Source organism: Vigna unguiculata, chromosome 8 (genome assembly GCF_004118075.2).
Source record: "Vigna unguiculata cultivar IT97K-499-35 chromosome 8, ASM411807v1, whole genome shotgun sequence".
NCBI classification, from domain to species: Eukaryota; Viridiplantae; Streptophyta; class Magnoliopsida; order Fabales; family Fabaceae; genus Vigna; species Vigna unguiculata.
The window spans coordinates 10,355,702-10,427,790 of NC_040286.1; the positions used below are offsets into that span (position 1 = coordinate 10,355,702).

Consider the following 72,089-nt stretch of genomic DNA (forward strand, 5'->3'; position numbering starts at 1 on the left):
GATATATTGAAATAAAAAGGAAGAACTCTGCGAGAAACTTAGGAATAAGAAGCATTAGTTTTCTCAAAACTATAAGAGGCGTAGATTTTTGCACAGAATGACATTACCGAAGATGACAACCACGACAATGGAAGTGCACGATCTTCAAGCAATAGTTATTTAACTAGTTCTTCTCTAAAGTTTTAGAAACAAGATTCATATTATTCACAATACCAGCTGACACAAGTATGTAATTCATATTAGTATATATAACTCACCTTCATAGTATCTTTAAAAACGTAAAGAGAACGAACTTCTTAATTTTTGATGACTCACCGATATGCCCTAATGCAAAATTAAAACCAGTTAATCAGTAATAAGTATTAAAAAGATCTATTGAAATTAAAAGGAAAAAATTTGAGAGAAACTTAGGAAGATGAAGCATTAGTTTTCTCAAAACTAAAAGAGACGTAGATTTTTTTGCACAAAATGACATTACCTGAAGATGACAACCACGACAATGGAAGTGCACGATCTTCAAGCAGTAGTTATTTAACTAGTTCTTCTCTAAAGTTTTAAAAACGAGATTCATATTATTTACAATAGCAGCTGACACAAGCATATTATTCATATTTGCATATATAATTCACCTTCATAGTATCTTCAAAAGGCAAAGAGAATGAACTTCCTAATTTATGATGCCTTCACCGATTTTCCCTAATGCGAAATTAAAACCAGTGAATCAGTAATTTATTAGTAATGAAGAGATATATTGAAATTAAAAGGAAGAAATATGAGAGAAACTTAGGAAGAAGAAGCATTAGTTTTTTTAAAACTAAAAGAGACATAGATTTTTCGACAGAATGATATTACCTGAAGATGACAACCATGACAATGGAAGTGCACGATCTTCAAGTCGTAGTTATTTAAATAGTTCTTCTCTAAAGTTTTAAAAATGAGATTAATATTATTCACAATAGCAGTTGACACAAGCAAATTATTCATATTAGCATATATAACTCACCTTCACAGTATCTTCAAAAACGCAAAGAGAACAAATTTACTAATTTATGATGACTTCACCGATTTTCCCTAATGCGAAACCAAACCAGTTAATCAATAGTTAATTAGCAATAAAGAGATATATTGAAATTAAAAGGAAGAAATCTGAGAGAAACTTAGGAAAAAGAAGCATTAGTTTTTTCAAAACTAAAAGAGACGTAGATTTTTTCACAGAATGACATTACTTGAAGATGACAACCACGACAATGGAAGTGCACGATCTTCAAGCAGTAGTTATTTAACTAGTTCTTCTCTAAAGTGTTAAAAACTAGATTCATCTTATTCACAATAGCAGTTGACACAAGCATATTATTCATATTAGCATATATAACTCACCTTCACAGTCTCTTCAAAAACGCAAGGAGAATGAGCTTCCTAATTTATGATGCCTTCATCGATTTTCTCTAATCTAAAATTAAAACTAGTTAAACAGTAATTTATTAGTAATGAAGAGATATATTGAAATTAAAAGGAAGAAATATGAGAGAAACTCAAGAAGAAGAAGCATTAATTTTTTCAAAACTAAAAGAGACGTAGAGTTTTGCACAGAATGATATTATCTGAAATTGACAACCACGACAATGGAATTGCACGATCTGTAAGCAGTAGTTCAAAAAGTTATGAGGAAGGAGCAAACCTCACAAGATTTGAAGAAAAAAGAAAACGTTTAGACAGTGGAAAGGAACGTAGAGTTTGAAGAAAAAAATAACATTGAAGGGTTTGAGGATCACAGAAGAGGTTGGATTGCAATGTTGGAGACCTAATTTTTTTTTTAAATACTAAAATATTACTTTAAAGAAGAATCACGGAAGATTGATTCTAAAGGAGAATTATAAATTGTATAAGATAAAGAAGAAAGTGACCTATGAGATTTACAAACACAACAAGATGAACAAAAATCAATAACTTTATTACAAGTGAAAACATTACATTTGTTCAAAACATGTTCTAAAATATTTAAATTGGGGCGGTCTAACCTAGCATGCTACAAATTACAAACAACAGAGGAAAGGGAGAAAAACAACAGTTGTAGGAACATGTGAACTAGTGATAGTATGAAACTGAGAAGTCTTTAACATGACAAGATAAGGTGCAAAAACCGGAGAGCAAGAAAGGAATAAAGGCCATCAATGCTAATAATTTAAGAGCCTTTAATCACATGGTTTAGGGCCAGAATTGGCAAGCATAGCACTTGAAACATCATTAGGGGGTGTTGTTTTCAGAAGGATTGAGTTCAGATTCTTTACTGATTTTTTTTATGATCTTCCGCTGAACATTAAAAATACACTATATTAATATTTTAAATATTTTTTTAATATATTTTAAAATATCAAAATTAGTGATAATCTATGTATTATAAAGACACACTATAGAAATATAAAAAAATCCAACGGATAATTAGGTGAAGTCGCCTCGATAAAAACAAATATAACATTGGAAATTTGCAGTGCGACCACCTCAACAACAACCACGAATATGTCTACTACCACGACTAGAAGGAGGTTCCCATCTTCCATTATGGAGTTCCCTCAAATTTGCTTTCAGTAACAGAAGTCACAACAACATGTTCAGGCGGAAGAACTTCAAGAATGACATTAACATATTCAAGAATGAAAAGAATGGGTTAGGGAAAGAGTGGAAATAGGAGTAGTCATCTTCATAGGTTTTGCATCTGGCATGTTAAATTTCTTCAACATTTCCTTGATATACTTCTATCGATGGATGATGATAAGGCTTACTTGTTGTTCGATTTCAAATCATAAGAAGAACATTAATTCCCTTCTCATACTCATCTAAAACTCACTCTGCATCAACTCAAAAAAGTCCTTGCACAAATTCTCGTGAATAGAATTAAAGATTATAGTGTTAACATAAATTTGAATTATAAGAAAATCTTGGTTGCATTTTTTTTTTTATGAATAAGGTTGTATATGCCTTGTCTCTTATAAAATCATTTTGTAAAAGAAAATCGATTAGTGTGACATATGAAACTCTAACATTTTCTTTAAAATCATAACCATTTTTAAGTTTCTAAACATATTTTATCTTAGAAGTCTTCAAAATCATTTTACAAAGACTTCCTCTTCAATAAAACTATTTAGAAAAGCAATTCTTTTCATATATTTTATAAAGCTTTATATTTTTGTAAACGGCTAAAGCTAATAAAATTCTTAATACTTCCAATTTAGCAAGCAAAGGAAACATTTCGATGAAACAGATACCTTCTTTCAAAGTTATATTTTACCGATCTAACTTTATTTCTAACCACACCATCTTCTTTATCTAGTTTGTTTCAGAAGACCCATCTTGTACTTATTGGTTTGTCAATAAAAGAGCTAGCAAGCAACATAGCAATTACAAACACACAGGAAGATATCAACCTCAATCAACTCTAGATATTAAATAACATTTTCGGATTATCCACTCTACGACCACTTCAAGAGAATCATATCTTTATCCATGCTTTAGCTATCCAATAAAATGTCTAGCCTTATCAATTTTATTACAAACAATAAAAAAAAAAAAAAAACTCTATTAGAACACCCAACACAGGATTATACATTCTGAAACATCTTCGATTTGTACATTCCAAAATGTTTTCAAATTGTACATATTCTGAAACGTATCCAAATTGCATATTTCAAAACTCAAAATGAAAATAAGTAGAATTATAAATTTAAAATGTATGGAACTGTAAGAAGTTGCCCATGGAGAGCGCACAATCTTGAACCTGAAATACAAATTTTGTATCCTGGAATGCACAATCCAAAATACAAATACAAAATTTATATTTTGAATTGGAAATTTTGCATTCTATTCTAGAGAATACATTTCATAACATAATTTTATATTCTAAATTGCACATTTTGAAATAAAAAAATTATTCTAAATTACACATTCTAAAATACAATTTTTTGTCTTTAGAATTACATATTTGGAATACAATTCCAAATTATACATTTTAAAATACAAAAGTATTAATATTTAATGGTGTGGATTATACAATCCAAAATATCTCTAGATTACACAATAGTGAATCATCGTAAGTGTTGAGAATAAAGAAAATAGGGATTGAGATTAATCTCCCTTGTGTATAAACCACACATAGGGTAATCTATTTATAATAAAGAGAGGTACAAGTAAAAAGAGTAATTGAAAATAAATAGATTAAATAGAAGATATTGTTTGATATTGTGGTTATCAATATCTAACAATATCTTAATAATATCAAACTATATCTAACACTCCCCCTCAAGCTGGAGCATACAAATCGTATGTGTCAAGCTTGTTACAAATATAATCAATTCTAGGCCCTCGTAAAGACTTCGTAAAAATATCTGCTAACTGATCATTTGAATTAACAAACTCAGTCTTGATATCTCCAGACATAATCTTTTCCCGAACGAAATGACAATCAATCTCAATGTGTTTGGTCCTCTCATGAAAGACAGGATTAGAGCTAATATGAAGGGCAGCCTGATTGTCACACACAAGTGTCATTTGAGTAATATCTCCAAATTGTAACTCTTGAAGCAATTGCTTGAGCCAAACAAGTTCATGGGCAGCTGAGGCCATAGCTCTATATTCTGCTTCTGCACTGGATCTTGCTACAACACTTTGTTTCTTCCTTTTCCACGAGATCAAGTTACCACCAATGGAGACACAATACCCAGATGTAGATCTTCTATCAGAAGGAGATCTTGCCCAATCAACATCTGAATAGCAAACAACTCTTGTATGGTTATTAGAACCATATAACAATCCTTTTCCAGGAGATTTTTTAATATACTTCAAGATGCGAATGACTGCATTCTAATGATCTTCACATGGAGAATTAAGAAATTGGCTTACCACACTAACTGCAAAGGAAATGTCAGGACGAGTAACAGTAAGATAATTCAATTTCCCAACCAATCGTCTATACTGCTCAGGATCAGATATAGGCTCCCCCTGATTTGGTAGAAGTTTAGTATTGGGATCCATGGGTGTATCAACAGACTTTGAACTCATCAACCTAGTTTCCTCCAGAATATCCATGGCATACTTTCTCTGAGATATAACAATACCATCATTGGACTGTGCCACCTCAATACCCAAGAAATATCTGAGTTTGCCAAGATCTTTGGTCTGAAAATGGTGACACATATGTTGTTTCAACTGAGAGATGCCATGGTTGTTACTCCCTGTAAGAACGATGTCATCAACATATACTGTCAAGTAAACACATCCAGCACTCGAGTGTTGATAAAAGACAGAATGATCTGCTTCACACCGAGTCATACCAAATTGTTGAACAACATTGCTAAACTTTCCAAACCAAGCCCGAGGAGATTGTTTTAGGCCATATAGGGATTTGCGAAGACGACATACCATCCCAGAAGACTCCCCTGAGCAACAAATCTAGGAGGTTGCTCCATATAGATTTCTTCTTGCAAATCACCATTGAGGAAAGCATTTTTAACATCTAGTTAATAAAGAGGCCATTGTTGAATAGCAACCATGGCGATAAATAAACAACAGAAGCCATCTTTGCCACGGGGGAAAAAGTATCTCCATAATCCAACCCAAAAATTTGAGTATAACCTTTGGCTACAAGATGAGCTTTGAGGCGATCAATAGTACCATCAGGTCCAACTTTGATAGCAAACACCCACCTGCAACCAACAACAGATTTCCCAGACGGCAATGGGACCAGTTCCCAAGTTCCACTATTATGAAGAGCACTTAATTCATCTGCCATGGCCTGACGCCAACCAGGATGGGCTAAAGCGTCACGGACAGTTTTTGGAATGGTCACAGAAGAAAGAGAGGAAAGACATGTATAAAAAGGTAATGACAAGCGATGATAACTCAAAGCAATATAATGGGGAGAGGGATTACGGGTAGAACGCATACCTTTTCGAAGGGCAATGGGAAGGTCAGACTCAGGTGTCAGAGTCGGAGGAGACAAAGTAGTTGGCACTGGAGTGGAGGCACATGGTGGTGGTTGTGATCGATTACGGCGACTATAAACTTGAAGAGGTGGTGGAGGAGCAGGTGACTATGGAGCAGGAACCGAGGGTGAAGAAGACACAGTAAGAGGGTCACAAACAATAGGAACATTAAAGGTATTAGAAGAGTTGTCAGGATTGGATGGAGTCAGAGGTGAAGATTGACTCTTAAAATAAAGGGAGAACTCATTAAAGGTGACATCTGTAGACACAAAATAACGGTTAAGAAAAGGAGAAAAACATTTATATCCTCTTTGTGATCTTGTAAACCCTAAGAAAACACACTTATGTGATCTAAGAGAAAGCTTGTCAAGACCAGGACTAAAATTATGAACAAAACATGTAGACCCGAAAACTCTTAAAGGTAAGGGATGAAGAGGTTCATGAGGGAATAAAATGGAGTGAGGTATGTTATTCTTTAAAACCGAAGAAGGCATACGATTAATGAGATAACAGGCAGTAAGAATGGCATCACCCCAGAAATGTTCAGGAACCTCGCCATGAATTAAAAGAGTGCGAGTGGTTTCCATAAGATGTCTATTTTTACGTTCAGCTACACCATTTTGTTGAAGGGTATAAGCACAAGAAGTTTGATGCAGAATGTCGTGAGAAGCCATAAATTGTTTAAAAGAATGAGAAAGATATTCACAGCCATTATCACTACGCAAAACTCTAATAGAAACACCGAACTGAGTTTTAATTTCATTAAAAGAAGATTGAAAGATATGAAATAATTCTGAACGATGTTTCATTAAAAATAACCAAGTGCATCTGGAGTAATCATCAGTGAAAGTAACAAAGTATTGAAAACCTAAAGTAGACTTAACGCGACTAGGACCCCAAATGTCAGAGTGAACCAAGGCAAAAGGGGACGAAGCATCACGTGTGACACTACGAGGAAAAGAAGTACGAGTATGCTTGCCTAATTGACACGACTCACAATCCAAACGAGACAACTTGGACAAGGCAGGGACAAGCTGCTGTAACTTGGCAAGGCTTGGATGACCTAACTGAGCATGAATAAGAGAGGGAGACTCCATAACTGCACCAATGTGTGTAGAGGGACGGAGATGATAAAGACCATGAGACTCATATCCTGTGCCAATCACCTGTTTCGAACTCTGGTCCTGTAAACAGACAGAATTGTTGGTAAAAGAAACAACACAATCAAGAGAACGAGTTAGGCGACTGATGGACAACAGGTTAAAAGGAGACCCAGGGACATAAAGAACATTATCAATGGTTAAAGAGGGAAAAAGTTTAACAGTGCCAACACCATGAGATGAGACTCTAGAACCATCAGCTAGTGTAACAGAAGGTAAAGGATTAGTAGAGGATAAAGAAGAGAACAAAGATTTGTTACCAGTAATATGATCAGTGGCTCCTGAATCAAAAACCCAAGGACCAGGAGAAGAAGATTGAGTCAGACCAACAAAAGATGTATCTGTGTGAGCAACAGATGCAGTGGAACTAGAAAACTGTTGATCCTTATACCATTTAAGAAATTTGTTGTACATAACAAGTATATCGGTTGAAACAGAAGAGATTTCAGAACTGAAAGAGGCAGCGGAAGACACCATGGAGGAACTGGAAGAGACGCGGCTTTGAATGGCGCGTGAGAGATGATCAAAACTGTATGGTCGCCGGTTGGAACTAACACTCCGACGACGACAACTCGACAGCGACAGTGGTGGCGACTCCGGCAGTGGCAGCGGCGATGGCTCCGGCAGCGGCGATGGCTCCGGCAGCGACTCCGGCAGCGACTCCGGCGACGACTCCGGCGGCGGCGTCGACAGTGGCGCCGGCGGTGGCGGCAGAGGCGGAGGCAACGATAGCAGAAAAAAAAAATAGGTCCCTAGATCAGAACCAGGCTCTGATACCATGTTGAGAATAAAGAAAATAGGGATTGAGATTAATCTCCCTTGTGTATAAACCACACATAGGGTAATCTATTTATAATAGAGAGAGGTACAAGTAAAAAGAATAACTAAAATAAAAAGATTAAATAGAAGATAATGTTTGATATTGTGGTTATTGATATCTAACCATATCTTAATAATATAAAACTATATCTAACAGTAAGAAATATAGTGGAAAGAAGTGCTACTACCTTGAATAAAACTTCATTTATAATGGCACTCACCTTAGGTTTTTAAATAACTTTCTAAACTTATTTATAAAAAAAGTAACCTTATATTTTAGAACTTTCATTTCTAAAATTTTATTTAAACTTTAATCAATTTGATATTTTAGTATAAAATAAGGAAAGTGAACCACTTTACTAAAACATAAGATATAAGAGTCGTTTACAACATAATAGAACTAAACATTTACTTAAAAGCTAGAAAAAAAAAATTATTAGAGTCATTTATTAAAAACATTATGGAAATAAATATTTATTTAAAACTAGAAAAATTCAACATGTTTTAAATTGAAGCTTTCCTTAGAATCCATCCATTATTAGTCTTTTGCTGACTTCTTTACCGCGTAAGTGGAATATTAGTTAGTTTGAAAGACCAAACGACACGTTATTACATAAACTGTTTGATAATATTTTAATAATAGTTGCATCACAGGCTATTTATAGAGCACAATTCGAGTGAATTTACTGGACTACATATTTGGCACAGCACCAGCAAAGCAAGGGGTAAATTGCATCTAAATTGATTTCTTGTATTACATCATTGATACAACTTAAATTGTACCTAGTTGAGACTTTAACGCGCTAAAATTAATCCCAAATAAACCTTACTTTAAAGATAAACTTATAATACTTTATATGGATCAGTAATTGTAATCAGATCACGGTGTACTTTATATTAAATCATTGGGGATTGCACCCTGTGCAAGGAGTATTATCAAATCCCAGGATCTATTAATTATTTGTAAGACTTTCAACTATTATTTGCTGTTAAATAAATTGCTGCAGAATATGGTAGAGATCTTACACAAAGCTGCAGTCATCAGTATCCAGGCTTGTTGGAGGTCTTGTAGCATGTTCCACTAGACAAAAGTCAGTGAATTTTTTAACAAATTCTTAAAAAATGAATTACGTATAGGCTTTCAAATACAATTGTGAAAATGGTCAATTCCTACATGATACATTGTTCTCACCAAAAATATATTGCCCTCAGGCCCTCAACAAGGGCGATGGTAATCTAGCAGCTGACATTTTGCCATTGTAAGTAGCATTAGTTGTTTTGCAGATATCCAACGTTGTGTCTCCTTTTTACTATGTGCATCTTACGACAAGAATGGCATGCACGAAGAGGGGAACTGCAGAAACTAGATTCGGAAATATACCTGTAGGGCTTCTGGGTATACTGTACAGAGCTTCCCCTAAAATAGTACAGTAATGGACAGGAGTGGAGAGATAAATTACACTAACACAAGATCCCCTTCTGCTGCTTCTTGTTCCTGCTGTTCTGATAGACGTCCTTCCCGATATGGCAGAAGTATTCGCCTGATTTCTTCTGCACTAAGTGTCTCATACTCTAGTAATGCGTGTGCCAACACATGTAATGCCTTCTCATGCTGAAATAATGTCAGAAGATACTAGTGTTATGAATTTCCATGTGCAAGACTAGAAGATCTCAAATTTGCTCAAGGTTGACAACTTCTATTAATTAATGCCATTCACAGCAACAAAGATTGCTTAGTTTGAATTTTGCTTTGTGTCAATGATCCCCCAGCCTAAAGAATGCCCCTAAGGCTTATTATTTAACTAGCAGAGTTAAAATAACAAAATATCCATTTGACATATTCGTTTTTGATTTAAAAACTAAGCACACTTTAACATCAAGAATGTATGTTCTAGTTGGCTTGGCTCAATGGAGATAGGTACGGGACTCAGGAGTGAGACACATAGAAATAGCTTGTATTCCTTCTAATATGTCTATCATTGAACAACAATATTAAATCAAGAAAAACGATTGATATAAATAACCTAAAAATACAAAAGTGACAGAATCTAACATAAAATAGGATAGAAGCTATAAGATCATCCCACAGATCCGAACAGATTGGAAGCTTTCCTCAATTGACGGTTTTTTCCTTTTTTTCTAACTAGTTATCCTCCAAACCATTTATAATTTCTTCTGCTAAAGAAATATTTCTTTTAAAAACTCGTCCAAACCCAAAAGAGAAAGAAAAAGGTTTCCCAAAGAAAAAACTTATAGACAATAATATAATCAGACAAACCTTTTTCAGAAGGGCTTTAACACGATCATATGCTTCCCGAAGGAGTTTCACAACCTGCAGATCAAGAATAGAAGTCAAAATCCTTTCGTGATTTTTGCTTTTGATAAAACAACACTTCTTAGAAGAACCCAAATACGATTTTATGAATTCATAACACTTACCTCTGCATCAATACGTGACTGCATTTCAGAACTTGGTCGCTCTTTTATATGAATTGGCCCAATTGCATCACTCATTCCACAATTTGATACCTTGTGCATAGAGAAAAAATAACACGATAAGTCAAGAATTTCAGCAGAAAATTCTAAATGCCATCTACCAAATAATTTTGGGAAAGAAAAGTTATAATTACTTAAGTACTAGTAAAATGTTTCAAATTCCAATTAGCAAATTATCAGCACTTTCTTTTGTAAAAGTTATCTTTATGCACCAGACACAATGCAGGGCAGCATAAAATTACCATGTATTGAGCAAGCTCAGTAGCAGTGTGGAGATCACTACTTGCTCCAGTTGTGACATAATCCCGGCCAAAGATAAGCTCTTCTGCAACTCTTCCTCCCATACAAACATCAAGGCGAGCTAACAACTGTTTCTTGCTTATTGATGTCTCATCACTTGAGGGAAGCTGAGTGACCATTCCTAAAGCAGATCCACGTGGCATGATTGTTGCCTTGTGAATTGGATGTGCACCATCAGTGTTAAGGGCAACAATTGCATGGCCACTCTCATGATAGGCAGTGAGCTGAAAATTTCAAATGCACAATTAACAAATATAACTATATAAGCGTACTATTATAGATTTCATATCGACTATATATATTGTCAAATTATAGTATATAAGTGGATGCAAAACGAACTTTACAAGTCAATTTTGTAAAGTTCACTTTCTAGGATGGTACTAGAGTCTATCATGGCAAATGTTGTCAAGCCTATCATGTCACCATTATCAGACCACTTAAAAATATCTAGTCTCAAGCTTGAAATATTTAATTCTCAGCATAAGGAGGTGTATTGGAGATGTTACACCATCTAAAAATGTAATCAAATTATAGTATATAAATAAGTACAAACCTCACTTTACAAGCAAATTGTAAGGTTAAGTAAAATTTTAAGTCTATTTTCTAAGAAATACATCAACATATTAATAGTATTAACTCCAAATCAGATATATACTTAGAATTGCAGATGAGTAGAGTGCAGAAAATTTCACTATATCATACCAGCAAAATCTGATTATTCTAAATAAAACAGATATAAAAGATGCTAAAATAGTTTATATAACTGAGCTATCAAATGATTGCTAAAAACACTCCTCAACATACTACTAATGGTTAGTCCAATGAACAAGAGTGCATCAAAGAATGTGTTTTTAGAATTTCTCTAAATTTGAACATTACTTCAGAAAAATAGCTTAGAGAAGGATAACTATATAAAAAACCAATTTACCATGTCCTACTCACTAGCTAACAACTGACACAGAACATACTTATTTGTAAGACTGTCAATCAACTTTTCCCTATAAATAAAATGTCAATGTCTTCTTGCAAACAAAAATGCATTGCAAAAGGCTCCAATTTTTCAGTTATACTAATTTTATTATTCCAAGATTAAGCCTAATGAAATTGTCTGTACTCTGGACTTCAAATAATTTAGCACGAAAATTTGATGCTCAAAAACTTAGGACAATATAATTAAAAGATATAGTGCCTCAGATGCGCTTGAATAAGCTTTATAAAAACCACTTCTTTGATATAAATTTTCACAAGTTCTTTTCAAAAGTTACTCTTGCTTTAGAGAATACACTAAAATAACATGATATCCTCTAATAAAAAAGATATGATATGGGAATAAAAAAATGTTCCTAATAATACGTATATAAGATTGTTAATTATTTAAATAACTATAAGAGTTTTCATTAGATATGTCCAAACACACCCAATACTTCTGCCATTTCTTGAAATATTTCTTGTTCAAAAGCAACCTTTGTTCAAGAATAAAACATATTCAATAGCCTTAACATCAGTTGAGAGAATGTAAATATATGTTGTAAATGAAAAAGATCCATCACAGCTTTTTTCCTTTACGTTGCACAACTCAGTCCATAAAAAGCTTATAGGGACATGGATAGCATCGGGTGCATCTGTCCCATATGGAATAGTATTTGTTGTTTGATGGAGTATTTAAGTCTTTAGCTCTCCCCCATTAACAACTAGGATGGTTCCCTTACTGCTTGGGTGTTTACGAAAAGGTGCTAAAATGGGCATTATGTTTATGAGATGCATAAGTCTCATATTGAATAGTATGAGATGTGAGATAAAGTATTTAAGTGTTCAGTTATCCTTTTCTAACAACAGGCTTTTAGGGTAGAATTCCCCAAGTGCTATATTGTTTGCCAAAAGCTCGCAGATTTGAAACCCAAGAAAAACCTCACTGATAGTGCAAATTTACAAGTAATCCCAATCATGCTGCTCCCATCCTACAACAGATTGGGATTTTGGCAACCTAGTGCAAAAGAAAGAAACTTACACTTTCATCTCAAAAATTTAAAAACAATGTTTTGAAAGCTCTATTAAATTGTGGGAGAACATTGGTAATCAGTTGTTGAAACATTTCAGATTGTTTTTTTTCCTTGTTTTGCTTGTGATGGAAACAGTTTTTTTCTGATTCAACAATTTAATGTGGATACATTTGTTAAGTTCCATTATAGAGGTAACAGGAGAAATGCAGGACAAATCTAAAACTTAAAGATCCAAATCCAACAAAAGAAAGTCTAAAATGTTTGGACTAAAACTGTTTAATAGTGCCCTTACATGGTTAAGTCTAGATCAATCACATAAGCACAATCCACATGTTCTATGCACTAAACCAGAATACAATATTTACTGGAATACACCCATACCTTTTTTGACTCTTCAGATATAAACATGGTTTTCCGCTCAGTACCCATAATTATTCTGTCTTTTGCAAACTCCAACTGTGCAGCTGTTACTTTCTCTGCACCTTCAACGGCAGCTTTAATGGCAGCAACATTTACCAAGTTCGCAAGGTCTAGTTCAAGGAGATATAACAATAGAAAAAGTCATTCAGAAACAAATCATAAGCAAGTGCCACTCTCTTTGCTTGCATGTCCAATAGAAAAACCTTAGGAAGTATAAGATTTGAAGTTATAAAAAAGTCATCTAACATAAATAAATCACAATTCACCTGCCCCATTGAACCCTGGGGTACCACGAGCTATTGCTTTAACATCTACATCTTCAGCTATAGGCTTATCTTGCAGATAGAGTTCCAATATTTCTTGCCGACCTCGTACATCTGGGTTTGGTACAACAATCTGGTATTGGGAATTTGTTAGTTTCTATATCTTCTATTACATGGACCTTAATCAATTAATGCCGGACAACTCCCTTGGGTACTACTATACTTACAAGGTTACCACAGCAACTCCCATATTATATAGGAAATTTTACTTGAACAATCAGAATAGTTGAATACTAAACAAATGCTTATTGTAAGCTAACAGTTGTTTCAACTTTTAGTTTGGATAAGAACTATTATTACATCAGACAAACAAAGCAGAGCATATTCTATCCTACAAAGCAGACCTGAACCTAATCATAGAATGCTTGAACCTTGATTTGTCATCTTGTCACTAGGCTGCTAGAAGAGAAAAAATAAAATACAAAATGAAACCTAGAACTGGCCCACAATCAAGTGAAATCCACACCGAAGTGAAGTCCAGAAACCCAAAAAATGAAACAAAGAGAAAAAGCATCTGCCAGTCTCTTTGCATGTCCAATAGAGGAACTTACATGTCGATCGAATCTGCCAGGTCTTGTTAAAGCTGGATCAAGAATATCAGGCAAGTTTGTTGCTGCCATTAATATTATTCCCTACAAGATAAATAATGAATCACCTGAGATATAAGTATGGAAACAATGCTTAAGTGTACATTTCATCTCTTCTCATTTATTCATTTCCAAGAAATCCCTAAATGAAATATACGAGAAACAAGTAATGATTAATCTTACCATATAGGCCGGATAGGAAACAATGCAAAAATTAGCCTATTCTAATTAAGTAAGACAACTTTGACACTCCTCCCAAGCTAGAGCATACAAGTTGTATGTACTAAGCTAGGAACATTGAATTTAAGGTTCTCTCGAGTACTAGGTCAAAATATTTGAAAAGTGATGATTGGAGCTGACAAAACTTCATCCAAATTTCCTTTGCCAACAATTTCTCTCAAACAAAATGACAACCAACTTCTAGATGTTTGGATCTATCTTTAAGTACAAAGTTCGAAGCAATGTTAATAGCTGCCAAGCCTTCTATATCATTTTGATTTCAGATAGGCATACTTTCTTATGCCATTAATTTATTGTTTGAATCCACATGACTATCACGAACCTACTATCAATCATACATGTTTCTTGTAAGATGTCTAAGGCGTATTTTCTTTGATAAATTACAATACCTTCCTTTGATTGAGCAACTTCAATACCCAGAAAGTACTTAAGACATTCAAGATCTTTGGTTTGATAGTGATACAATAAATGCTTACCTAGATAAAAATTTAGTAGTGCCATTCTCTTTAATGACTATATCATCAAAATACACAATAAGTATGTGCATTTCTCAAGAGATGTACAACAATAAAAAATCCAATAATTTGTTTCACTACATTTTAGAACAAAAGTCTGTACAATGTGGCTACTTTTGCAAACCAAACACATGAAAATTGTTTAAGATCACAAAGAGATCAACATAATATATAAACCAGTCCACACTCTGCTTGAGCAAGAAACCTAGCAAGTTGCTTCATCTAGATTTCATTCTCTAGATCTCCATGAAGAAAGGCATTATCATGATTGAGACCATATTTTCGAGTTTACCCGTTGAAACCCAATCTTTCTTTAAAGCAATCAATGTGACCATTTGGACCACCTTTAATAGCATAAACCCACCAACAGCCAATTGACTTCCTGTCAAGTGGAAGAGGAACAAGTTTCCACGTTTGGTTTTGATCATGAGCCAGCATTTCTACAATCATGGCTTATTGTTAACCAGTATGATCAAGTTATTGATGTACACTTTTTACACAAATGAAACGAATGAGCATTTCAAGTAGAGTGAGTACCTTATCAAAGGGTATGTCATCATAATAAGGAGTTGTGGGATGGGTAGATGTTGGTGAACGATGTGAAGAAGAGGACTCAATAAGTAACATCGCATCAGTCTCATATGTTCAAGATTGGTAAGTGATTAGGGGAGGTGATAATGGTTTTGCTAGTCTTGGAGGGGCAGAGGAACCTTGAGAAGAGATTTGATTTGGACACCAATGAGAGAAAAGACAATGGTTCAAAAAAATGGGCATGTAAGACTTATTGCTCATAACTAGCATCGTGAGGTGAAGAAGAGAAGAAAGGAATCTCCTAAATAAATAACATTTGCAGACATGTATTTCCAAAGAATAACATATCGACACCCATTTTGGAGACACAAATATCCAGGAAGACACATGAGAGTTCTTGCGGAGATTTTGTCTAACTCAAGGGGCATGTCATGAACAAAGCGTACACCCAAAAACACATGTAGAAACATGAATAAAAGGTTCATTAGAAAATAGGATATGATAAGGAATGTTATTGTTGAGGAAGGGAGAGGGCATTCTCTTTATGAGGAAGCAATTATAAGAGTAGCATCACCCTAGTGATGATATGGCACATTAGTATCAAGCAATAAGGTACAATGATGGCATCATGGATAGGACCTTCTTAAAGACCACTGACTAGGCTCGGAACTAGAATAGAAATTTTGTATTTTTGTGTAATTTTTTGTTTTGGGCATTTATTGGGTCTTGTAATTGGTTTTCTTTTTCCTATTTGTTTGTATTGTGCCTTTTTTTGGGCCTTGTGTACGTTTTTTATTTTTTCCTTGTAATTTTAGACTTTATAGACTCTTGTTTCAAGTCTCTTTGGAAAGGAAGATCTAAAATGTTTGCCTAGTTGACATAAGACTTGAAGTTTTTTCAGGTTAGGAACAATGTTTTTTAATTTTTATAATTGCAGATGACCAAAAGAAAAAGTTTACGAGATAGGATGCAAAATAGTACACAGAAGATCCTATTACAAGATGATAGAGTCCCCTAGCTTCATGTCCTTCACCAATTAGTCAACTCCTATATAACAGAAAAATTGGCATCAAAGGTTATGGAATAATTTAATGACTTAGTTAATAGACTAAGAGAAATGAGGTTAAGAGGACAAGTGGGGACAAGAACATAATTTAGATTCAAGGAAAGAGAAAGGAAAACTTGACCTAGGAAGTAACTTGGGACACATTGATTAAAGTAATAAAATGAGGAACTTTAGGAGAGATGAAAGAAAATAAGGAAGTATCACCAAAAATACATTCATAAGCACCTCAATCAAGGGTTACTAGACTTTCACTTTCCATGGTTTGAGAGCTGCAAATTGTTGACAAATAAAATTGGGTGGAAGTTTGTGCTTGATTGCTAGACTTTAAAATCAAATGTATTAATTGTATTCTTCATTAGAAAACTATGGTTCTACCTACTCAAGTTTGGAGACATTTGCTTCTTCATTAGAAGCAAATTTCTCCAGTATGGCCCATTCTCTTGAATAAGTGTACTACCGATGCTTTCAGCCACTTCGTCTCCGTCTTCCTTTATTTCCACATTCCCCATTTTTCAGGAGTAGATACTATAACAAATCATTAAGCAAAATTTTCGACTGGTAATAGTGGGAACACAAACCAGTAGTGTTGTTAGGCTTTCCATCAATGAATTTCTTCATAGGATAGGATATTGTCTCGATCATCATAGAGATATGAGTGGACAGGTCCACAGAAGTCATTGCAGATCAGAAACAAAGAGCAGAGTATAAAAAGAACTTTAAAGGTGTTCAATCAAAGGGGACCAAACTCCAATCATCAGAAAAGGGAGAAAAGCATATTGAAACAAGGACAGGAGAGTCCGACAAGAGCAATTGAGGCAGGGCATAGTTCTATTGACCAGAAAGCACCCCTTGGACTGCACCCTCCTAGGTTGGTTGCTTTGATACCAACCTGATATAGAAGTATGGATAAAATGCCTAAGAATGTTATGGTCTCTTAGCTCATCCAATCACTTATAGGAGTTCCTTACATCAAAGATACAAAAATGTAATGATTAATCCTACTATATAGATCAGATAGAAAACTATGCATAAGTTAACCTATTCTAACAAGTTAACCTAATCTAAATAAGTTAGGCGATTTTTACAGAATCAAATTCTAAAACCTGTGGAACAAATTGCACTCCAAACTGTTCAAAGATACCTCATTCTGCTCAAACCCATCCATTTCGACAAGTAGTTGATGCAGTGTCTTCTTAGTGTGGCCCTCCCATTGTTTTCTTGTTGATCCAACGGCATCAATTTCATCAATGAAAATGATACAAGGTGCCTGTAAAAAGATAAACGAGAAATAAATTTTCTATAGTAAACACAAAAGTACCAATCTAGTTATTAGTGTTATCTGTTTTTTTGTCTGTAATTTATAATTTTACTATTCTGTATATTACTGTTACTGTTATGTTTTATTTTTCTCTGTTATGTATCTCTAGGCAGTTACATTAGTCTGTAACTGCTCCTAACCTCCTACAACTGCTACTTTAGGATGTTCTTCGATGTATTTAAAAACATGACGGATTGTAAAACAGACATGTAGATTTTCATTTTGTTCTTTCACAAAAACCTCCCCTTCCTCTCCGTCACACGACTGCATTTCCATGTATATCTCACATTCTATTACTAGCATAGTGCAAAAACACAATGACAGACAGGTTAGGGAAACCATTTGCAAATTACAATAGACCTTCTTTTTTGCGGCTTGAAACAAGGATCTTACACGCCGAGCACCAACTCCAACAAACCTGAGCATGAAAGAGAAGTTATATATGTAGAAACGTCGCATATAGTATGTTTGGTATGAAAGAAAAGATTAGGTAGGCAATGAAAACAAGCCAGAACTATTCTTCCCATTGTTTGGAACACACGTTAAGAAAAAATTGAAAAAGCTTGGACCCACATAAAAGAATTAATCCCTCATGTTAAAAACATATATATAAATAAAACAAACAGAAAAAGGTATATAATGAGTAGCATCAATATTAAAATTTGAATAGTACAACAATATTATTTTAGATTTCAAGATAACAATCAAACTATAGGAATGAGAGAGAGAGAGAGAGAGAGAGAAAGAGAGAGAGAGAGAGAGATTGAGCTGAAAGTATGTGAGATAATTTAACTTATCGACTGACCTTTTCTATCTCATAGGATCAGAATACGGTACACCTTGGTCAGATACAAGTTTGACACTTGATTGATTGACGTGTCTACAGACTTAGCATTTAAAATCCTTGTTTCTTCTACAATATGGAAAGCATATTTTCTACAGGATACAACCAAACTATTTTTTGACCATGCAACTTGTATACCAAGGAAATACCTCAAGTGCCAAAGAACTTTTGTCTGGAACTTCTGAGCAAGATCTTGTTTTAGTTGTATAATACCATTCGTATCGTTCCTTGTGATAACACTTAAGATTAATAAGAGAGAAAATGTATTTCAGAGGGCTCAAATACACCTCTCTTATGATATCATATTTTTAATGAAATAATTTTGATACAATGAGAAAAGGAAAGATCAAACGTCGAAACTAGAAACCTAAGTAAAAAACTAGGTACGACTCATAGGTATAGCAAGTAGTAATACAACTACTTTACTTTCTACCCAAATTTAATACTTATTCTAACTATAACAATGCCTCACACATATGCAATGAGATAGATTCATCCTAGGGGGCCATGACAATAAAAACTGAGAATGATCAAACTCACTTTGTAAGAGTCCAAAATGTTAGATGGCAATCCAAAAACACTCAAACCATGAACATGGTGATTGCTTGAGGCCATATAGGGACCTGCATAGATGACATAACATATAAAGCGTCTCCCACTAAGCACCAAATCTAAGAAGTTACTCCATGTAGACTTCCGTACCAGGATCACCATGTAGGAATGCATTCTCCATGTCAAATTGAAAAAGTCGAATGGTGAATAGTTTCAATAGAAAAGAGAAGTTGTATAGGTGTCATTTGAGAAAATAGTCACTTGAGCTTGGCTTGGAAGATTCACTAAAGTCATGATGAGTCTTAAATACAAACAAAGCCAAGGGGACCACAATTTATTTGTCAAGCATTCTGATTCTAGGGGGGGGGGGGGGTACAATTCTATTGGTCTATGTGGATAATATCATTGTTATTAGAAATGATGAAAAGGAGCAACAAAGGTAGAGCCAATGCCTTGCCAAAAAGTTTGAAATCAAGACTTTGGAAAAGTTAAAATATTTTCTGGGAATGGAAATAACCCATTCCAGGAAAGGGATCTTCATATCTCAGCAAAAAATACATTATTGGTACAGGAAACAGGTAAAACAGCCAACAAACTTGCAAGTACACCTTTGATCCAAATACAAAGTTGGGAAGTGCATAGGATGATTTTGCTATGGATAAAGAAATGTACCAGAGACTTGTGGGGAGACTTGTTTATCTATCTCATACTAGACCAGATATTGCTTTTGTTATGAGTCTAGTCAGTCAATTTATGCATCAACCAAAAGAAGCGCATTTACAATTGCTCTTAGAATTGTCCAATATTTAAAAGGGACACCAAGAAAAGGGATTTTGTTCAAAAGAAACAATAATGTCAATCTTGAGGCATATACTAATGTTGATTATGCAGGCTTAGTTATGGACAAAAGGTCAATTACTGGATATTGCACCTTCCTTGGTGGAAACCTAGAAAGTTGGAAGAGCAAAAAACAAAATGTCATAGCTACATCTCGTGCCTAAGAAGAATTCCGAGCAATGACTCATGGAATATGTGAACTGCTATGGCTGAAGATTATACGTGGAAGACTTAAAGCTAAAGTGGGATGAACTGTGATTATACTGTGACAACAAATTTGAAATCAACATACCTCAACCCTTTACACCATTACAAAACTAAACACATTAAAGTGGACAAACATTTTTTCAAAGAAAAGCTTGGCAGTGTCTTGATTTGCACCCACTCAAGGCCAGCTTGCAGATAAACTCACCAAGGGGTTTGAACAACAGTAACTTTGAGACAATTGTATCCAAGCTGCGAATGGAAAACACTTATTCACCAACTTGAGGGGGAGTGTTGAAATATTTTAGGAAGTTTCAGATTTCATTCTTATTGGTTTTAATTTTGTATATGGGTTGTATCTTGGTTTTGTTACTAGCATATCAATCCCACAATCTAAGGGATTTGTGTCCTATAATAGGTTATGCATGATTCCTAAATTATTCAATCAATGTATATATATATATATATATATATATATATATAAGATGCATGTAATGAGACTAAAAGAGAAATTGTTTTCTTATATTTTTGAGATTACTAGGATATCATGCTTAGGGTCAAGTTTCTTCTAATTTCCTTTACTTGATTTTAAGACAATCCTAGGTCTAGTTATATAAAAAAGACAACAGGACAACACTTCTCATCATCGAAAGGTTGACACTGATTGAGCCATATAGTTAATAACAGTATGCACACATTAGAATAACAACATAAAATAAAATACATTTCATAATCAAAAACAGAAATATAAACATATTTTGCATTACAGTTGACAATTGTATTCTCATTATCAAGGTTACAATGAAAAGCATTTTTGTGTTTGGTAACTCTTTTCAAAATAACTTGTAATCCACCCACATTACTTTGCAGAATAACAGCGTACACTATAAATAATAAGTGCCTTAATGCTCAAAATTGACATGATGAAAATATAGAAAGCAAGAGAGACTTACATTTCCTCAAATTCAGAGCCTGCCCGATAGAAAAATGGAACACCAGCTTCTCCAGCAATAGCCTTCAAGGTCCCAGATAAAGCAAACACTATTAGATCATAACAATGATAAATTTCAATAGATTAACTCAGAAGATTGGTTTCAATAAAGCAGGATTTTAGTAACAGAGACAGATCAAAAGAATTATGTGAAGTGTAAGAAAAGATCAATGAGAGAGACAAGATCCAAAGTACATCTATGTCCATTCCTGAACTTCCTAATGGGAAACTTATAGTGTAGAGTGGCATATTAAAAATGAAAATTACCCCAAAAGAATATGGAGGTAGACCAACAGATTCTAATTGTATAACACAATAACCTCATATAAACTGTAAAAGACATCACAGAAATTAACTGACCTTCGCTAGTAGAGTTTTTCCAGTTCCAGGTGCTCCTGTCAAAAGAATCCCCTGAAAAGTGGAATACTTAAGCAACACTTGACAATAAAAATATAACCAATAGACACCAAAAAATTATGATATATTATTATGACTAAAACATAACATCTTTGCATACAGAGAAGGATTAGAGAGAATCAGCTCATAACAGCAATGAAAAATTAGTTCTTCCACTAATAAACAAGAAGTCTATGTATGAAAAAATAGAATATGAACAAAAGTTAGCATTAAAAAAAGGACAACAAAATGATAAATTAACCTCTTCAGACCTTTGGCAACTTTCCCCCAAGGCGTGTAAACTTAGATGGATTTTTTAGGTACTCCACAACTTCCTCAAGTTCTTGTTTTGCATCATCACAACCTTTCACATCCTTAAAGGTTTTTACATTCTGCAAAAGAAAAGGTGTGATAGAGAAAGATTAATAAATGAGAATTTGTATGGCGTAGCATACTTTTGGATTTTGTGTATATTCTACAGCAGGCTAACAGAAAAATCAGATATCATTCAGAAATTACAGGGGTTGCAAATATTCCCCACTATGTTGTTGACTGGTCTACAAATAGCAAGTAAAGATATAATTAGGTAGGATTATTTTATTTAGATAAAGAGTTATGAAGGTATAACATATATCATGTTGTTGTTCATTCTTTTCTTTTGATAAAAAAATTAATTTCATGAAGGGAATGAATCGATGATCACAAGATGTGCCTACTCAGCTTATTCAGAATGGTAATGCTCAAATCAAAATCTTATCACTGTTAATTAACCTATTGCAACTGGAATCTTCTCATCCAAATACTCATTAGCAGTTCTAGCTTATTCAAGTGTAAGCTATAGAATCATATAACACTCAAGAAATACAGAATAATCTATTTTCCAGACTGTTCTAGAAATCAGAGTAAAAGTAAGAACATATTAACAGGTTGACCTTTTCAGGCATCACTTCCTTATTTAGCTCCTTTGGGGCATAGGAAGAACCTGATCCAACTCCTGAAGGTCCAATCCCCCCCAAGCTTCCTATGTATTTTTGAAGTGCAGCAGCACCCATAAACCTGAAAGGATGCGCAATAGCAATAAAAGTATATAAAATCAAATAGTTGATTATATATGAGAAAAGGGAGAAGAAAGGAAAACCAAAGCCTCCTACCAGACCAACCCCACAGCTATGGTAAACAAAATAGTCGAGATAAGCTCTTGTGCAAAACGTGATTTATTTGATACTTTTGGGTCAACCTAGACAAGGAAACAGCTTCATGAGATTCCGAGAATAAATAAACGGAAAAGAATCTGGGTTACAACAGAAAAATTAAACAAGATGGTCCCACAAGATTCAAAAACTGTAACCACTAAAAGAACAGAGAAAGCCTTTTGCAATAATTTTTACCATAACCACATGTAATGGCTGCTTCTCAGATATTCCAGGATTAAGAAAAGTTTCATCTGAGTTACCCAGTGCACGCTGCTTCAACTCTTGCAACTGAAAAATTTGTTCACTGTCAATTTTCCATTATAACACAAGTATATCATGACCTAAAAAAGTCTAAAAGTTGTTATTATGATCAAAAGAAAGTATCCATTATAAATCATCTCTTATTATGCAGTCATAGGAGGACTAAAATCATCTATTAGGATTCATTATAAATCTATCATGGGTTAAAAGGCAAAAAGGGAGTGCAAAATAACTCGTCCAGAAATGTATGTTAGAGAAATACTGCCAAAAACTGTGTGTAAGTACATCAAAAGTATCAAATCTATTGTGTAAAAAGAAAAACACACACCACCAAAGAGTCTTCCCAACTAGATGGGTCCATTATATGTATTAAACAAAGTCATTGTTTTATGTCAAAAACTAAATCTTCAAAAAGTCTATTTGGATATGATATAACTCTGATTCAAAGGGTTCATCTAGAATATTTATTGGCTTCCCCATATCCTCAAGTATAGCACTATCCTGCACTGCCTTTAGTTCATTCTTCTTACTGAGGCTCCTATCTATTTGTCTTCTTTTCAAATGGCAAAATAATCTTCAATTCAGATGAGCTCCCCAATGGACAGCACTACACTACCACTACTTTCTCTTAATTGCATTCATTGTTTAACCTATCATGTCTCTTGTGTGTCAATTATCCACTACAACATCAACATCTCAATGATGCCAACCTTATGTATAATTGTTGGCATTTTCAATCACAAATAACAGCTGACGCATTTCTACAATTCATCCACTCTATTTGACTACTACAGTTTACAACTGTATTTGTTCCTTCTTCTTGATTGATAGTGTTAGGAACCAACTATGCCAAAAGCTTAATACCCCCATCCCCTCCCTTTCAATAAATCCCCAACTAGGAACACATTATCCTCCAAAAGTTGGCATAATAATGGCACTACCTCTTGGATATGCTCCATGACCACATCCAAAAACTTAATTTTAAAAAAAAATCATAATTAAAATAAATCAGGAAAATACAATAAAATTAATTTTTAACGCAGGAATTGATGCAAATGTCAAAAACATACTTTCAAAAAATAATGTACTTCAGCAGTAAAACAAACATCAGTAAATCATTTTGATCAAAACAATTACAGATTAAATTACCAACTACTACACAAATCAAATATCATACACAATGCTGATGGAAATCAAGCAGAAACAAATAGATGCCAATCAAGATGTACAGAAAACCCCTCTACCCTTACCAATGAATATGAAGCACTAAGAATTTAGTTACATATAATTAAAACTGAAAAGCAGAGTACCAAAAACATGATGCCACAAAATGATTACCAGGGTAGGAAGGCTAGAAGATTTTCCAGAATCCTCATCTGGAAGATATTCACTAATAGCATTAGTAATCACAAGAGCTCGAAGGTATTCCGCAACCCCTCTACTGTCTACAGGTCGATCCCTTTGTTCAAACCGCTTGATGACAGATTCAGGACTAGAAAAATACACATAATCAAACAAATTAACACATATTCTAACAAACTGAGACAAAAAGTATCCAGGTCAGAAACCTCTGTAGTGTAATTGTCTACCTAGCCAAATTTTCCCTAATGTAACATTTTCTTCTTTTTATGTAAGCATTAGAGGAGCTACATTCTCCAATAACTTTCAAATCCATGTATCTAACTACAATTCACAATGTTTCATCTGTCCTATACCATTAAACATATGAAACCCGAACAATTCTTGCTCGAGCACATGCATGAGCAACCAAAGTCCAAAACTTCCTCACCACTTCAATGCATATTGAATTGTATTAGTTTTTCTTTTACCCGAAGCCACCGTACTCATGCAAGAAATGCTCAAAAACCTTCTATTCATGAGCAGTCATCAAACAACAACATTTCCAATTTCAAAAAACAGACCTGTGCTTATTGAGTTCCACAAACAGAGCACTCTGTTTAGCAGCATCTTGAGGATTCGCGTCGGCTTCCGCGATCAACCGCTCGACACGCTTCTCCTGCCGCCAAAACGGCCACCAGTCGAGAAACTCCGCGAAGGCCTTCTTCACACGCTCCCTCGCCTTCACCCACAGTCCCACAAATAACACCACTATCGAAAACCTTCCACTCGTAATATTCCCTTCGCTCTCCAAATCCACGCCACTCCGCAGCACAGTCTCCGCACCTTCCAAACTCGCCTCGCCCGAATCAGAAACCTGAACTGCACCTTCTTCCGTCGAATATACTATACCCGCGCTGGGGTCCGGTTGTACGTTGCCCGAACCGGTTTCGGAGGGGTTGTGATTGGGTTCGGAGCGAAAGGTGCAGCAGAGGAGCGTGGAGGAAAGGCGGCGCGTGGAGTGGAAGGAGAGGGAGAATGGAGAGTGGGTAGAAGAGAGGCAGGAGAATGGGAATGGGAATGGAACGGGAAGGGAAGGTTTGGAGAGAAGGGAAGCTTGAAGTGTGGCCATTATTAGGGTTTTATTTCAGAGTGTCTCTTCTTTCTCTCTGTTAATTCGTGTGCAGTGGAGAACAGAGGAGAGAGTGTGAGGAAGAAACCTAGAAGAGGAAGAGGATTTGGGGAAGAAGGAAGGTGTAAGAAATGTGTAACCTTATCCAGCCAGGGATTGAAAAATTGGCGCCGGCTTTGAAGATTTTGTGTGTCTAAGGATTTTATGATACCATGTTGCAAATATTTGTTGGGTCGTAATTAAGCTTGGATTGAATGAAAATGTTCGTTTCTTGCCTCTGCATATCGTGGACATTTCGTAGTCACACTGACCAAGCCTCCATGGATTCTTTCTTTTGTGAGATTCTTTATCTAATTATTTGTTTTTATCAAAACACAAACTATATTTTATTATTACTATTTTAATTTATAAACTACATATTTAAAAAATTGCGATCCATATAATATTAATGATTTAAAGATTCAACTTAATCATCACATACGTATTTTAATTCAATTTAATTAATTAGTACTACTAATACATGTTCTAGCAAGAAATATTTTGATTTAATTATGTAAATGTATAATTAAGATATTTATATATGTATATACATAATATATATATATATATATATGAATAAATAAAGAATGAAAATCTCATAATTTATAATTGATCATTACATATATAGAAATCAATTTTAAAATATAAAATTGAAGTAATTATATTATAATAAAAACCATCAAATTATACATATTGATTATGTAATTATTATATTTCTAATTAATAATGTTCGTTGTTTGAACTGTCAAACTTTAAACACAATCATATTTCTATGTGAGCAATGACAATAAAAAATCTTCTGGTAACGCTCTTGGTAACATCAATAAATATTAACATAATTAAATAATTTTTCAAAGCTTGGAGGTAACTGTTTTTCTTTTAAACATTCAGCTTCCAATTATGACCTATTTTAAATAAAAATACCAATAAATATCATTCAAAAATATATAATCATTCTTTCCCAACAACTATTCAGAATACCATTTTATATTTTACAAAAGGAATTGTTTAGATGAGAAATTGATAGAATTACATTATTCACAACGAGCACATTTAATTTGTTCTTAGCAATGTATATAAATATGTTTTTTTTAGTGAAAATTAAAATTAGTCCTTCTTAAAAATTTTGATTCAAATTAGTCTCTCAACTTAGATTTGATTCTTTTAACCAAATTTTATTATATTTATTTGACGTTTCAAACGTGTTGTATGATAGTATTTGAGTTGTTAACACCGTTTGACACGTTTTCACTTCAATATGCAAATAAACTTTAAAAAATTGGTTAAAATAACTAAATTCATGCATTCGTACAGTTTGGAGACTAAATTGGGTCAAAGTGTTGAAAAGGGATTAATTTCAATTTTCATTGAAATTTAATAGACCAAAAACATATTTAACCTATCGTGCGAAGACTCCAAAAGCACTCCAAACTCTCTAAAACTTCAACTTCAAGAGGTACTTGTCCTCCTTCAAGGTACTTATCCTCCTTCAAGGTACTTATCCTCCTTGAGGGTACTCATCATCTCTAGTTCTAGTAGGGATTGTGCTTATAAAAGACATTCTGATGTTTAAGTTAGCTAAGTGCGTTAGATAGTAGTAAATGTTGTAATAATTAACCTAACCCAATTACCTCGTGTATTGTGTTATATATACCATATTTTATAGGCCTTCATTACCTAGGTGAGCCTAGTCCACATGGATAACTAATTTGTTTGGTCTTTAATTTAAGGCTTAATACCAAATTTGGTCCTCTAATTTTATTCGAATTTTTAAAAAGATCCCTAATTTTTTATTTGTTCAATTTAGTCCTTCAATTTCTTAAAAATATTCAATTTAGTCCTTTCCGTTAAATTGATGTTAACGCCATGTCCGTACAGTGCCACATGTCATGTTATTGTCACATGATAGTGTTTGTTTTCAATTTAGTCCCCTTATTTATAATTTTGATCCAATTTGGTCCTCTATTTTTTTAAAATGAAGTAATTTGGTCTTTCTCCAATTTGAGACTAAATTAGTAATTAAACTTAATTACAACTTATATTGTAAGACCCATTTTTTTATTCCTGTCCTAAAAGTTAGTGGGCTGCCCTACAGTATTGGGCCTAAAGGCCGGCCCATAGGATAAAAACCTGTTTCAGTTGCCCTAACACTCACACTTTCTGCATTCTCAGATTCGCAGCCGCCTCCTTCCCTGTTCCCGCACTAGAGCTCTGCTAGGGTTCCAACGTTCTTCAGATTTATGTTTAGCTTGGCCATTGTTCTGCTCACGTAAGTACCCTTAACCCTTACCGCCTCTGTTTTGTATAACTTTCACAATAACAGTGGAGACTCTTTTATAACTCGTTTTACCCACTGTTCCAGTTGCGAATTGGGCCCTAGAGCTGCTGCGCTCCTTGGTTACGCGTCGAAGGTCCTGTACGAACCTATTTCCAGGTACGGGAAGTTAGGGTTCTAGTTTCGACTCTTTTAGAACTGTTTTTGTGTTGGTTGTTACCTTGTATGGTTGGAATCTGTCGTTTTGATGTGTGAAACGCTTTGTATGTGTTGTTTGGCCGGAAAACATGGCGGTACAGCGAAGAACAGTGGCGAGACCTGTTAATCTCGCCTAGGCGAGATGAAACAGGGAGCTCGCCTAAGTTTTTTGCGCAAAAAGTCGCCCAGGCGGCTCGCTCAATTTTTGAGCGAGCAGGCAACTCGCCCAAGCGAGAGGGATCTCGCTTAAGCGAGATCCCGTGTCGCCCATGCCCTAGTTTTTGGCGCTCTCGCCTAGGCGAGGGCAAGGCTCGCCTGAGCGAGACCCCTCAGCCTGAGCGAGATGCTGGGCGAGACAGTGCTGTGATTTGGATGTTTAATGCTTCTCGAGTGATCCATGTTGGTTGAGTATGATTGTATGATGATGAACATGTATGTAATGGAACATGAAGTATATTTTTGGCATGATTCATGAATTGTGGACGAATGGGTTGGTATGAGGCTTAACGTGAGAAATGAATGTGTGGTTTGAAAATTAAAGGAACATGATATTGGCATGAGACTAGGCCCCAGACTCATTGGGGTGGTGATGATCGGAGGTATGGATTTGAGATGTGATTGATATGAGGATTAAACTTCAAGGGTTGCTATGGAATTGAAAAATATAATTCAATATTCTCTTATTGCTGATTTTTGACTGTTAGTCCGTGTCAGCGTGTAAATTCCTTGAGGTCTCTAGGTGAGACCTCTGGGGTTGCGCTTCAGTGGTCGGGACGTAATTCCATGGCCCCTGTTAGTGGGTGCCCATGGTGGTGCCCCATCTGTATAACTAGGTAAGGATTCAAGGTAAGGACTGCATCCTGACACTCTAAGGGGCCAGTTAGTCTCACTTAGAGCAGACTGACTCCTGTGGTGAGAGTAGCAGGAGGCCTGAAATTCATTAAGGGCTAACCTTGTGGTGAGGGAGATATGATTCATCGTAACACTTGTAACACATAGCTCGGAGATGAGCAGCTCAGAGTCGAGCAGGAGTATTCACCACAAGTGCGAGCGTCCGCTGAATCCGACCAAGTTATACGTATCCGGATGAGTCGAGTCGAGTCGTAGTGTATTGGATGAAGAGTCATAACATGTGTGGTTGCTATATGGTTATGAGATGAGGAAAAATATATTTGACTGCATGATGAATATGTTGTTGGCTCTAGCTTACCCGTTTTATTGCATGGTTTTGATGTATGTGGCTGTTCTCTCTTGCGATGATCATCAATTTGGTTGATGGGAGCAGATGGGCGAGGTTCTCACGGTCAACAGGCGAATGGTGATTCCGCTGCTTAGCCATTTGGGCTGGAGTTTTCCTTGTGTTTTATTTAGGGTTATGGCCCATGTATCTCCTTCTGTATTTCTACGCTACACTCTAAGTTGTATTCGTATTCAGCTATCCTGCTTTTTGGCATCGTGGTGTGCCTAGTTTTGTAGGGGTGATGTTGGGAACCCCAGGACTGCGTTGTTATGCTATCTTATGTGTGGCGTTTCCTTTAATTGCATTTATAAATTAAATGGGACGTTACATATATAAACATGTTAAAATATTTTTTAAACATTTATATCAAATTTTCCACCTAAATATTCAAATTATTTTTTTTTACATTTTTACAATAAAAAAACCCTATTTAAACTTATAATTTTTTTAAATATTAAAAATGTAAATGTAAAGTGACACTTGTAATTTTTAAATGTTCAATGTGACAAATATTTTTAACCTTACAAGTGTCACTTTATATTTACATTTTTTAATATTTTTAAAATATTATAAGTTTAAATAGGGATTATATTTATATAAAAATGTAAAAATAAAATAATTTGAATATTTAGATGGAGTGATTTGACATATAATTTTTTTTAAAAAAAATTAACATATATATATATATAAATGTATATATAAGTTGTAATTAAGTTTAATTAATAATTTGGTCTCAAATTTGAGAGGGAACAAATTGCTTCCTTTTAAGAGAAAAGAGGACCAAATTGGATAAAATTATAAATAAGGGAACAAAATTGAAAACAAACATTGTCAGGTGACAATAACATGACACGTGGCATAGTACGAACACAATGTTAACGTCAATTTAATGGAAATGACTAAATTAAACATTTTTTTAAAAAATTGGAGAACTAAATTGAACAAATGAAAAATTAAGGGTCTTTTTAAAAATTTGAATAAAATTAGAGGACCAAATTAGGTATTAAGCCTTAATTAAATTAACTTTGCTAATGATGCTTTAATGATAAGGTTTATTCAATCAATGTTTGTTGTGAACTCAACATTGGCCATTGAGTAGTCGATCAAGTCATGAAGGTATGTCCTTTGTTGTTAGAGCCGAGTATTACTAGGTAGAGGTGGCTAAGAGGTTTTGGGTAAGTAGGCGACCATACAAAGATTTTCCCAGTGAGTAGGCAACCATCCTGGTAAGTAGTTGTGCATTTTCATAAATGGACGACCATCCTTGTAAGTAGGCAACCATCCTTGTAAGTAGCTGGCCATCCCGGCGAGTAGGCGGTCATCCTCGTGAGTAGGGCCATCTTAGTGAGTAGGCAACCATCTTGGTGAGTAGGTGGACATTCTCGGGAGTTAGCGGTCATCCTCGTGAGTAGGCAGCCAGCCTCGGGAGTAAGCAGCCATCCTCATGAGTAGGTAGTCATCCTGGTAAGTAAGCAGCCATCCTGGTGAGTAGGCGACCATCTTAGTGAGTAAGAGGTCATCCTAGTGAGTAGGCGACCATCCTGGTGAGTATGCAACCATCCTAGTGAGAAGTCAAACATCCTAATAAGTAGACGACCATCCTAGTGAGTAAGCGGTCATCCTGGTGACTAGGCGGCCATCCTTCTCAAGGCTTCAAGCTCCAAATAGCACCCCCGCCCCCCCAAATGCTATCTCAAAGGTCAAATTTCCTCAAAAGAGAATACCTACACAAAAAATAGGCCAAAACCAAGAAGAGTTCCAAGGAATGGGAAGAATAAGAATGTTAAACTACTTCTTTTCCATGTCTGAAACATCTTTGTATATATGAATTTCCCAAGTTGAAAGGTTTGTCAAAGCAACTTCTAAATTATTAGTTCTTGTTATAATCTCATCATTAGCCTGAACTACATGGACACATTGTCATTTAAATGTTTGACTATTAATCCATGCCCACTTGTTATAACCTCCTCTCTCACACTTCTTAGATGCTCCAACCTCCAATGCTTATTGGAGGAGGGTTTTCTCATATCCATCTTCTATCTTTCATTATGAGATTGTTCATTGGTTGCGTTGTCAAAATTTAGCAAAAAAAAATTATAGATTCAAATTTTGTATAGTACCTCTCAACTTTTTCAATTACATGCCCACTTATAAATATTCTTATTACCTATTACGATATCCTTGAAGAAAATGATTATAAGTGGCTAGTAGCTAGCAGCTAGTAACTAGTAACTAGCAGCTAGCGGCTAGGAGCTAGCACTAGCAGTTAGTACCTAGCAACTAGTAGCTAGCAGCTAGGAGCTAGTACCTAGCATCTAGTAGCTAGTTGCTAGTAGCTAGTAGCTAGTAACTAGCAACTAGCAACTAGTAGCTAACAGCTAGTAGCTAACAAATAGCAGCTAGAACCTAGTGGCTAACAGCTATAAGCTAGTAGCTAGTACCTACCAACTTGTAGCTAACAGCTAATAGCAGTAGCTAGTAGCTAGTACATAGCAACTAGTAACTAGTAGCTAGTAATGGAGCTTCAATGTATGGTGGCGGGTAGGAACTCCATAACAATGGAATTTGGAGTGGTGAAAGGAGAACTAGACTAGAAATTAGATTAGTGGAAGGTGGCTAGAGGAAATGTTGTAAACCTCCAGCTTAGGTGCTCTCAAAATAATAGAAGAGTGAAGTGATCTCAACACAAACATTCTATTAGAAATTTAAAGAGTGATTACAATAGCCTAAAATTTAGGCTTTTATATAAAAGCAAATACATATAAGCACCCTTAGCCCTTGGATGAGAAAGGCATTCAATCTTGACCGTGGAAGATGGCTTGGAGAAGGAGCAATGCTCACGGCCTTTGGATGATGCCTTGGAAAAAGAAGGAAGCATTCCTAGCCCATGGATGCATTGGATCCATGAGGTGTAGGAAGGAATGTTGACTTCCACTTAGTCCACCTTGGACCTTTGGTAGCTCATGGTCAAACCTCGTATAGGGCTTTAGTCAAGCCCAATTTTATCAATTCAACTACACATTGTTTAACTTATTATTCTAGAAAACAAGGCCTAAACAATGGGTCAATCTTATTGTTATTCTTTGGCCCATGTGAAGAGTGTGAGAAGCCCATGTGAGTTTGGGCCATCTTGGATGAAGCCCAATTGGATCTTTTTTAGCATGCCCTTTGTTATTGGGCCTCTTGGTGGGCTTTGGGATTGAGATGCATGTGGGCCATGGATTGGGCCTTGAGCATGATTTGGGCTTAGGCGTTGGCCCAAGCTATAAGCCTTATTGGGATCACATCATCCCTTCCCTCTTGAAGAGGATCTGTCCTCAGATCAAGAGGGTTGTTGAAGGCTCACAATAACCAAATTTGAGGTTCCACCATGATAAAAAATATATCTGTAATAGTCATCAAATAAAATTGCATTAAATTCAGATAGACCATGCAATATACATGAATGTGTAATGTGTGAAAATGGACTTATAAAATTAGAAGAAGTTGATAATAGGCCCACTTCACAAAAAAAGTGTCTTACACTTTGACTTAGATGATTTTTGAAAAGAATTTGAAAGTCAAAATGTGTTTTTGCACAATATGTTGAGGAGGACGAAATAAGTGAATGAGATGGAAAACAAAATGTTTGAGATGGAAACAAAACAAAAGATTTAATGAAAAAAAGGTGAGAAGAGTTTAAAGATGGAAAAACTATCTTTGGAAATTGGGTCTTCATGAAAGGAATTGGTGAAGGATGGTACACCAAATCCCTAACAATGAGTTCCCTTTTTTCGTTTGAGATGCTCTTTAACTCTACCACTTATGATTTTCTTTCATACTCATTCTCTCGCCTAATTTTCTCTCTTCAAATTCTTTCCTCTCATTCTCTTCTTTGGATTTTCTAAGACTCTCCTCTTTTACCTTTTCTTCCTCATCTCTTTTCTTCTTCGCATTTTTCTCATATTCCTCTTGTTCTCTTTTCTTTGCCTCAGCACGAAGCTTCTCAAGCTTTTCTTTTACTCTTTGCATATTAAACTCTCGAAGCTTTTTAATCTTTTCTCTTGCTCTTTTTTTGTTTTTCTCTCTCACATTGTTCACTCAAGAGCAAGTCCAAATTGTTCTTAAAATCTTTTTCTAGTCTAGAAAACTTAGCAACATTATGAATGAATGCATCACCTATGTCAATGAAGTTTTCTATCCTAGATTGTTGCTCTCTAGTTATCCTAAATGAAGAGGGAATGAAATGTTTCCACATGCATGCTTTCAATTCATAAAATGTGTTAATGCGTGATTCTCTCCCCTTTTGCACTCTTAACTATCTCTTTTGCCACCACTCAGATGCACATCCTATAAACCTAGAAGTAACATGCCTAAGAATGTCAAATTGACTATATTTACTAAACAATGGTTGTACCAATTTCTCTGTATCCCATATCCAATCTCTAAATGATATTGGTCTTATATCCTCCCCAAAAAATGGAATGTCACTATGAAATGTATGATGCAACTCATGACTACCATGCTTATGTAACCTAGGACTATATGTAAAATATGTACTCATGGTGATTGAATGAACTTAGGAAACTTGAACAAAGTGTGGTAGAGGAAATCAATCACAAGTGGACCTCCAGGTTAGGCGAGGTGAGTCTTTAAGACTTCTTAAATACCAAGGTCAATCCTTGCCAAGATACACTTATAAAAGGTTTCAAAGATCACACAATTGTCTAAGTGCTAAGTAAATAGAATCACTTGAGTCACTAAGCACAAAACAAGCAAACAAGACTCAAAGAAATTTAACACTAAAAACGGACCCCTAATTGGAAAAATTTTAGAGACTTTGGTCTCGCAAATCAAGCCATTATGCAACGTGAAAACATTAATCTAAACTATGCGGCCTAAGACAAGGTGAGAAAGCACTTAGAACTTTCAACACTCTTACCACTAAAAACGTTTCACTATAGGTGAGAAAGGTTCTACTTAGGAGATGGGATTGAACACCTTGTGGTTCCCCAAGACACTTAAGTAGGCCACAATTACAATGAGAAAAAAACAACTAAAATTTGGAACACAAAGTAGGTGCTAAAATGAAGTATCCCGCAAGCACAATGGATGCCAAAAGAATGGCCAAAACAAGTTTAGAAACTCATAATTTTTAGGCCATTTTACCAAAAAAATTTGCACACAAAGATACTTCAATTTGCCCCAAATGAGTGACTAAAAGATGAAAAGAAAATAAAGCACAAAACTACAATGCAAACAAAGCAAAAGAAAGTGTGGAATGGTGTTTCCAAAATAGGAGTTTCCGAGAGCTTGATGGCAGTTTTAAGGCCTTAGTTAATGGCCAAAACTTAGAGCACCAATTGTGGCAAATTTGGAAACACCACACTCAAGTATTTGGACATTCAAAGTGAACCAAAACAACACCCAACAACTACAAAACAGTGAAGAAAAACAGCAAGAAAACTATGCCAAAAGAAAATGGTTAGCACACATACACTCTCAAAGGTTGTAGGATCAAAGCTCTCAAAGGTGAAGGAGAGGAAGCAATTATAATAAAAGCACAAAGCTAAAAGTTTACTTCACATCCACCACCTAAGATGCTACCACTAGAATAGCAACCAAGCTAAAATTCATACCAAACACGAAATCAAATCCCAAACCCGAGAGCCATTACACTTGAAAAGAAGCAAAAAATAAAGCAAGAAAAGGTAATTAGAAATGCTAAACAAAAGTGAATGAACATGTAACATGACTGAAAGAGTAATGAAGGAATGACAAGCAAGAAATTAAAGCAAGAATGAAAGGCTAGCACAAGCCAAAGGAACCTAGAATAACACTAGAATTGAATAGAAAAGTAAAAATTTGAACAAGTAAGGTTGCCATGCTCCTTGCACTTGTGTTCCAAGAATGAGTGATTTAAATCAAAACTTCAGCAAGGTACAAACAAGGTTTTATGGAGCATTAACCCAAGCCATGCATGAGCAATCAAAAGAACTCAAAAGAATTCACCACAACATCAAAAATGCACTGAACATAGTGATTTTCGAACACTGTCAGGCCTAATAACGTGAAAATTTGCATCTGCTTCACAAATTTTTCATATTTTTTGTGCTCAATATTTTTGAGTGATTCTTTTTTTGTATGTTTCGTCTATCTCTTGGCTAAAAGAGGCAAAAATCATATTAAACATTTTTTGAACCATTTATTCGGGATAAATCACAAATAGTAGGTGTGCATGCAGTGAAATTAGTAAAAAAACTGGTGTAGTGAACTAGCTTCGGGAATCATAGATGTTCTTGAGAGGAATCAATTTGTATGAACTTGAAAGTGATCTAACTTCAAGTATGAACCATATAAGAACATTTAAGACTCTAAAAAAACAAATCAGTCGGTGAAAATGCAAACAAATAGACTGAATCCATGCATGAACATCCACAAGCTTCATTGAAATGATCATTGCTTATTGTGTGATGTTGCAACGTGATTGAGCTTCCAAAATGAAAGTGGAATCGTTTAAACTAAGAATTGATGACAAGCAAAGCAATTACACATGACTAGACAACATGGAAAGATGATAAACTGAAAATAAACATAAAAAGAAGAAGAATCGCCGAACAAAATGAAAGAAAACAACAACAAAACGTAAAAATAGTGCTGGAAAATAAAATAGAATCCTACGAACAAATGTGACCCAAAAATTATGGAGATCTAGAATTTGAATCCATAGAATTCATGTAGACTCATAGGTGTTTAGTTGATTTGAAGGAAACTTGAAGAAAACTTAAGGAAAATGGAAGAACAACACAAAATATGAAAGTACACAATGAAAAATGGATGAACAACACGAAAATTGCAAGAAAAATACAAGAATAGACTGAGAACCTTACTCAAACTTGAGACTCCAAGCATGAGTGGCTCTTGATACCACTTTGATGGAGCTTCAATGTGTGGTGGCTAGTAGGAACTCCATAGGCAGCGGAAAATAGCATGGAGACAAGTGTTTAAGGCTCTTGTAGCAATGAAATTTAGAGTGGTGAAAGGAGAACTAGACTAGAAATTAGACTAGTGGAAGGTAGATAAAGGAAATGTTGTAAACCTCTAGCTTATGTGCTCTCAAAATAATAGAAGAGTGAAGTGATCTCAACACAAACATTCTATTAGAAATTTAAAGAGTGATTACAATAGCCTAAAATTTAGGCTTTTATACGAAAGCAAATACACATAAGCACTATTAGCCCCTGGATGAGAAAGACATTCAATCTTGGCCGTGGAAGATAGCTTGGAGAAGGAGCAATGCTCACGGCCTTTGGATGATGCCTTGGAAAAGAAGGAAGCATTCCTAGCCCCTAGATGCATTGGATCCATGAGGTGTAGGAAGGAATGTTGACTTCCACTTAGTCCACCTTGGACCTTTGGTAGCTCATGGCCAAACCTCGTATTGCGCTTTAGTCAAGCTCAATTTTATCAATTCAACTACACATTGTTTGACTTATTATTCTAGAAAACAAGGCCTAAACAATGGGTCAATCTTATTGTTATTCTACTGCTCTTTGATACACCTCTTCAAATCTTCACATCTTCTTTGACTCATGTGAAGAGTGTGAGAAGCCCATGTGGGTTTGGGCCATCTTGGATGAAGCCAATTGGATCTTTTTTAGCATGCCCCTTATTATTAGGCCTCTTGGTAGGCTTTGGGATTGAGATGCATGTGGGCCATGGATTGGGCCTTGAGCATGATTTGGGCCTAGGCGTTGGTCCAAGCTATAAATCGTGTTGGGATCACATCAGCTAGTAGCTAGCAGCTAGTACCTAGTAGCTAGTACCTAAAAACTACTAACTAGCAACTAGCAGCTAGTAACTAGCAGTTAGTACCTAATAAATAGTAGCTAGCAACTAGCAGCTAGTTGCTAGCAACTAATAGCTAGAAGCTAGTACCTAGTAACTAGTAGCTAGCAGCTAACAACTAGTAACTAGTAACGAGTACCTAGCAACTAGTAGCAGGTAGCAGCTAGCAATTACACTAGTGCATATTTGACATTTTACTTCGCCTTATAGGTCTCGGTTATGGCAGAACTAAAGCCTATAAGGAGGCGGTGGCATTTTTGCAATTTTTTCAACCTATATTGCCTCGGGTCTGTGCAAAAGCGGTGCAGTAAGAGGTTTTAGGCCTTGGTTGCAAAAGAACCGAAGCCTATAAGGCATCCCAGTAACCAAAATTTCAAAAATGCCATCAACTTCAGCACTTTTGGCTTCGGGTGTTTATTGACCGAGGCCATAAAGGGACTTTAGGCCTCGGTTAAAAAAGAACCGAGGCCTATAAGCCAACCTAATAACCTTAACTAACCCTAATTTCAAAAATGTCATCAGCGCCGTCACATTTGGCTTCGAGTCTTTATTGACCGAGGCCATAAAGGGACTTTAGGCCTTAATTATTAATTGAATCGAGGCCATATGCCCTATTTAGGTTCCCAAATTCGCGACTTCGCACTGTTCACCTTCGTCCCTACGCGAACACTCTGTGCGCGGTAGAGGCATTCTCGTCTTCATTTTCTCGTGCAGTGGTGTTTGGTTTGTCATTGGCGGAGGAGGCGTGCTTGCGGCTCGCGAAAAAGGCGTGATTTGGTGGTCACAGTGGTAGGGTTGCCCACAACGGTGGCTTGTAGTTCTGCTTCGAACGACGGTGGAGGTGCTGGATCTCTAGATCTCTGAATCTCTTGGATCTACTGGTTCATGGTGGTTTGTCGTTGCCGCATCTAGACTGTGCAGTGGTAGCACACCATGGGTCTGAGCGTCGCGGTGGGTTGCTCGTTCAGTGCTGGTGAATGTTTGGCCATGGCAGCGTTTGCCGACGATCTCGGTGGCGAGGACGAGCGCAACAGTGCTAATGGTGGCGCGAGCGAAATACCCCTATGGCTTCGGGTCCTCAGAGAACCGAGGCAGAAAAGTACCCCTATGGCTTCGGTTGACACCCGAGGCCAAAAGCCACCCTTTTTTGCCTCGCTTCATTATGCCTCGGTTCTAGAACTAGGCAGAATATCAAAAACAACCGAGGCTAAAAGCCCTTACTGCATTGGTGCTAGTACCTAGTAGCTAGCAACTAGCAACTAGTACCTAGTAGTTAGAAGCTAGCAACTAGAAGCTAGTACCTGGCACCTAGTAGCTAGGAGCTATTTGTTAACACTAGCAGCTAGCAATTAGTACCTATCAACTAGTAGCTAGCTGCTTGCAGCTATTACCTAGCAGCTAGTAGCTAGTAGCTAGTTTCTAGCAGCTAATAGCTAAAAGCTTACGGCTAGTAACTAACAACTAGTAGCTAGCAACTAGTACTTTACAAGTAGTAGTTAGTACCTAGTATCTAGCAGCTAGTAGCTAACAGTTAGTTGTTAGCATCTGATACCCAGCAGCTAGTACTTAGATGCAGCTACCAACTAACAATTAGTACCTAACCGCTAACAGCTACTACCTAGCATCTAGTAGCTAATAGCTAGCAGCTAGGTTCTAGTAGCTAGTAACTAGTAGTTAGCAGTTAGCAGCTAGTAGCTAGTAGCTAGCAGCTAGTAACCAACAACTAGTAGTCAGCAGCTAGTACCTAGTAGCTAGCAACTCGCAACTAGTACCTAACAACTAGTAGCTAGCAACTAATAGCTAGAACCTAGCAATTAGTACCTAGTAACTAGTACCTAGCAGCTAGTAACTAGTAGCTACCAGCCAATTGTTACAGTAAAGCTAGCACCTAACAGCTAGTGGCTAATACCTAGCAACTAGTAGCTAGTAGCTAGCAATAGTTGCTACCAGCTAGTAGCTAGTAGCTAGTAGTTAGTACCTAGCAACTAGTACCTAGCAACTAGCAGCTACTAGGTAGCAGCTAGTAGTTAACAGTTGGTAGGAAGCAGGTAGCAGTTAACAACTAGTAGGTAGCAACTAGCAACTAGTATGTAGCAGCTAATAGATAGTACCAAGCAGCTAGTAGCTAGTACCTAAAAGCTAGCAGCTAGTTGCTAGCAAGTAGCAGGTAGCAACTAGCAGGTAGCAACTAGTACCTAGCAACTAGTAGCTAGTAACTAGCAGCTAGTAACTAGTACCTAGAATCTAGTAGCTAGTTGCTACTAGTTAATAGCTAGCAGTTAATACCTAGAAGTTAGTAGCTAGTTGCTAGTAGCTAGTAGCTAACAGGTAGTAGTTAAAAGCTAGTAGCTAGCAAATAGTAGCTAGCAGCTAGCAACTGTACCTAACAACTAATGGCTAACAGCTAACAACTAATACCTAGCAGCTAATAGCTAGCAACTAGTTGGTAGCAACTAGTAGCTACTAGGTAGCAGCTAGGAGCTAGCAACTATGAGCTAGTTGCCGGTAGCAACTAGTAGCTAGTAGGTAGCAACAAGCACCTAACAACTACAATTGATAGCTAGCAACTAGTACCTAACAACTAATAGCTAGCAACTAGTTGCTAGTGGCTAGTAGCTAGCAGCAAGTAGCTAGTAGCTAGTAACTAACAGCTAGTAACTAGCAACTAGTAGCTAGAAGCTAGGACCTAGTTGCTAGCAGCCAGTAGCTAGTACCTATAGGCTACCAACTAGTTGCTACCAGCTAGCAGGTAGCAACTAGTAGCTAGCAGCTAGGACTTATTACCTAGTAGCTAGAATCTAGCAGCTAGTAGTTAATACTGACAACTAGTTGCTAGAAACTAGTTGTCAACATCTAGTAGCTAGCAATTAGAAGCTAGTACCAAGCAACTAGTAGCTAGCAGCTTGCAACTATAACCTAGCAGCTAGTAACTACTTTCTAGCAGCTTCTAGGTAGTAGGTAAAAGCTAACAACTAGTAGCTAGCTGCTAGCAGCTAGTACTTTGCAGGTAGTAGTTAGTACCCAGTAGCTAATACCTAATAGCTAGCAGCTACCTAGTAGTTAGTACCTAGCAGTTAACAACTAGCAATTAGTACCTAGCCGCATGCAGCTAGTACCTAGCGGCTAGTTGCTAGCAACTAGTAGGTAATAGCTAGTAGCTAGTTGCTAAAAGCTAGTACCTAGATGCTAACAACTAGCAACTAGTACCTAGTCGCTAGCAGCTAGTACCTAGCAACTAGTAGTTATAGTATCTAGCAACTAGTAGCTAATAACCAGCAACTAGTTGCCAGTAGCTAGCAACTAGTAGCTACCAGCTAGCAACTAGCAGCTACCAGCTAGTAACTAGCAGCTAGTTGCTAGCAGCTAACAAGTAGTTATTAGTTGGTAGGATCAAGCAGCTAGTAGATAACAGTTGGTACCTAGCAATTAGTAGCTAGCAGCTAGTACCTAACAACTAGTAGCTAATACTAAGCAGTGAGTTGCTACTAGCTAGTAGCAAGCAGCTAGTACTTAGCAACTAATACCTAACAACTAGCAGCTAGAAGCTAGTATATAGCAGCTAGTAGGTACCAGCTAGTACCTAGCAGCTAGTACCTAGCCGGTAGCAGCTAGTAGTTGACAACTAACAACTAACACATAACAACTAGAACTAATAGCAAGCAGCTTGTACCTAGCAACTAGTAGCTAGCAGGTACTTGCTAGTGACTAGTAGCTAGCAGGTAGCAGTTAGTAGCTAACAGCTTGAAGCTAGTTGTAACAGCTAGCCAGTAGCAGCTAGTAGCTAGTAGCAAACAGCTAAAACTAATAGCTTGCACCTAGTACCTAATAACTAGGAGCTAGCAGCTAGTAGCTAGGACCTAGCAGCTAGGAGCTAGTGCCTAGTAGCTAATAGTTAAATGCTAACAACTAGCAGTTAGTGGCTAGTAGCTAGCAGCTGTACCTAGCAACTAGTAGCTAGCAGCTAATAACTAGTACCTAGCAGCTAGTAGCTAACAACTAGTTACTAGCAGCTAGTAACTAGCAGGTAGTAACTAGATACTTGCTTCTAGCTGGTAGCAGCTAGGAGCTAGCAGTTAGAACTAATAGCTAGCAGTTAATACCTAGCAGCTAGTTGTTAGTGGCTATCGACTAGTAGCTAGCAGTTAGTAGCTAACAGCTAGTAGCTAGTAGTTAGTAGCTAGCAGGTAGTAGCTAGTAGTTAGTAGCAGTACCTAGCTACAAGTAGCTAATAGCTAGCAGCTACTAGCTAGCATGAATTAGCTAGTACCTATAAGCTAGCAACTAGTTGCTAGCTACTAGCTTCTAAGTACTAGCATCTAGGTACTAGCTATTAGTTACTAGCAGCTAGCAACTAGCAGCTAGTAGTTAATACCTAGCACTAGAATCTAGAAGCTAGTAGCTAGTACCTAATAGCTAGTACCTAGTAGCTAATACCTAGTAACTAGAAGCTAGTAGTTATAAGCTAGTTGTTAGCATGTAGTGGCTAGCAATTACTCGCTAGTATATAGTAGTTAGTAGCTAGCAGCTAGATGCTAATAGCTACTAGTTAGTACTTAGTAGCTGGTAGCTAGTAGCTAGTTGTTTGTAACTAGTAGCTAGTTGCTTGTAACTAGTAGCTAGTAGCTGGTAACTAGCAGCTAGTACCTAGAAGCTAGCAGCTAGTTGCTAGTTGCTAGTAGCTAGTAGCTAGCAACTAGTTGCTAGTAGCTAGTAGCTAGCAGTTAGTACCTAGGAGCTAGTTATTAGAAGCTAGTATCTAGCAACTAGTAGCTAGTACCTAGCAGCTAGTAGGTAGTAGCTAGCGGCTAATATCTAGCAGCTTGTACGTAACAGCTAGTAGTTAGTACCTAGAAGCTAACAACTGGTTGTTGTTAGCAGGTAACAGTTAGCAGGTAGCAACTAGCAACTACCAGCTAGCAACCAACTACTAGCTTCTAGTTACTAGGTACTAGCTGCTAGCTTCTAGTTACTAGCTACTAACTCAAAACTCTTCATGATCTTTGCCTGAAATAAATGAAAAGAACAAGGTTAAGAAATACAAGTTTAGTTTGTACTCCATTTAGTACAGGTGAAATGACAAATCAGGAAAAAGTTTTGGGACTTAGGTGCATGGCAAAATCTCCTTAAAGCACAAGGCCCCTCCCAATAAAACCTCAAATGATGATTTTGTCACCTCCTCTATCTGTTTGATCAATCATCTCACTTCTTGAAGAAGATCTTTCATTTAATCTTTCTTAGCCTAGTCTTGCTTATGATTTTTCAATTCTTAAAGATTAAGTTTTTTTGTAAAACAATTAACAAAAAAGTAGAAGTTGAAAGTTTCTTGCAATTTGTATGCTTTGCACCAAGATTGGCATTGATATGCTCATGCCTCTGTTGATTGCAGCAAGTTATTATGCTCGTGTCCAACTTTCATTCAATCTTTTACTTTAAGCTCAATGCTCAAAGCCAGACTAAAAACCACAACACCTGATTTCACAAGTTAAAAATTTTGAAACACATTTAACATCAGAAATAAGAATTAGCATTTCTGCAACCTGTCTGGTATTTTCGAAACTTCACCTTCCACACAACTCCAAAAACTATGTTCTAGTATTCAAATTAAAGATATCTTAATCAGGAATTTTATGCAAAAAGAATCAACCCAATTGGATAACTGTGGAGGAAGTTATCCATCAAACAAACAACAAAGGTCAAATTAAACTCTAGAGTTCGTCTCGAAACTTTAAGATTAAAATGCATCTTCCAAAGATCTCCAAAAATTATATTTTTACATTCAAATTAAATATAATTGAATCAATAATACATAGAAAAAAGAATCAGCTCAATTGGATAACTATGGAGAAAGTTATGCATCAAACAAGCAATAAAGGTAAAAGTTGTGCTCTACAGCTCGTCTGGCAATTTCAAAAACATAATGTGCCTTCCGTAGACCTCCAAAATTTATGTTCTTAGATTAAAATTGAAGATAATTGAATCAAGAACATATAGAAAAAAGAATTCGCTCAATTGGATGGTTGTGGTGAAAATTATGCATCAAACAATCAAAGTGGTCAAAGCTGCCAGATTTCAGATTAACACCAAGTAGCATACTTTATGCAGAAAAAGTTTTCCTTCATTCAGCAGGTGTTTTAGCAGAATTGTTTTGCATAATTTCATAGGATTGATGGATCTATTGTGTCCTTTGTGAGATCTCATTCTAGTAGCACAAAACACAGATTTCCAAATAAGAAAGTGAATTGTGCATCATTTAAACTCACCTCTTGTTGGAGATCTATGTGAAAGCAAATCTGAAAATGAAAATTGACACTTTACTAAATGCAAAAATCAACTATACAGATTTGATATTCACAAGGTATGTACATATTCACAAAAATAATGGTTAGATCTACCAAATACTGGAACTAAATCCCTGACAACGGCGTCAAAAACTGTGATTGATTCTCAGCAACCATTTCCCAACAAGTATACTAGTACATATTAGTATCAACAAGTGTTGTATCCACAAGGATTTAGCAAGTATGTTAGCAGTTTGATTTTTGGGTTTTATGTTTGTGTTAGAGAAAGCAAGTAAAAATAAATAGTAGTTATTAGATAGATTGAGTGGAGTAGGGGCTATGAATTGATTTCCTCTCATCTTGTTCTACTACACTACTACCATCTTATTTACTTACTTTTCAAATTATTCAATGTCTAGGGAGTACTCTTTCTACGTAGATCTAGGTTCATCACTAATACACTAGAATCTAAGGACTTCAAACCCAGTGTGATTCCTCAACTCCTAGTATAATGAATCCTTACTTTAATGTGCACGACTCTGTCTTCCAGCATCCCCTCTGGCTACTGAATCAACACTAATATAAGTATGATGATTGATTGGACCTTAGCTTAAGATCAACCTTTCAACTCAATCCCAACCAGTGAAATAGGATGAGTCATCAATTCATCCACATAAGTTGAGATCAATCTTCCAACTCAAATCAAATCTGTGAAATAAGATGAGTGATCAAGTTATCATTAGCATCAACTTTAGCAATTTATCAGCAATTGATCATGAGTATCACAAAATATCATCGCACATAATAATTCAGGACATCATCATTGCCCTAGAATCCATAAAACTCAAAAACCAAAACCACGAGGCTCGCGTCGTTTGGCGGTATTGAAGGCTTGCCAAATAGTTTCTAGGCAGAACCCATAACTATGTTTAAGTTGCATGCGTCAGGCGGTAAACCCAGAAAATACGAATTTTAACGGAATTGCGAAAGAAACAAGCACCCATGGTCCAATTACATCAATATTTCATTGAACACGAATTAACATAAAGGTGCAGCTCCCCTTACCTAGAAATCTTGCTCCAAAAAGCCCTCATAAGGTCCTTCTTACACCAAGTTTGATCTAACTTTCCTTTTCTGCCCTTGAGCACACTTTCTCCCTTCTTACACCAAGTTTGATCTAACTTTCCTTTTGATCTAACTTTCCTTTTCTGCCCTTGAGCACACTTTCTCCCTTTCAAATTCACTCTTTTGTTCAGTTTTAGGTGTTCTGAATCTCTGTCCTTGCAACTGCACGAAATTACTCCCTAGTACTTACTCTAATCCCTCCTTTTGTTAATTTTCATCCTAAAAGAATTATAAAAAATATTTAAACTCCATTACATGTTTCATGCACGCTTATGATTATAAAATCATACCACAAGTTCATGCATGCACACAAAATAAATTAATTAATACATTAACCCTAATGGCATACACAAGACTCGAACCCAAGTCCTCTTAACCCCACTCCACACGCTTAACCACTTAAGCTACCATTGCTCCTTTGTCATATCTCTCTGTATTAATTACTTTATAGATTCATTCTCTCACATTTATTAAATAAATATTTATTTATTTATTTAATTTTCTCGAGTCTCACATTCATCTACTTTAGCATCAAACTTTCAAGTTGCTCTTTACCATTATTTAAAATGAGGCCTTTATATTTCGTTTTGAAATTCTCCACCATGATCACTTCTTAAGGAAACACTTTTAGAATTCTTTTCATTTTCTCAAACGTTGTCAAACCTTTTAAAAGCATGAAATGTATCATTCTTAACAACTAAAAATAATGTCCATGTCAATCTAGAATAATCATCATCAATTACTAATGTATAAAAGTTTCCACTAAGACTCATGATTCGTGAAGGTCCAAATTGATCTATGTGGAGCAATTCCAAAGGTCTTTCAATTGAAAAACATTTTTTGTGTTTAAAAGATACCTTTGTTTGCTTTCCCTGTTGACAAGCTTCACAGACTCTATCATTCTCAAACTTGAGTTTTGGTAAACCTTCAACCAAGTGTTTTCTATTTAATCGATTAAAATGTTGCATATGTTTGTGACAAATCCTTCTATGTCATAACCATGTATCATCCTCTTTTGTAAGAAAACATTGTATGATAATTCATACATGATGTAGATAAGGGAAATAAATGTTATTGACTTTTTTCCCTACTAACATTATGCTACCACATGCATAAAAAATGAGACAATGACTAGGTTCAAAAACAACTTTAAATTCTTTATCACAAAGTTGGTTTATACTAATCAAGTTATGATTCAATCCTTCAACTAGAAGCACATTTTTATGTTGAATGAGTATCCATTACTTATGATTCCATTTCCAATTATTTTTCCTTTGTTGTTATCTTTGTAAGTCACGAAACCTTCATCCTTCATATCCAACTTTGTAAATTTGGTTTTTGTCACCTGTCATGTGCCTTGAACACCCATTATCAAGGTATCACAAGTCATTCTAGTCATGTTTTATGACCTACAAAACAAATTCATATTACATGGTACCCTTTGATAGGTTGGGTCCAACATGGTTAAACCTTTCTTGGTCTTTTTCATATCCATTTCATAAATCCCTTAGGAACATCATATTTCCTTGGATTATAGTTCTTGTATACATGACCTTTCTTCATACAATAATTGCAAGAAATCAATGGCATATTATTTGACTCACTTTTGGAAAAGAAACTTACAAAATAAACAGGGTGGTAACTGTAACATCCCGGTGGGATATTACTTAAAATAAATAATTAAACAAGACAAAATTAAATACCTCATTTATTAATTAATCCATTTCCCAAACACGCGGGAAATTTCAAAACTTTAAAGTCCAATGATACGGTAGTTAATAGTTAAAATATCCAGAATTCACATTTACAAATTAAATATCATAATAGTAAAAATCGGTAATTCAAATTACAAGAAAATTTAATAACAGTCTTTATAAAATCCCCATGTATGTTGATCCCTCACTCCGCCACTAAGCATCTCTTGGCTCACCTAAAACATTATCTGCTCCCGGATAACAAGTTACTCGATCATCACCACACACAACCAGATAGGATGAGCTATGTACATAAACATAGTTAAATATGAAATAAATCCCAGTCAGTAAATAATTATTTATTTATTTCCAAAAACACCCACTTTCCCCCACTCATAACCAATATGAGTTCATGCATGTATTCTAAAATCTTGGGATTTCATGTGCTTCCACGACCCTCCTCGCTCGTGGTCCAACCTACAAGGCTATCCCGCTTGTAGTCCTGCTTCACGAACTCTTACACTCGTTCATTCGAACTCCTCGCTCGGACCTAGACACGTATACCCGTCTTTCCTACTATGAACTCCCTCGCTCATAGCATTCTCAAGTTGAGCATAAGATGAACTCCCTCGCTCACTTATCCCAACGAGAGTACCTCCGGTGAACTAAACTGTTCAGGTTCCGCATGCGGTCCTCCCATCATGAACTCCTCGTTCGCGACTCAATCCAAGCACATTCTAAAATTCTATGGACTTAGTCCTTCAAGCCCAAACACCACAAAACATGTATATACTTCCCATAATTTAGGAAACATCAAACAAAAAAGCTCAAACAGCACACACAAGCATGGATTTTCAACATTCTCGCTTAAGCCAATGGTATTCACCCCAGCTAGTCCATCAACCTCGCTTAAGCTAACCTACCTCGCTTGAGCGAGTGTGAAACAATGGCCTCACCACATCATCTCGCTTAGGCGAAATCTTCCTGCCTGAGCGAGACCATCGTTCGCTCAAACTCACGCAACTCCTCGCCTGAACGAGGATTCGCGCTTAACATGCACAAGTCTCATCGCGACCTCGCCTAGGCGAGCTATTCTCGCTTGAGTGAGTGAACGTGTCGCTCAAGACCAAAACTGGTCGCCTGAGCGAGATGCGCGAACCAACACAGGGACAAGTTTCTGCAACTTTCGCCTAGGCAAGAGTGACTCGCTTGGGCGAAAATAGCAGAGTTTCGTCTCTATTCATGCAAGCAAACAACCAAGAGCATGCCAAAACACAGCACAACCATTACAAAATAGTGTATATCAACATTGCACATCACAAAAACTTGTTTTATTTCCATTTGAATTGCCAAAATCGGAGGTTTAACCATAAGCAACCAATACAATACCAAACCCTCATTCTAGACGCACAAAACATACAAGACTTTACAGCAACATCAATTTACCCCAAGTTCTAAATCACATTAGGTATATCACAAATTCCATAGTATACAGAATCCAATTGCGAAGAGTAAAATGAAAATCACAACATAATTGATTTATACACACAAAGGCAGGTTCCCCTAACCTGGAATGCTTGATTAATAGGCAAAAATGAAGGTTCCTTATTCAGCTAGGCCTTGCGTCAACCTTACTCCCATTGTCGTCTCTTGTGCACCCTCATTCTCACCTAGAATTTGGCTTTTATAGGTATCTTAATAATGGGTTTAAAAATTGAAACGAAATTGGGCTTCATTATGGGTTTAATGCCTATTCAATGATAATTACAAAGTGGTTTTTCAGACCCTCTTGGTTGTGCCCCTTCTGCTAGGGTTCCCTCTACCTTTTCATATTCATTCCAAGCTAAATTTAACAAAAATAAAGTCTACTTTATGTCCGTCAAGGTTTGAACTCATGACCATACCAACACCAATTCAATACACAACCATCCAACCAAACCATCTTGAATGATAATTATCAAAATACTATGATTATATTATCACTCACTAGGCACAAATATATTATCAAAATAATAGCAATTAAATAGCACAAAATTGGCAAACATAGGACTTGAACCCAAGTCCTCTCACACAAATCAAGTACTCTCAACCACTTGAGCCAATACTTTTCCACGTCATACCAATTAACATTTAATGTCATTAAAGTTCCTCCCTCCCGCATTTATTAATAAATTAATTATTAATTTAATTAATTTCCACGGGTCTTACAGTAACCCTCTCCATCCTTTCCAAAGACACAGTTTTGAAAGCCAAGAATAACTTCTAAGTTTACTTTCCCTATTGTGAATTTTACACAGGTTTTTAAAAGATATTTAACATGATTTTTCAAAATAATGAATTTTTCACAAGGTTCTGCAGCCAACTGATTTTTGCAAGAACATGTTGAATTATTGTAAATTATGTCTAGGTTTTCAGAATCAACTTTTAAATCGGCTAGTTTTGATTCTAGCTAATTAACTATTTTCTAGCCAATTGTTTAAGCTTTTCAAATTATTATTTATGACAACAATTATGTCAACTTCACTACGTAATTCTTCAAAGTATGCAACAATTGATTATAATCATTCTTGTCTTTTGATGACATAGAACTTACTTGGCTTGATGATGATGACTTATATCCAGCCATGAGACACAAGTTTGCTTCTTCAATTTAATCTTGTGATGAGTTACTTGTTGAATCATCATTATCTTCCCAAGCTAGCACGTTGTTCCTTGGGTTCTTCTCCTTTTTCCTATTAACACTTTTATCTTTTTTTTTTATTGTTTGGACATTCAATTTGTATATGTTCTTGCATTCCATAATTATAACAAGAGAAACTACGAGTTTTATTTGAATCATTACGTTTAGAAGTGTACCTCTTTTGATTACCTTTCTTACTATGAGACCCGGGAAATTTAAATAATTAAATAAATAATTACTTAATAAATGCGGGTAGCAGGAGCCTTTATGGTATTTAATGCTGGTTATTGTGATGTAGAATAGTACTAGCTCAAATGGTTGAATGTACTTGGTTATGTTGAGAGAATTTGGGTTCGAGTCCTGTTTATGCCAAATTGTGTCTTCATTTAATTGCTTGTTATTTTTGTGATATATTTTACCTTAGTGCATGATATTAAATTCTTAGAGGTGTAAGAATTGTCATGAAACATGGATTGGTTAAATTGGTTATGCATTTGATTTGTAATTGAATGGTTGTGTGTTTGAACCTTGTTAAACACAAATTAAGCTTTCTTTTTGCCAAAATTCTTTTTGTCATGAATGAGAAGGGTAAAAAACCCTATGAGAAACCAAAAGGGCTGAAAAACCATCAGGTTGATAAATTGATGGCCATTGACCCTTACAACAATGAATTCATTTTTTTTAATTAATTTAATTAAAATAGAGGTCGAAAGGGGAGAGAGAGAAGAGATAGTTCTAAAAAATTGCAGAGAATTGAGAATGAGGGTGGATAAATCAAAGACGTGGGAACTTCTTATGGTTAGTAGAAGCAAAGGTGACCTAAGGAGTGTGAACGAAGGGCTAAGGACCTTAGTTTGAGCAAGGATTTCCAGGAAAGAGGAACTGCTTCTGTATGTTTTTATTCGTGTATAATTTATTGTGTTATGCCATGATCCAAATGCATGAGATTCCCTCTTTTTGCGTTGCTTTTCGTGGGTTTTTGGGTTTTTACCCAGAAACTGCCTAATGGGCATGAGTGTGACGTTAGGCGATGCATTTTTTTTACCCAGATTTCTGGGTTCTAATATGAATTTCATGGCGACAATGATTTTCCACAAGCAGCGCGACGTTGTCAACGGTTGTTTGGTGCTGAAGTTATTGCGACTTTTGAATGTGATTTTGTGAATTATGTCGTGCAATAAATATGATAAAATTTATCAGATTAGGGTTATGATGTTGCTTGGGAGAAGTTATGTATGAGTAAACATGAGTAGAGGTTGGGTTTTAGAAGGGAAAACTTGTAATTTGATTTTTTAGAGCTCAATGGTTGTATGACTCGTAAAGAATAATATTATTGTGTGTTGGGTTGATCAATTATATGAAAATTGGTGTGTTTTTGTGCAATCGGCAGCTGGATCATTTTTTCTAGAAAAAATTGTGTTCCTCACAAGTACAGAAACCTAGGGTTTTTGCCCAGGAGCTGATGTACCGCTTGGCGGCACTCTGTTTGCCGCCAGGCAACAATGGGTGCAAAGGCAATAAAGGGAGTTTAATTGGTTGGTTGTGAGGGAGATTTCTGGAAGTGCATTGGAAGGGAAATTAGGTCACTAAAATTGGAAGGAATAATGCATGGGGATTAATTGTGTTTAAGCCAATGTAAGAAGTAGGATGGTGTACCATGCTAGAAGTGATTTGGTAATTGGTAGTGAGCTTGTATTGGTGGTCTAAATAGATGGAGATAAGAAGGAAAATATGTAGAGTAACTGACTAGGAAATGTTGAGAATTTGGATGCTTTAATGTAGGAGTTTTGCAACTTTGGATATATAAGTTGAATGGATAGAAATGCTAGAAATTGGGGATAAGTATATGATGTTTTAAATGAACTGAACTCGCATGTAGGAATTGGTTCTGTTGGTGTGGTATATGGTAATGACTTGGTGATGTCCCATTTGTAATGTTAAGCTAGAATTAAGTGGATAAACTCTTGGATTGTAGACATATATAAGATTGAAGTATATGAGATGTGACTACGGGTCTGGAGTTAGACCATAATTTTGGGAAACATGTTAATGTATTGGATGAATTGAATTAATCTATGGTCTGTTTTGGGGTGCTAAAAATATAGTAGCTGGTACGCTACTAATATAGCGCCTAGCGGCACACGGGTGTTCGCTAGACGATAGGACCATCAGGGATACCCTTGGAACACGCGGCGCTTAGCGGTAAGGAGTGACCTGTCAGGCGATAGACTTCACAACAGTGGGTCTGGAGCTGCCTGGCGCTTGGCGGTGAGATGCTTCTGCCAGGCAGTTTGTAAGACCCGGGAAAAATTAATTAATTAAATAATTAATTAATTAATAAATGCGGGAGGAAGACGTCTTTATGACATTAACTGTTGTTTAATGTGACGTGGAAAAGTACTAGCTCATGTGGTTGAGAGTACTTTGATTGTGTGAGAGGACTTGGGTTCGAGTCCTATGTATGCCAATTATGCTTTATTTTAATAATATGTAAGAGTGTGGAATTTGAAATGTAAACTTATGCTGAGTGTGTATATCATCAAATGTGGTTTGGCAAAGTGGTTGTGCTATGGCCTTATGAGTGGAAGGTCACGGGTTTAAACCTTGGTGGGCAAGGAATAAGCTTTATTTTTGCTAACTATTAGTGTGATATGAATGTGAAGGGACAAAGAAAACCTAGTAGAAGGGTAACCATTAGGTGCTGAAAAATCACCCAACTAAGGGACTTGAATAGCCATTAAGCCCACACTTAAGCAAAACTCGTTTTTTTGCATTAACCCACCTTGAGGCAATTATAAAAGGCAAAATTGAAGTGAAAATAGGGTTTTTGCAGTTGGTCATTTTGCCTATAGTGAGGAGAGCGAAATTTGGGAGTGAGAGACTGAATTGAGTGTGCAAGGGCTGAAGCAAGAGGGAGGTTGGAATCAAGGTGTCTGTCTTCTCAATTTTGAGCACTAATCCCAAGTTAGGGGAGCTTATCCTAATTTTCGTGCTGTTATTTTAGGTTGTGCATTGGATAAATTGTATGTCATGAAACTCGTGTGGTATGCGCTGTGATTCAGAATTTGATGGGTTGAGATGGTGTGCAATGTCTTGTTATGCATAATTTTGTGATTAGAGGGAGGGTTTTGATATGGAATGGGTAGAGATGATTTAATCTCGAGTTGGGTAATATGATTGGATGATATAGGACCTGTTCTAATGTTTGTGGTCTTTATTTGTGCTTGGTTATACTTTAATCGTGTTTTGGTATCGTTAGTGGTGCAAATTGGGCAAAGTTGGATGATTTTGTGTGTGTACAGAGGCTAAACCCTGCAAGTCTCGCCCAAGCGAGTCCATCTCGCCCAAGCGAGTCCATCTCGCCTAAGCGAGAATTGCAGAGCTACTCCTCTGATTTAAAGGTCTTGTAGCTCGTCTAGGTGAGTTGTGCTATTGTTGAGCGAGTGACACTCTCGCTTAGGCGAGAGTGGCTCACCTAAGCGAGATAGCAAGGAAGTGTGCTCATGTTGAGCGCGATTTCTCGTCCAGGCGAGGTTTTTGTAGGTTTTAAGCGAACTAGGGTCTCGCTCAGGCGAGATGGCCTCGCCTAAGCGAGATGTCGTGGCCATGTATGGGCTTTGGTTGTAGTTTAGCCCAAGCGAGTCTGAAATTGGTGTTTGGGCGAGAGATGGTCTCGCCTAGGCGAGGGGATCTCGCCTAGGCGAGATGACATGATTTTTGTGGCTGTTTTAAGCTCGCCAAAGCGAGGTGAACTAGCCTAAGCGAAACAGAGGACTTAGCTTGGGCGAGAGGCTCTGGCTTGGGCGAGATTATGTGGATTTCTCATGTTTGAATGATCTTGTGTGTGTGGAATGACTACTTTTCTTAAGTATATGAAGTATATGCATGTGTTGTGGTGTGTGGGCTTGAAGGACTAAGTCCGTTAGGGGTTTGGGATGTGCTCGGTGGTTGGACACATGATGGGCATGGAACTGGTTGAGTTCCCGTCGGCTACTAATGGGCGAGGAGTCCTTAGTATGGTGATTACATGTGTCGGGCGCACGATGGGCAAGGAACTGTGATGTTCCCATCGGCTACTATTGGGCGAGGAGTCCATAGTATGGTGATTGCGTGCGTGCCAGGGTCCAAGTTATAAGACTTGGATGTTTATACTACAGGCGAGGAGTCTGTAGGGCAGGACTATGAGCAGGATAGGCTCATAGGGTTGAACCACGAATGAGTTAGTTTCGTGGGAGCACATGAAAGTCCCAAGATCTAGTTCATGCATATGACTTATGAAGGACTATGAGGTCATGGTTTGGGTGATTTGGAAATTATGTGTGGCGATGATCGGATAACTTGTTATCCGGGAGCAGATGATGTGACAGGTGGGCCAGGAGATGCTTAGACTCGGAGCGAGGGCTAGCATGGGATATTTTGTAGAGTCATATATGTATATGTTTATTATTTTATCTTTGAGAATATTATGTAAACCTGGCAGGAGCCATTGACTTTTATTTCAGTTTTATGAATTCTGGACTCTTGGTTTTATGGCTTTATGAATGAAAGTTTTAAATTTCCCATGTTTTTTGGGAAATGGTTTTATTAAATGCGTTCTTTATTTTATTTTGGATTTTATTTATTAAATATCATTAATATTCCTTAGGGATGTTACACAGTCTACGTAGGAATGTCGCCTGGCGGCGCTTAGGCAACGCCAGGTGATAGCGTTGCAACCAATGACATTTCTTGCTTGCGTTTATTGTGATGTGATGTGAGACTTGGAGCAGGAGATGCTAATTGTGTCATGAGCGGGTAGGTTCATGACTGGTGGTGAACACATGATAATATGAAAGGGAAGTTTCATATTATGATGCTCTCGTGTGGGGATACGAGCGGGAAGGTTCGTATGTTCCGTGCTCACACTTGAGAGTTGCTGCGAGCAGGGAGGTTCGTAGTTGTTGGATCACGTGTGTTGAACTACAGGCGAGGAGGTCCGTAGAGTTGGACTACAAACAAAGAGGTTTGTAGAGGTAGGACCACGAGCGGGCAGGTTCGTGGAAGCATCATACATCTTGGGTCCATGGTCAATTATTTGTGTGACTTGAAGGTTGGAAAACTTGGGGCAATAGGGTCTGGGCCAAGAATTAACTAGACTAAAATAGTTTTGGTGAATCAATATTTATCAATTTATGTGTTATTTGTTGATGAGCTCACCCTTTCTGTTTGTGTTTGGCGATGATCGTGTGACTTGTCACATTGAGCAGATGATATTCTAGGTGATACTGTGATGATAAAAAGAAATACTTTTTAAGTATTATTTATTTATTTATTTATATTATTTTCTATATTATACTAAAAAAAATTAAAACTGTACCACACCTAGCCAATTCAACCAAGTAATAATAATAAACGACCACTATATCTACACGTGAAGTTATTCAGGTAACCGACCTAGGCTGACCTAATTCTAACCGGCCTAAATTGGTAACCTAAGACACTAAAACCAGCCTAAGACCATGTATCAGTAATGGCGGCATGAGCCGCCAAAGAGGTAATCGGCCTATGCCGACCACCCTGGTATACTTAACGAAATCAAAGCCCACCAACGGCGGAGCATAGTGGGTGCTGGGAGGGGCCATGGCCCCCCCAAAGATTTTTGATTTTTTTAAAATATATATATTTTGAAAATTTTGAATTTTTTTTAAATTTTTTAAATTATAGGTAATATATTTTATAAATGGATGAAAAATAAATTGTTCTTCTTTTTATTTCTTTTATAAAATACAACCAATTAATATTAATAGATAATAAAACATAAAATTAAATATATAAAGAATAAAAATATTTAGGTTTAATTAATCTTTAGTCACTATTTTCATCTAAAAATATCAAGTTGGTTCTCAAGTTTTTTCTAGTCTCAATTTGATCCCAATTTTTGAAAAATTGATGTAATTTGGTCATTCTTGTTAAATTTATTAAAGCGGATCAAAGATTTTCATCAAAATTAATAGTGAGATTGTGTTAATTATACCAACAAAATAAATTATCTTTATTTTTAACTTTAAATTTAATGAAAAAACATTGATCTGTTTTAAGAAATTTAATAAAAATAACGAAATTGCATTAGTTTTTCAAAATTCATAATCAAATTGAAATTAAACAAAATTGAAGGACCAACTTAACATTTTTGAACTAAATCAATAATCAAAAGAATAATTAAACCAAATATTTATTAAGATATTTTTTATGTCGTTTTTTGTTGTCTTGTTAATTTTACAAAAATTGTACTAATTTCTCACTCTCATATATATATATATATATATATATATATATATATATATATATATATAAATATTAAGAAAAAAGGTAATTATTTTTTCTCTCAGTTCTCATTTGTCTTATTTCTTTTTTGAAGAAAAGAAAAATAATTCTCTTTTATCTTACTTGATAATGAAATATTAATTTAATAGTTAACATTGTTTTTTTTATCTCGTGAGCCTTTGGTATATTCATTATTTATGAATATAGAAGAAAAAATAGTATATTATGTGTTTTTTCATAACCGAGTGACTTAACTATACTATATTTTTTCTTTAATATTTATGCTTCTCAATTTTTTTAGTAAGGTATGATAAATTATTTTTAATATTATTTTAAAAATAGGTATATTGATGAAGAATAAATGAATAGATTCATTATTAAAAAATGATAAAAGTGAAGCTATTCGTGAAAATGGAAACAAGATAAATTATATTTTTCACAACATTAAACTAAAGATCAAATTATTGAGTTAGAAGAACCAATTTTTAAAACATTATACTAATGATCCAACAATTTAATGATCAAAGAATTATACTATTTGGCCCCTCCAAAACTTGTGGTTAAGATCCGCCATTGAAGCCCACAACAGTCGAGACTAAGGGCCTGGGCCAAAACCTAGGCCCACCTATAGCCCAAACCAAGGCCCAGCCCATGGAATAGACAAACATAATTACTAATCTATAAATACACATGGACCCCACGAATTAAAGATACATATTCATTACTCCATTAATCACTTGATTTGACTTTTTGAGAGCTTTGGCTGACTTAAGTTTCAAAGTCTCTTATGTAGGTAACCCCTCCCGGGTCCAAGCCGATATATGCCAAATGGGAAGAAGCCAACCGAGGAGATAACGGATATGGGTAAGGTGGTACTTGTGCCTAATTGATCTTATTTGTTCTCTGCAGGAACAATTGGCACCCACCGTGGGGCACGAGATAACACTTTACTACCCGTTTTCCCCGAAGATGGTTTCAACCTGTAGCAGAGCTGGAGTTAACAAACAAGCTGACGCTGGCCCTTCAGGACCCGCTAACATCACTCCGGATCTGGCTGCCATCCTGAATGGTCAAGCTAAGATGCAAGCGGAGTTGGCTGATCTGAAAAAGCGTAGCGTTGATGAGATGGAAGCACTATGATAGGAAAACTCTCGCCTCAAGCGAAAGATCGAGGCCGATCCCACTCAAAAGGGAAAGGCCAAGGAGGCATACGAAGCTGCAAGGTCCCCGACCTTTCAGCCCACAAAAGAAGAAAAGCGAGTACAATCCTACCACACACACCTTCACCACCACCCAATAAACACCCATCCTCTCAACCCACCCCACTCATTTCCCCTCCACCCTACCCTGGCACACCGCGGCCCCCACCCTTGCCGCCACCCTCCCCACCACTCAGGTTCCCTACAACATACCCACCACCCTACACACTACTCATATCCCACCAGCCTACAACGCTCACTACCTCCCTACAACCCACATCTCCCCTCACAACTTCACCTCCACCTTTCCCACCCTTGTCCACCATCCCATCCCCCCTCATCCGCTCCCACCCTACCAACCTAGACGTCGCCACCCCTTCACCGACTTTATCACTGACACCCCCTTCCCACCCAGTGGGAACCCTTCACACTAGAGCGTTACACTGGTGAAACCGATCCCGACGAACACCTTAAGGTCTACATCACCCACGTAGCCCTGTACATACTTCCCAAGGCACCGTCTTCTGCAAAGCCTTTCCCACCACCCTCAAAGGCCTCGCCCTCGAATGGTTCACAACCTTCCCACCTTACTCTATCGACAACTTCGACATCCTCTCACACATGTTCACAACTCATTTTGCTGGCAGCCGCCCACACCAAACTACTACAATCTCCCTCATCGGCATCAGGCAAGAACAGGGCGAGCCGCTTCGGGCATTCATCGATCGCTTTAGCAAGGCTGCCCATCGCACCCCACACCTCAACCAAGAAATGATTCTCCAGTGTATGGCCCTCACCCTTCAACCCGGCCCCTTCGCCAACAACGTCTACCTTCATCCACCCGCCTTTATGCACGAGCTAAAGTTGCGTGCCGCCGACTATGTTCACATGGAGGAAATGCAGACCCTCTACACCAAATTCAGCAATGACTATGCACCCACCGCCGCCAACCCCACCCCACAACCCTCCCGCCCTGACCCAAGACCATGAGAGTCCCAGCAACCCCGCTTTACTAGATATGCTCCCCTCAATGTCCCCAGATCCCGCCTCCTTGATGAGGTCTTACAAGCCGACCTCATCCCACCCCCACGCAAGACGACTACTCCCACCAATGTTCATATGACCAAATATTGTCGCTATCACCGCAACCATGGCCACACTACAGAGGACTGCAAAGCACTCCAGGATAAAATTGAAGAGCTGGTGCGTGCTGGCCACTTTTGCCGCTTCATCCGCAGAGAGGATCATTCCTCTCAATCCCGCCATACTCATCGCTCCGACCACAGACGCCCTCCCTATGACTCTCGCCACGATAGACGCCCTAACCAGCCCAACAACCAAGACCCCCAACCGGCTCGCACCGATGTTACCCCTACCGACCCTCCTTACGTGGCACCATCAACACCATCTCCGATGGTTTCGCTAGTGGAGGATCCACCTCTTTTGCCAAAAAGAAACACCTCCGCCATATCCAATCCATCAACCACATTACCCATTCCCATCACAGACGTTGCATGCCTCCCATCACCTTCACGGACGACGACTTTCACGACCTCGATCACCAAGAAGATGACCCTATGGTCATCACTGTTGAAATCGAAAACTATGCAGTCAAAAAAGTCCTCATCGGCCAGGGCAGCTCCGTTGACATCCTCTACTGGGCATCATATCAGAAACTTCAACTCCCAGATACCGCCATGGTCCCATATGATGAACCAATTTATGGCTTTTCTGGAGAACAAGTTTCCACCCGTGGCTACATTGACCTTCACACCGTCTTCCGTGATGGAGCTCAAACCAAAACCGTTCCCATCCGCTTCCTCATCGTTGACGCACCCACATCTTATAATGTCCTCCTTGGCCGCCCCTTGCTCAACACCCTTGGCGCCGTCGTCTCCACCCCTCATCTGACCATGAAATTTGCTCCCCTTCTGGCGACATCCTCACCATCCATTGCGACCAACGCCTGGCACGCGAATGCTACATGGCCAACCTACGCCCACAACTCCCTATCCAGCAAACCAATCACATCGAGCGGTCACCCGGTTCTTGGATCGCTCTATCGGGTGACGACCTAGACCCTAGAGTGGGCCGAGATGTTCGCCTCGAACTTATTGAATAGACCACCCCCCTGGAGCTCCCGAATGGCTACTCCATCAACCTTGGCACCGGGCTAGACTGTGACGAGCGTGCCATCATCACACCCATTCTAGTCGGCAACACGAACCTTTTTGCTTGGTCAGCCGCAGACTTACTTGGAGTGGACCCTCTGGTAGCATCCCACAAGTTATCCATCTACAAAGAAGCCCACTATATCTCCCAGAAAAAACCCAAACTCGGCGAGGAGCGACGCCTAGCGGCTAAGGCTGAGGCCGATAAGTTACTGAGCGCATGATTCATTGAAGAAGCTTATTACACCACTTGGCTTTCTAATGTAGTCCTGGTGAAGAAAGCCAACGGCAAGTGGCGGATGTGTGTCGATTACACAGATCTAAACAAAGCATGTCTTCGAGATGCCTACCCCTTACCCAACATTGACCGACTTGTTGACGGTGCGGCGGGAAACAAAGTCCTCAGTTTTCTTGACGCATATTTCGGTTACAATCAAATCCCCATGGCCGCATCCGACATGAACAAAACCACTTTCATCACAGACGACGCCAATTATTTTTACAAAGTTATGCCTTTTGGCCTCAAAAACGTCGAAGCGACCTACCAACGATTAATGGACAAAGTTTTTAGTCATTTGATGGGCAAATGTGTCGAAGTATACGTCGATGACATGGTTGTCAAATCTCCAAGCCATCACCAACATGCGCAAGACCTCTCAACAGTCTTCTCCGCATTACGCCAATACAACCTTCGCCTCAACCCCGACAAGTGCGTATTTGGCGTCGACCACGGATAAATTCCTCGGATTCATGTTAACCCAGCGCGACATAGAGGCCAACCCTGAAAAGTGCGAAGCGATCATCAAAATGCGTAGTCCCACCAACGTCAAAGAAGTCCAACGCCTCATAGGCCGCCTTACAGCCATTTCCTGCTTCCTGCCCAAACTAGCTGAACCAACCCAACCCATCATACAACTCCTCGAAAAATCCGCCAGATTCACGTGGACTGACGATTGTGAACAAATTTTCCAAAAATTGAAAAACACCCTTACCTCACCACCTATCCTCCAAAAACTAGATACTCACCAACCTTTGCTGGTTTATATCACAGCTACAGATCACACCGTCAGCGCCGCGCTAGTTCAGGATGTAGGCGGCACCCTACATCCTGTTTACTTCGTCAATAGAACGCTGCAAGATCCTAAAACCAGATACCAAATGGTGGAAAAGCTGGCCCTATCCTTGGTACACACAGCCCACCGCCTGCGCCCATACTTCCAAAACCACAGCATCATCGTCAAAACCGATTACCCAATTCAGAAGATATTGCAAAAACCAGACCTGGCAGGACGGATGTCGTCCTGGGCCGTTGAGTTGTCCGAATTTAACATTCGTTATGAACCTCATGGCCCCATAAAAGCTCAATGCCTCATAGACTTCGTCAACGACCTCCAACAGATACCCACAGAGGTCCAGTGGACACTTCACGTAAATGGTTCTTCAAATCCGATAGGTGTAGGCGCTGACATCATGTTGGAAGGCCCCAACGACATCCTCATTGAGAAATCCCTTCACTTCGCTTTCAAAACATCCAACAACCAAGCCGAATATGAAGCCATCATCGCCGGCCTATCCCTGGCCCGCGAGGTTGGCGTCAAATCCTTAACATGCAAAACCGATTCCAAGTTTACTGTGGGCCATCTGAATGACGAGTTCCAGATCAAGGACCCCACCCTTTTAGAATATTACCATCTAGTCCGTGCAGTCATCCAATCCGCCTTCAACCAAGTCCGCATCGAACACATTCCTAGGACCGACAACATCAGAGCCGGCATCCTATCCAAACTAGCCAGCACCAAATTAAAAAGCTGCCACCGATCCCTATTGCAACATACACTATCCACCCCTTCCATCACAAATACTTGCCATAGCCTAACCCACTCCCAAACCGACAACCTAACCCATCCCCAAGCCGACAAGTGGACCACTCCTTATAATCGATATCTCCAAACCGGTAACCCCCCACCAAATATTGACAAAACTTGGATAGCTAAAGCCGCCAGATATACCATGATAGGCGATGATCTTTACAAACGTGGATATGGCCAACCACTTCTCAAATGTGTCACTGCAAAACAAGCCCAGTACATCATTAAGGAATTGCATGAAGGCATTTGCGGCACCATTCCGGCGCACGCACCATGGCTACCAGAATCCTTCACGCCGGTTACTTCTGGCCGACTATAGAAGTAGATTGCCAAGACTTCGTCAAAAAATGCAAACCATGTCAAAAGCATGGCAACCTCATCCACCAGAAATAAGAACAACTTCATTCCATACTATCCCTGTGGCCCTTCGCTAAATGGGGGATGGACATCCTCGGCCCTTTCTCCCCCGGCAAAGGCCAGGTAAAATTCCTAATAGTAGTCGTCGATTACTTCACTAAGTGGATAGAGGCCAAGCCACTAACCACTATCACAGCCCAACAAGTCCAACAATTTGTTTGGAAGGATATTATATGCTGGTATGGTGTCCCACATACTATAATCACAGACAATGGCCGACAATTTATAGATAAGGAACTCGCCAAATTCTACATCGGTCTAGGCATTAAACACATAACCAGCTCTATGGAACACCCACAAACCAATGGACAAGTTGAGGTGGCAAACAAGGTTATCCTAGTGGAACTACGCAAGCGGCTGGACAGCGCCAAAGGCCGATGGCCTGAAGAACTAGTAGATGTGTTATGGGCTTACAGGTGCACCCCTCAATCAACAACAAACGAGTCTCCGTTTAGCCTAGTATACGGTGCAGACGCTATGATACCCGTTGAAATTGGCGAACCATCCCTACGCCGAGAACTATATGACCCAACCCACAATCATCAAAACATGGCCACTCACCTCGACCTCCTACCCGAGCTAAGAGAAAAAGCTCAGATACGCAACTTAGCCGCTAAACAAAGAGCTTCCAGGAAATATAACGCTAACCAATGACCAAAATCGTTCATAAAAGGAGACTTAGTTTGGAGAATGACCAACAGTGCAAGAAAGAAGGATGGCAAGTTCTCCGCCAATTGGGACGACCCATACCGAATACGTGAAGGCGCTAGAGGAGGAGCATACCGGCTAGAGCAATTATCTGGGGAAGAAATACACAATACATGGAATGTGTCCCATCTCAAGTTCTACTTTAGTTTAAAACATGTATGGTATCACACCAAACACTTGTAACCCTGGGTGTACTCTTTTTCCTCACCTGGTCTTTTTTCCCTAAGGAGGGTTTTGGCCGGGGAGGTTTTAACGAGGCACCCCAGATTCAATGAAAAATACGAAGGGTTCCCAACTTTATTACCATTCTTTACTTCACTTCTCACATTCGTTTAAGTTCCCCACCCTTACCATAAGTAAGCGGCCTGGGTCGAACACCCTTAACTTGTTGTTAATTCGTTTAAGTTCCCCACCCTTACCACAAGTAAGCGGCCTGGGTCGAACACCCTTAACTTGTTAATTTTTTTAAGTTCCCCACCCTTACCACAAGTAAGCGGCATGGGTCGAACACCCTTAACTTATTAATTCGTTTAAGTTCCCCACCCTTACCACAAGTAAGCGGCCTGGGTCGAACACCCTTAACTTGTTGTTAATTCGTTTAAGTTTCCCACCCTTACCACAAGTAAGCGGCTTGGGTTGAACACCATTAACTTTTTGTTAATTTGTTTAAGTTCTCCACCCTTACAACAAGTAAACGGTCAGGGTTGAACACCCTTAACAAACAATCAACTTCGCCAAACATAACATCACGACTATTGACATCCGACAAACAAGATAGCATACGCAAAGCATTAATCACATTAAAATAAAAGCAAATTAGTGTACGGAGTGTCAAAGACATAATGTACCAATTATTACAAACATAGGATCAATAACCATTTCAAATCATAAAAATTAAAATTCCTATTCCGCCTTGTCATTGCCACCTTCCACGGTAATCTCCGCTTCCTTCTCCTCCTCGGCCGCTTCCTTCTCCACCTCCTCCTCCGGGCTACTCTCAGCCTCGTTCACGAGCTGCCCATCAACCACATCTTTGTTAACATCAAATTTAATGTCAGTTGCATCAACATACTTATAAAAGAAGGCCGCCTGCCGCAATCCCTTCTGAATTGATGTGCTCTCGGATGATACAACCCTTCAAATCATCAAGCTCCACTTTAGCACCCTCATATTTTTCCTTCAAATCGTCATAGTCCGCCTTCAGGTCCGCTATCTTCTTATTAAATTTACCCTCTAAATCCAAACATCGAACCTTCCAGGTTCCCAACCTTCCTTCTCTTTCTTCCAGGCCGCCCTCTCCTCCGTAAACTTATCAACCTTCTCCTGCAACTCCTCCACCTTTTCCCGGTTTCCCTCCTTTACTTCCCGACGGTACAAAAATCCAATCCGGCGACTTAAAATCAACGCCTTGCTTCCAAATCCCACCATGGTCCTCACAAGATGATCCGGCTCCATACTATCGATAGAGTTGATGATTATCTTCGGAAGATTGATATCGATATCTTTCCTGACAGACGTTTCCGGCAGCTCAATCAAACCAGATTTTGGTCCTTTGGCCCTACTCGATGACCCCAACCCAAGCAACGCCGCGCTGACCTTCTTCAGATCTTTACCCTTGTCGGGTCGAGTCGGTAACTCAACCTTCCTTTTAGTGCCGCCATGCACGTGCACCTCAACCAGTGACTCCTATAAGTTTGGAACATCAGTGTTCCCAACTGTTTTGGCCTTCGCGGCCATCTCCTTCCTCAATGCTTGAAAATGTGCCAAGTTCTTCTTCCCAGATTGAGCCATGTGCCCTACAGAAACGCACCAAGACCCGGTTAAGTCAACTTAGAAACATTAATACAATTTAAGTCATAAATAGATACCTTCAATATCAATAATCGGGTGAACCGAATTATAAACCCTAACTAGACCCTTAGTGGGCAACTTATCAGAAAACTTCATCAAGACCTCCACCACCTCCTTATCCACCGCCGACAACTCGTCGGTGCCCATGTCCTTGTAACGAGAAGGGTTTCTTGTCCAACTAAACGGGAATTTTGTACTCCCATATGCGTTAAGGAAATAGGACCTGCCCTCCTCCTTCACCACAACTTTAAAGTACCCGTCCTTGAAATGCTTGAAGGACTACGAGAACGCGTCCAATCTGCTAATGCTAGGACGACTCACCAAGGATAACCAGGTAGTCGACTGGCGAGGTCTAGTGTCATAAAAATACAAAAAGGCACGAGGAGAAGGTTGTAGATATAGTGATTGACACAAAACACGAAAAGCTTGCATGTAGGCCCAATTGTTCGGATGCATCTGTGTAGGTGCAACGTTGAGCTCACGAAGTACCCCCATGGTGAAGTCATCCAGCGGTAACCTCACATGCAACTGGGAGAAATGACACATATACATATAAAAATGCTTCTCGGTCGCCCCTTCTTGCCCATGGCATACGCGGTCAATGACGCTCACCCGCTCCAAGGAAATGATACCCCGATTTACACCTTTCGCGATAACAGGGGTACAATTTAACCAAGAATTCAGCAGACGAGACCACTGAAACAAAGACGATTGGTTATGAACATCAACAGCTACCCACGCATAACTGCCCTTGGCCAACCAGTTACTCTCCGCTATTTCTTCTAGAGGGTCTTCTCGCACCTCAGTCACCGTCTCCATTGAAATTCTGCCCACCATAGCGGCATGGCTAGTACTCTCCTCCTCAACATGTCTACCTATACTCCTCTCGGACTCCATACTCTCACTACTGGAAGAAGACAACGACACACTATCACTACTACTAGACATACCTTTTTTCAAAAAAGATGACGGCAGGAACTAGGAACTAGTCGGACAGGTATAACGCATGCAAGATCTTTAATTATGAAATTCTCGCAAATGAACCAACAAACATAAACCCATCGTGAAATCCACATTTATAAGTGTGAATCCCAAACGATAAAACTTCTTCCTGCCAAAATCACAATCCATACCAATCGACGCAATCATCCTAAAGGCCATGAGTATCAGAAACGATGACGCAAAAACCCCCCTTTGATTAGACCTCTGACACCCCTTCACTTGCCACCTACCTTTTCCCATCTTTAGCCTTAACACTGTTCACCATACTTAAAGGCTGGGGGACTGGTGTATCACACCTAGCCGGCCTCCCTGGCATATCCGCACATATCATCCTTCACCGACATACCTATATCGGTAAAGGCGGGGACTGGTGTATCACACCTAGCCAATTCAACCAAGTAATAATAATAAACGACCACCATATCTACACGTGAAGTTATTCAGGTAACCGGCCTTGGTTGACCTAATTCTAATCGGCCTAAACCGGTAACCTAAGACACTAAAACTAGCCTAGGACCACGTATCAGTAATGGCAGCTGTAAGACCCGAGAAAATTAGATAATTAAATAAGTAATTATTTAATAAATACGAGAAATGGACGCCTTTATGGCATTTAATGCGGAGTGCTTTGGTGTGGAAAAGTACTAGCTCATGTGGTTGAGAGTACTTTGATTTTGTGAGAGGACTTGGGTTTGAGTCCTGTGTATGTCAGTTATGTGATGTTTGTTTTATTGTATTTTTATATATATAATATGTGTGAACAAGGTATGTGATAATGTAATACTATATCTGTGATTATTATCACAAAGTGTTAGTTGGTTTGTTGGTTGTGACTTGACCTTGTATTATGAGGGTATGGGTTCGAATCCCAGTAACCCAACTTTAACTCTCTTTTTGCTAAATATTGGATTATGGTAGGAATGTGGAAGGGTGGAGGAAACCCAGTAGAAGAGGCAGCAAAAAGGGGCTGAAAAACCATTAAATCATGGGCCTTGGGTAACAAATAAATCACCACTAAGTTAAGTTTTCGTTTTGTCACTTAAACCTATTAGTAGGATGCCTATATAAGGTGAAATTGAAGTGAGATGAAGGGTTTTGGCAGCTGTAATTTGGTATAGGCAGAGGAGTGCGAAAATCTGGGAATATTGTGGGTGCTAGGGCAATTGAGAGTTGAATTGGGAAAAAGCCAAAGAGAGAGCATTGCTACTTTAGGGGAAGACGCGCAATTCTAGTTAAAAGCCACGAAAACTCCAGGTTAGGGGAGCTCTTTTGTGTATCTTTCATGAATTATTAGAGGTCCTGGTGTAATTTGTAATTGGCAATGAATTATGTACCTTTACCACAAAATTTTTGTGTCAATATGTTGTGCATTGGAAAGTATGAAGGTTTTGTGGTATTTGATTAAACCCTTGTGTGTGTATATGTGAAAATACTGGAGCTTTTGGTACTGCATGATTATTGTGGATAATTGCATTGTTGGGGAGTCAAATGTTAGGGTCTGAAATAAGTGTGTAATATTGGAACGGTGAAAGGGGAGCAGTTTCCATGGTTGAATGAAGTTTTGGCATGGTGTGCGTGTTTTGAGTGCGCGAGACAGTGAGACAATCTGATAGTCTCGCTTAGGCGAGCCAGGCTCGCCTAGGCGAGAGTTGTAGAGTCAGGATTGTGTTTCTGCACGAGCTACTCGCTCAGGCGGGATGCCAGGGTTTTGGGCGACCTGTTGTTTTGCTCAGGCAAAACTTTCTCGCATAAGCGAGAATACGAGGGTGTGAGGGTATGTTTTGGCACGTCTCGCACAGGCGAGGGGATTTGGACTTTGGGCGACTAAGTGTCTCGCCTAGGCGAGAGGTTTTCGCTTAAGCGAGACCTCTTGTGAAACTTTGCGTCTTGTTTAACTCGCCGCCTAGGCGAGAGTTGGAATGTTGGGCGAAGTGTGAGCTCGCCTAGGCAAGGAGAAACTCGCTTAAGTGAGACCTCATAGGTAAACCACTTTAGCACGCTCGCTCAGGTGAGGAAGCTTAACTTAAGCAATACAGGCCTGGTCGCTTAAGCTGAGGCTCCTAGCCTAAGTGTGTTGAGTGCAGTTTGTGTGTGTTGTTTGTACTCACTATGGAAACGTGGATCAGGAGGTGCTGTGGCATAAGCACGTAGGTTCATGGATGGTGATTAACATGTGATGGTATGAGCGGGAAGGTTCATACTCAATTACTCTCTTGTGGGGGTACGAGCGAGGTAGGTTCGTATGTTCCGTGCTCACAGTTGAGAGATGCTACGTGCGGGGAGGTACGTAGCTGGTGGATCACATGTGTTGGACTACGGGCGGGAAGGTCCGTAGAGTAGGACTACGAGCGGGGAAGTTCGTAGAGGCAGGACCACGAGCGGGCAGGTTCGTGTGAGCATCATTAATCCTGAATCCATGGCTAACTTTGTTGGATAAATTGGAGGTTTAGAGAGTCATGGGGGCACCTATGATATGAATAGGGTCAAATGCTGGGAATATAATTGGGTGTTTATGTTTTATATTATGTACGTAATATACGTTTTATATTCTTTTGAGCTCACCCTTTCTGTTTGTGTATGGCGATGATCGTGTAATTCGTTACACGGGAGCAGATGATCTTTCAGGTGATGCCGAGGGTGCACATGCGACGGAGTGGGGGCTAGCTGGGATAGAGCTAGGATTTTTATTAATGTTTCTAAAGTGTTATTGGAACTTGTAAAGACGTTGGATTTATTTACTTTTAAAAATCTTCTCGCAGTTAATCTTAAACTTATGTAGTTTCGAGTATAAATTTTAATAAGTTGGAGACGCTTGTTTTCTAAAATATATTTCTTTAATATAAATCAAGTAATATTCACTAGGGCTGTTACAGCAGCACGAGCCGCCAAAGAGGTAATCGGCCTATGCCGACCACCCTGGTATACTTAACGAAATCAAAGCCCACAACAGTCGAGACTAAGGGCTTGGGCCAAAACCTAGGCCCACCTATAGCCCAAACCAAGGCCCAACCCATGGAATAGACAAACATAATTAATAATCTATAAATACACATGGACCCCACGAATTAAATGTACGTATTCATTACTCCATTAATCACCTGATTTGACTTTTTGAGAGCTTTGGCTGACTTAAGCTTCAGAGTCCCTTCTGCAGGAAACCCCTCCCGGGTCCAAGCCGATATATGCCAAATGGGAAGAAGCCAACTGAGGAGATAACGAATATGGGTAAGGTGATACTTGTGCCTAATTGATCTTATTTGTTCTCTGCAGGAACAATAACATAATTTTACAATAACATATGACATAATTAAAATATTTACTTAAACATATATTTACAATACTGTGTGCATCTTATATCCACACCATTTAGTACATCTTATATTTCCTACACTAGAAGAGGAAGAAGTGTTATTTACTGTTTTCCTTTCATATACTGACTTTCAAACAGGTGGAGGGAAAAGGTTATGGATAGGGTTCACTTGGACTGTTGGGGGTTAATAGAAGGTAACTTTGATTTTTCCTTCGATGATAATATAAATAAATTAAATATAAATAAGTAAATGAAAATAAATATAAATTGAATAAATAGGAACGAGAACTAAATATAAATTAGAATGAAGTTAAGTACACCTCACTTAAGGTAAATATAGAGATAAAAATAATTATGAACATATAAAAATAATCAAAGTAAAAAGATAAAATGATAAATGTCTCCTCCCCTTACTTTAGTTATTGTGAAAGATATATCCGAAAATTTTGTAGTTACTCTGTGAACGTTTTAGCTTTCTTCTTCTTCTTTTTTCTTCACTGTCAATGTCCACACTTTTTGTAAGACCCATGAAAAATTTAATTAATTAAAGGAGGGAGGTGGGAACTTGAATGCCATTAAATGCTATTTGGTATGACGTGGAAAAGTACTAGCTCAAATGGTTGAGAGTACTTTGATTGTGTAAGAGGACTTGGGTTCAAGTCCTATATATGCCTTTTTGTGTTGGGTTGAATTATTCTTATTTTGTTTTGGTAATATAATTTTGACTAGTGAGTGATATTATAGTCATAAGATTATAATGGTTATCACTAAATATGAATTGGCATAATGTTTGTGCTTTGACATTATGAGTGGAGGGTCACGGGTTCAAACCTTGTTAGCGATGAAATAGACCTTGTTTTTGCTAAATGAAGTTTGAGGCTTGAATGTGAAAGGTAAAGAGGTGAGTTTTGGGTGTGCAAAGGCTGAATTGGGAGAGAGGGTGAAGCACAACATTGGTGAACTTAGGAACCTCCATTTTTCTTCTCAATTTTAATCAAGAATTTCATGTTAGGGGTGCTGAAATTATGTGTGTGACTTATGCTTTGTGATTCTGTGTTTTACATTCTCAATTGGTTTCTATGTATATGAAATTTCGTAGTACATACAGTATGATTGAGAATTGGTTGGTTGATCATGTGCACAAAGTTTGGTTTATGGGTGTTTGATATGAATTGAGTAGGGTTGTGGTACTGTATTGGTTGTTATAGCCAAACCTTTGGTTTTAGTGATTCAAATGTGTATGCAAATATGTTCTTGTGGCTGGTTGATGAAATGGAAGGCTTGGTAATGATTGTCTTGAGTTTTGGTATGTGTTTGGTTGTTTTCGTGCAAGAACAGTGGAGAAATACTACAATACTCACCCAAGCGAGACACTCTCGCCTAAGTGAGAGTTGCAGAAATTTGCCACTGGTTTAAAGGTCGAACATCTCGCCCAGGCGACTCGCTTGGTGTTGAGCGACGTGTTTTCTCGCTCAGACGAGAATGGCTCGCTCAAGCGAGGCCATGACGAATCAAGGTTGGATTTTGCGTTAAATCCTTGTTCAGGTGAGGAGCTGAGGGTTTGAGCGAACTAGGGTCTCGCTCAGGCGAGAAGATCTCGCCTAAGCGAGAAATCATGATAAATAATGGTGTGTTGCTTGAATTGTAGCTCAGGCGATAATGAATTGTGTGTTTGGGCGAGAGATGACCTCGCCTAGGCGAACAGACCTCGCCTAAGCGAGATAGCATAGTGAGGCCACTGTTTCACACTCGCTCAGGCGAGGTGATTCAGCTTGGACAAGATAAATGCACTCACTTGGGCGAACAGGCGTGGCTTAAGCAGGAATGGCGAGGAGCTAGGTTCTTATGTATTATTGTACTGAATTGCTTGTGTTTCCTAGGCTAAGGAACTTATTATGCATGTGTTTGTGGTGTTGGGCTTGAAGGAATAAGTCCTTAGGATTTGGGATGTGCTTGGTTTGAGTCGCGAACGAGGAGCTCGTGATGGGTGGACCGCATGCGGAATGTGAACAGTTCAGTTCACCAGAGGTACCCTTGTTGGGATGAATGAGCGAGGGAGTTCATTTCATGCTCAACTTGGGAATGCTATGAGCGGGGGAGTTCATAGTAGGAAAGGCGGGTATGTGGTCCGGGTCCGAGCGAGGAGTTCGGATGACGGGCGAGGGAGTCCGTGAAGCAGGACTATAAGAGGGATAGGTTTGTAGGTTGGACCACGAGCGAGGAGGGTCATGGAAGCACATGAAATCCCAGATTTAGAGTACATGCATGAACTCATATTGGTTATGAGTGTGGGAACGAGGGTGTTTTTGGAAACCAATGAATAATTATGAATGGGCTGGGAAATTATTTCATACTTATTTATGTTTATGTGCATAGCTCACCCTATCTGTTTGTGTGTGGCGATGATCGGGTAATTTATTATCCGGGAGCAAATGATGTTTCAGGTGAGCTAGGAGCTGCTTAGTGGCGAAGAGTGGGCTCAGAGTACAGGGGATTTATTTATACAAGACTTTATTTTAAATCTTGTAATTTGATTTAAGTTTTCATGACTTTGGACTTTTATCTTGTAAAGGCGAATTTTGGAGTAATGTAACTATCAATAATTTATTATTAATGTTTTAAAGTTTTAAAATTTCTCGCGTTTTGGAAAATGATTTATGAATAAATGAGGAATTTATTTATTTTATTTTACTTTATTTTATTTTAAGTAATATCCTAGCGGGATGTTACACTTTTCACACTCACAAACTCCTCTTCTTCTTTTTTTATCTTACCATCTCCGTTCCCCTTTCACATTCCCACCCCTATTTATAATACATGTGTAATCATTACATTTAGTTAGAAAATACTGTACATTTTTTTCTTCTTTCATTCTATGGTTAGTTTTGTTTCTTATGGATTAAGTTCTCCATATATTTTTTTTTTCTTTTCTAACCTGTATTGTATTGAATCTCAAATAGCATTCATTATCCATCTTATCCGATGCAAATACGTGGAGCAGAGAATTGTGGTGAAGATTTTTCTCTCTCTTTCTTTTCACTATATATCAATATATGAGTTTATCTATTATTATATATATACAATTTTATCCGTAACCGTAATTGATATATATTTTATATACATATATACATATTTACATTTACGTAACTTAACTTATATATTTTATTGTTTATATATATATATATATTATAATTTAGTTTTATTTTTAATTGAGACAAAAAATAATATTTTAATGTCTTTACAACAATTTATTATTGGAAAATGAAATAATTCTACACGTTAAAAGTATATTTGATATTTTAACATATTGAATGTATTGGTTGTTATATCCTAATTATTGCATAACTTTGATGTTAGATTTTTATATTTTAGAAACCCATGGATTTTTATATTTTAGAAACCCATGGTGTGTTAATTGACAAAGAAAACTTTGGTACATACATAAAAAATGGAAGATAAAGAAAACAATCCTCTCAACGACAGAAACCTATATCAACATTTTAGTAACAAACTTAGAAATACATTGCATGTCATTGACTTCTATTTATTGTGTCCAATCTTATTCACTACACTTACCAACATCGTCTAATCGATCATTACTAATGAGAAATTGATGTTGCAGGAATTTATAAGTAGTTGAGTAAGTCTTTTTTTTAAATAAGTTGCAGTGTCTTTTATTTTAATTTCATTTCAAAATTTCTTTTAATTTTTTGGATGTTATAGATACTGATGATGCCTAGAGACGAAGAGAGGACTCGCATGAGATTTTGAATTATAATTATATGAGTTTAGTTTTCAGTTATTTTAAATTTTGAGAACTTGTAAACAATTATGTTTTTGTGGATGTATTACTTTGGATATTTAAGCGCGTTGTATGAATTTTAAAAACTTCCAGCGTTGGGAATAATAAATTATGATGCTTGAATTTTAATTATTATTTATTTATTTTACTTAAGTAATGTCCAGTAGGGACGTTACACTTACCTTTCCTTTTGAGATATTTTCCAAACCTTTTAACTAGTAGATTCAAGTTCTAATTCTCATTTGATTCAGTCACTTCTTCCTCGGCTTCATCACTCTTTTTGGTGCTAGTCTTCAAGAATATTTCTTCACCTTTTTTGCACTTGACTCTTGCTTATTTAGTTTATGCATCTCAATCTCATGCTCTTTTAACTTACCAAACAATGCAACAATAGTCATAGTAGATAGATCACTTGATTATGAGATGATCGTGACTTTAGGTTGCCAACTCCTACCAAGACACTTTAGCACTTTGATGTTTAGCTTCTCTTTGTCAAAATCTTGTCCCAACTTATAAAGTGGTTGACAATATATGTGAATCTCTTTTGTACTTTCGTAATTGATTTACCTTGTTGCATCTTGAACAACTCATATTCATGTATCAA

General features: G+C 37.7%; 2 protein-coding genes across 2 annotated transcripts; both read right to left on the reverse strand.

Moving 5' to 3' along the window:
• Positions 1 to 2,557: 2,557 nt before the first annotated feature.
• Positions 2,558 to 7,915, reverse strand: LOC114194819 (4-O-methyl-glucuronoyl methylesterase 1-like). The gene is made up of 4 exons (XM_028085230.1): positions 7,307 to 7,915; positions 6,890 to 7,159; positions 5,938 to 6,082; positions 2,558 to 2,622 (listed from the first exon to the last, which is right to left on the reverse strand). Exons 1-4 carry the CDS (start codon positions 7,913 to 7,915, stop codon positions 2,558 to 2,560), a joined length of 1,089 nt encoding a protein of 362 aa, XP_027941031.1.
• A 972-nt stretch (positions 7,916 to 8,887) lies between these two features.
• Positions 8,888 to 25,806, reverse strand: LOC114194314 (ATP-dependent zinc metalloprotease FTSH 11, chloroplastic/mitochondrial-like). The gene is made up of 17 exons (XM_028084451.1): positions 24,951 to 25,806; positions 24,367 to 24,520; positions 22,963 to 23,055; positions 22,726 to 22,811; positions 22,507 to 22,630; positions 21,847 to 21,966; positions 21,539 to 21,589; positions 21,141 to 21,202; positions 18,111 to 18,168; positions 17,574 to 17,699; positions 14,045 to 14,125; positions 13,437 to 13,566; positions 13,132 to 13,280; positions 10,693 to 10,974; positions 10,394 to 10,483; positions 10,233 to 10,286; positions 8,888 to 9,566 (listed from the first exon to the last, which is right to left on the reverse strand). Exons 1-17 carry the CDS (start codon positions 25,496 to 25,498, stop codon positions 9,411 to 9,413), a joined length of 2,364 nt encoding a protein of 787 aa, XP_027940252.1. The 5' UTR covers positions 25,499 to 25,806; the 3' UTR covers positions 8,888 to 9,410.
• Positions 25,807 to 72,089: the final 46,283 nt, after the last annotated feature.

Excerpts from the sequence above, each read along its gene's own strand:
- LOC114194819 (XM_028085230.1), bottom strand. The coding sequence starts at position 7,915 with ATGGTATCAGAGCCTGGTTCTGATCTAGGGACCTATTTTTTTTTTCTG. Across the intron at positions 7,160-7,306 it reads CTAGAGTCTCATCTCATGGT|GACCAGAGTTCGAAACAGGT; the intron begins GTTGGCACTGTT and ends GTCTGTTTACAG. Across the intron at positions 2,623-5,937 it reads TCCCATTGCCCTTCGAAAAG|TTCTTCCGCCTGAACATGTT; the intron begins GTATGCGTTCTA and ends TCATTCTTGAAG.
- LOC114194314 (XM_028084451.1), bottom strand. The coding sequence starts at position 25,498 with ATGGCCACACTTCAAGCTTCCCTTCTCTCCAAACCTTCCCTTCCCGTT. Across the intron at positions 21,967-22,506 it reads AGGAAGTGATGCCTGAAAAG|AATGTAAAAACCTTTAAGGA; the intron begins GTCAACCTGTTA and ends TTTCTTTTGCAG. Across the intron at positions 14,126-17,573 it reads ATGGGTTTGAGCAGAATGAG|GGAATAATATTAATGGCAGC; the intron begins GTATCTTTGAAC and ends TTTATCTTGTAG.